Here is a 72,089-nt window from a genome sequence, read left to right as displayed (position 1 = left end):
TGGTACATACCCTCAGCCCCGAGGGTGAACTACTCGCTCCTCGTCATGGAGAACGCCGGGATGACGAAGGTGGCCACCGTTGAGGGTTCCTCCCCTCCGGCAGGGTGCCGGAACAGGGTCCCGATTGGTTTTTGGTGGCTATAGAGGCTTGCGGCGGCGGAACTCCCGATCTCTCTGCTCCCCGATGGTTTTAGGGTATATGGAGATATATAGGCGAAAGAAGTCGGTAAGGGGGTGGGCGCGCCCCCCCCCCGCCTCGTGCTCTCCTCTTTGATCTCCTGATGTGCACTCCAAGTCTCCTGTATTGCTTTCTTTTCAAAAATAACTTTTCCGAAGGTTTCATTCCGTTTGGACTCCGTTTGATATTCCTTTTCCGCGAAACACTGAAACAAGGAAAAAATAGAAACTGGCACTGGGCTATGGGTCAATAGGTTAGTCCCAAAAGTAATATAAAAGTGCATAGTAAAGCCCATTAAACATCCAACATGGATAATATAATAGCATGAATACTTCATAAATTATGGATGCGTTGGAGACGTATCAGCATCCCCAAGCTTAATTCCTGCTCGTCCTCGAGTAAGTAAATGATAAAAGAAAGAATTTATAAAGTGTGAATGCTAGCAGGTGCATAAGTTCGATCAATGATAATTTCAATCACCTTTTCTAGCATCATTATATATCATAACAGTAGCTCATCTCATAAAACTTTTCATGATCAAGTAACAAACTATTCACATGTTAAAGTATAGATCATAAACTTTCTTGAAAACTAACAAACAGTTCTCAGTCATCAAATAATTGCAATTCATCTTATTTTCAGGAAGAGTCTATGTCAGATCTTTGATTTAGCAAACTCCACATACTTAACTATCATATAGTCTTCCATGATTGCTACCACTCAAAGCATATTTTTAGAACAAATAGCATCGATCGAACACAGAGAAAGATAGGGGCCTAATGTTTCGCCTCCCAACTCATTTATGATATAGATAATTGTCAACAATAATAATTCATGATCAAATATATTTGAATGGCCATATATGCTCAGATCTTTCCATCACATGATGCTTGCCAACTAAAGAATAGGTTGGAATGAGAAGGAATACTACTGACTCTTGCATAAAAGTAAAAGATAGGCCCTTCGCAGAGGGAAGCAGGGATTTGCAGAGGTGCCAGAGCTCGAAGCAAAAACAAAGATGAAAATAATTTTGAGGAGTATGCTTTCATTGTCAACATAACGACCAAGAGTTCCCAATATCTTCCATACTAGATACATCATAGGCGGTTCCCACGCAGAAAGGTAAAGATTTTACTCCCCCTCCACCAACGATCACACTCCACGGCTTGTCCGAAACAACGGGTGCCGTCCAACTTGCAACAATCCTGGGGGAGTTTTGTTTAAATTGTTTACGAATTTGTTTTTGACCTTTTGATCATAGGACTGGGCATCCAAGTTACCAGCCATTTTCTCGTGACTGATGAGCAGAGTCCACTCATCGTGAGACTAACCCACCTAGCATGGAAGATACTGCTAGCCCCTAGTCACTACATGAGCGATTCGGGCATACAAAACAGATTATTATTTGAAGGTTTAGAGTTTGGCACATGCAAATTTACTTGGAACGGCAGGTAAATACCGCGTATAGGTAGATGTGGTGGACATTCATGGAAGAAACTTGGTTCAAGGAGTTTGGATGCACAAGCAGTATTCCCGATTATACATTTATTTTGGCTAGCAAAGGATTCTAAATAGCAAGCACCACATGTTAGAGGATCCATAACAATATAACTTCTATACAAATATACCCAAACATAACTCAGTATGTTGTCTTCCTTGTCCAACTTCAACTAAATTTGCTCAGGTTTGAAAATAATTAATGGGGCTCACAATCATAGAAGATGTCCAAGATAGTATATTTATATGTGAAATCTCTCTTCCTTCAATATTCTTTCATGAATTGTGCAAGTGACCAATACAATGTTTGCTAACCTTCAATAAATTTACCACCTCTACTTCTTATATGTAAGGGCATTACTCCCCATGGAAAAAGCATATGAAACATATATAATTTCAGATTTATGACATTCAAATCATTCAACCATTTACTCATAGGATATAAGTGAAGCACACGAGTAAATGACAAACTACTCCAAAAAGATATAAGTGAAGATCGATGGGTAGTTGAATAATTATTTAGCTATGTGAAGACTCTCCCATTTAATAATTTAAGATCTTGGTATTTTATTCATACAACAAGCAAAGCTAAAGAAAATAAAATGAAGCTCCAAGCAAAACACATATCATTTGGTGAATAAAAATATAGCTCCAAGTAAAGTTACCGATGGATGAGGACGAAAGAGGGGATGCCATCCTGGGCATCCCCAAGCTTAGGCTCTTGGTTGTCCTTGAATATTACCTTGGGGTGCCTTGGGCATCCCCAAGCTTAGGCTCTTGCCACTCCTTATTCCATAGTCCATCGAATCTTTATCCAAAACTGGAAAACTTCACAACACAAAACATAACAGAAAATCTCGTGAGCTCCGTTAGCGAAAGAAAGCAAAATACCACTTCGTACCGTAATGAACTCATTTTTATTTATATTGGTGTTAACCATACTGTATTCCAACTTCTCTATGGTTTATAAACTATTTTACTAGCCATAGAGTCATCAAAATAAGCAAACAACACACGAAAAACAGAATCTGTCAAAAACAGAACAGTCTGAAGTAATCTGTACCTAACGCAAACCTCTGGAACTCCAAAAATTCTAAAATAAATTGGTGGACCTGAGTAATTTGTCTAGTAATCATCTGCAAAAATAATCAACTAAATATCACTCTCCAGTAAAAAGTTTTAGCTAATCTCGTGAGCGCTAAATTTTCTGTTTTTTACAGCATGATCATAAAGACTTCACGCAAGTCTTCCCAAAGGTTCTACTTGGCACAAACACTAATTAAAACACAAAACCACATCTAAACAGAAGCTAGATGGATTATTTATTCCTAAACAGAACCAAAAATCAATAAACTAAAAGAAAATTGGGTTACCTCCCAACAAGCGCTATCGTTTAACGCCCCTAGCTAGGCATGATGATTTCAATGATGCTCACATAAAAGATAAGAATTGAAACATAAAGAGAGCATCATGAAGAATATGACTAGCACATTTAAGTCTAACCCACTTCCTATGCATAGGGATTTTGTGAGCAAACAACCTATGGGAACAAGAATCAACTTGCAAAGGAAGGTAAAACAAGCATAACTTCAAAACTTTAAGCACATAGAGAGGAAACTTCATATTATTGCAATTCCTACAAGTATATATTCATCCCTCATAATAATTTTCAGTAGCATCATGAATGAATTCAACAATATAACCAGCACCTAAAGCATTCTTTTCCTGATCTACAAGCATAGAAAATTTACTACTCTCCACACAAGCAAAATTCTTCTCATTCGGAATAGTGGGAGTATCATGAGAGACTTGAATACTATAAATTGTTTCCACATTAAACGAGTAATGTTCAGAAAAAGGGTAATCGTAATCATGACAAGTTTTATAAATATAATCATCACTACTTTTTATAGCATAAGTTTCATCACAATAATCATCATAAGTAGCAACTTTGTTCTCATCATAATCAATTGAAACCTCTTCCGAAATAGTGGATACATCACTAAATAAAGTCATGACCTCTCCAAATCCACTTTCATAAATATTATAAGATTCAACATCCTCCAAAATAGTGGGATCATTACTTCCTAAAGTTGACCCTCTTCCAAACCCACTTTCATCAGTATAATCATCATAAGTAGGAGGCATGCTATCATCATTATAAATTTGCATATCGAAACTTGAGAGGCTAAAAATATCATCATTATTAAACATAGCATCCCCAAGCTTGGGACAAACATTAATTGCAGCAAATATATTCTCACAAACATCATCTTCTTCAAACATAGAATCCCCAAGCTTGGGCCTTTTCATATCATAAGCATAATCACTCTCATCATTAATAGTATGGATAGCACCAATAGTATAGCAATTGTCATATTCCAAGCAGGTGCCAAAAAGATTTTCAAGATCATAAGAAGTATCATTATCTTCCCAATCATAATCATCACATCAAGCAATAGGCATAACTAGATCATCATCAAGTGCATCATCTTCCACAATTATTTTTTGATTCATTTTCATGAGGCACAACAATAATAGGAGCAACATTATTTGGGAGGGATACCTTTTTACCTTTGCTTCTCCATTTTTTCTTTTTCTTCTTCACATCATGTGTGGGTTTATCCCTCTTTTTTGAGCTCCTTATTGATGAGATTGGTTGAATAGAAAGCTCCTCCTCGTTACCTGATTCATCACAACAAATAATAGGAGGATATTGGGAAGTCTCTTCCCTTTCATTAGTGTTCTCTTCATCTTCTGTTTGCTTTCTTTTCTTTATGTAATTGGCAATATAAGGATTTTCAATGAAATTCACTGCACAATACATATAAATTTCCTCTAGATCAAAATGAAGGACTCTATCAAGGGCAAATTCTGGAATGACCTTAGTTATACGTTTCATTTCTTCATAACCCAAGAGCAAACTAAGTTCATTATGATGTGCAAGGGAAATCAAGTCATCACAATTTTTGGACACGATATGATCATGAAACAATTTGCATTGGGTACTGAAATGATCATGTTCATTGCAAAGTTCACAAGTACGGCTAAGAAAAAATCAATTTTCAGCGCAAACATCTAGCCTTTCTTGCAACAATTTAGTTTCTAAATGCTTATGCCTCTTGCAATATCTATCTTCCCTATTTGGTGTGTACTTGCAAACCAAATGCACCCCACAAAAATTGACATGTTTATAGGAGACATTTTCATCATGACTAGTGCAATCATCATTAGTACTATGGATATTCAAGGAGTTCATACTAACAACATTGCAATCATGCTCATCATTCAAAGATTTAGTGCCAAACATTCTAATGCATTCTTCCTCTAACATTTTGGCACAATTTTCCTTTCCATCATACTCACGAAATATATTAAAAATATGAAGCGTATGAGGCAAACTCAATTCCATTTTTTTGTAATTTTCTTTTATAAACTAAACTAGTGATAAAACAAGAAACAAAAAGATCCGATTGCAAGATCTAAAGATATACCTTCAATCCCTCACCTCCCCGGCAACGGCGCCAGAAACTGCTTAGTTGACGGGGTGTGAGTGCCGCTTACCTAGACTCCCCGACAACGGCGCCAGAAAAGAGCTTGATGTCTACTACACAACCTTCTTCTTGTAGACGTTGTTGGGCCTCCAAGTGCAGAGGTTTGTAGGACAGTTGCAAATTTCCCTCAAGTGGATGACCTAAGGTTTATCAATCCGTGGGAGGCATAGGATGAAGATGGTCTCTCTCAAGTAACCCTGCAACCAAATAACAAAGAGTCTCTTGTGTCCCCAACACACCCAATACAATGGTAAATTGTATAGGTGCACTAGTTCGGTGAAGAGATGTTGATACAAGTGCAATATGGATGGTAGATATAGGTTTTTGTAATCTGAAAATATAAAAACAGCAAGGTAACTAATGATAAAAGTGAGCATAAACGGTATTGCAATGCTAGGAAACAAGGCCTAGGGTTCATACTTTCACTAGTGCAAGTTCTCTCAACAATAATAACATAATTGGATCATATAACTATCCCTCAACATACAACAAAGAGTCACTCCAAAGTCACTAATAGCGGATAACAAACGAAGAGATTATGGTAGGGTACGAAACCACCTCAAAGTTATTCTTTCCGATCATTCCATTGGGCTATTCCTATAAGTGTCACAAACAGCCCTAGAGTTCGTAGTATAATAACACCTTAAGACACACATCAACCAAAACCCTAATGTCACCTAGATACTCCAATGTCACCTCAAGTATCCGTGGGTATGATTATACGATATGCATCACACAATCTCATATTCATCTATTCAACCAACACATAGAACCTCAAAGAGTGCCCCAAAGTTTCTACCGGAGAGTCAAGACGAAAACGTGTGCCAACCCCTATGCATAGGTTCATGGGCGGAACCCGCAAGTTGATCACCAAAACATACATCAAGTGAATCAATAGAATAACCCATTGTCACCACGGTTATCCCACGCAAGACATACATCAAGTGGTCTTAAATCATTAAAGACTCAATCCGATAAGATAACTTCAAAGGGAAAACTCAATCCATTACAAGAGAGTAGAGGGGGAGAAACATCATAAGATCCAACTACAATAGCAAAGCTCGCGATACATCAAGAACGTATCACCTCAAGAACATGAGAGAGAGAGAGAGATCAAACATATAGCTACTGGTACATACCCTCAGCCCCGAGGGTGAACTACTCCCTCCTCGTCATGGAGAACGCTGGGATGATGAAGATGGCCACTGGTGAGGGTTCCCCCCCCCCTCCGGCAGGGTGCCAGAACAGGGTCTCGATTGGTCTTTGGTGGCTACAGAGGCTTGCGAACCATGCCTCATGGGTAAGATGACTAAAACTCTGTTCTCCGGAACAATGGAGCATGCAACAGATATATGTGGTCCAATGAATGTTGAGGATCGCGGCGGGTATCGTTATTTTCTCACCTTCACAGATGATTTGAGCAGATATGGGTATATCTACTTGATGAAACATAAGTCTGAAACATTTAAAAAGTTCAGAGAATTTCATAGTGAAGTGGAAAATCATCGTAACAAGAAAATAAAGTTTCTACGATCTGATCGTGGAGGAGAATATTTGAGTTACGAGTTTGGTCTTCATTTGAAACAATGTGGAATAGTTTCGCAACTCACGCCACCCGGAACACCACAGCGTAATGGTGTGTCCGAACGTCGTAATCGTACTTTACTGGATATGGTGCGATCTATGATGTCTCTTACTGATTTACCGCTATCGTTTTGGGGTTATGCTTTATAGACGGTTGCATTCACGTTAAATAGGGCACCATCTAAATCCATTGAGACGACGCCTTATTAACTATGGTTTGGCAAGAAACCAAAGTTGTCGTTCGTTAAAGTTTGGGGCTGCGATGCTTATGTGAAAATGCTTCAACCTGATAAGCTCGAACCAAATCGGAGAAATGTGTCTTCATAGGATACCCAAAGGAGACTGTTGGGTACACCTTCTATCACAGATCCGAAGGCAAGACATTCGTTGCTAAGAATGGATCCTTTCTAGAGAAGGAGTTTCTCTCAAAAGAAGTGAGTGGGAGGAAAGTAGAACTTGATGAGGTAACTGTACCCGCTCCCTTATTGGAAAGTAGTTCACCACAGAAATCTGTTCCTGTGACTCCTACACCAATTAGTGAGGAAGCTAATGATGATGGTCATGTAACTTCAGATCAAGTTACTACTGAACCTCGTAGGTCAACTAGAGTAAGATCCGCACCAGAGTGGTACGGTAATCCTGTTCTGGAGGTCATGTTACTTGACCATGACGAACCTACGAAATATGAGGAAGCGATGATGAGCCCAGATTCCGCAAAATGGCTTGAGACCATGAAATCTGAGATGGGATCCATGTATGAGAACAAAGTGTGGACTTTGGTTGACTTGCCCGATGATCGGCAAACCATCGAGAATAAATGGATCTTCAAGAAGAAGACAGACGCTGACGGTAATGTTCCTGTCTACAAAGCTCGACTTGTTGCGAAAGGTTTTCGACAAGTTCAAGGAGTTGACTACGATGAGACCTTCTCACCCTTAGCGATGCTTAAGTCCGTCCGAATCATGTTAGCAATTGCCGCATTTTATGATTATGAAATCTGGCAAATGGATGTAAAGACTGCATTCCTGAATGGATTTCTGGAAGAAGAGTTGTATATGATGCAACCTGAAGGTTTATCGATCCAAAGGATGCTAACGAAGTGTGCAAGCTCCAGCTATCCATTTTTGGACTGGTGCAAGCATCTCCGAGTTGGAATAAACATTTTGATAGTGTGATCAAAGCATATGGTTTCATACAGACTTTTGGAGAAGCCTGTATTTACAAGAAAGTGAGTGGGAGCTCTGTAGCATTTCTAATATTATATGTAGATGACATATTGTTGATTGGAAATGATATATAATTTCTGGATAGCATAAAAGGATACTTGAATAAGAGTTTTTCAATGAAAGACCTCGGTGAAGCTGCTTATATATTGGGCATTAAGATCTATAGAGATAGATCGAGACGCTTAATTGGACTTTCACAAAGCACATACCTTGATAAAGTTTTGAAAAAGTTTAAAATGGATCAAGCAAAGAAAGGGTTCTTGCCTGTATTACAAGGTGTGAAGTTGAGTCAGACTCAATGCCCGACCACTGCAAAAGATAGAGAGAAAATGAAAGGTGTTCCCTATGCTTCAGCCATAGGCTCTATCATGTATTCAATGCAGTGTACCAGACCTGATGTGTGCCTTGCTATTAGTTTAGCAGGGAGGTACCAAAGTAATCCAGGAGTGGATCACTGGACAGCAGTCAAGAACATCCTGAAATACCTGAAAAAGACTAAGGATATGTTTCTCGTTTATGGAGGTGCCAAAGAGCTCGTCGTAAATGGTTACGTCGATGCAAGCTTTAACACTGATCTGGATGATTCTAAGTCACAAACCGGATACGTGTTTATATTGAACGGTGGGCTGTCAGTTGGTGCAGTTCTAAGCAAAGCATCGTGGTGGGTGAGGGAGTCCTGGATTAGGGGGTCCTCGGACAGCCGGACTATATACTTTGGCCGGACTGTTGGACTATGAAGATACAAGATTGAAGACTTCGTCTCGTGTCCGGGTGGGACTCTCCTTTGCGTGGAAGGCAAGCTTGGCGATTCGGATATGTAGATCTCCTCCCTTGTAACCGACTCTGTGTAACCCTAGCACCCTCCGGTGTCTATATAAACCGGAGGGTTTAGTCCGTAGGACAAGAACAATCATAATCATAGGCTAGCTTCTAGGGTTTAGCCTCTACGATCTCGTGGTAGATCAACTCTTGTAATACTCATATCATCAAGATCAATCAAGCAGGAAGTAGGGTATTACCTCCATCGAGAGGGCCCGAACCTGGGTAAACATTCTGTCCCCCGCCTCCTGTTACCATCCGCCTTAGACGCACAGTTCGGGACCCCCTACCCGAGATCCACTGGTTTTGACACCGACATTGGTGCTTTCATTGAGAGTTCCACTGTGCCATCATGTAAAGGCTTGATGGCTCCTTTGATCATCGGCAACGATGTGATCCAGGGTGAGGTTTTTCTCCCCGGACAGATTTTCGTATTCGGCGGCTTCGTACTGCGGGCCAACTCGCTTGGCCATCTGGAGCATATCGCGAGCTACGCCCCTGGCCATCAGGTCAGGTTGGGAAGCTTAAACTATACTGCCGACATCTGCGGAGACTTGATCTTCGACGGATTCGAGCCCATGTCAGGTGTGCCGCACAGCCATGACGAGCATGACTTAGCTCTGCCGTCGGACGGTGTTCGGGAGATCACACCTGTGGCTACTCCGGCCCTCAGTCCGGAGCAGATCATGCCGTCCGAGGACGGGTGGATGGACCCCGCCACGGAGGCCGCACACTCAGCGGCGATAGAGCCGAATACTGACTTCACCTCCTATGAGACCTGTGTTGCCGGACCCTTGGATTCGTCCCCGGCCACAGGCTCCGAACCGCCTGCGTCCGTGCCTATCGAGTCTGATTGGGCACCGGTCATGGAGTTTACCTCCGCGGATATCTTTCAGCACTTGCCACTGGGCGACGTGATAGATTCATTGAGGTCACTCTCCTTGTCAGGAGACCCTCGGCCGAACTATGTCCGGCTCGAGTGGGAAGTGGACGACGAAGAAATTCATTCCCCGCCCACCACCCATTTAATAGCCACTGTCGACGACTTAACCGACATGCTTGATTTCGACTCCGAAGACATCGACGGTATGGACGACGATGCAGGAGGGGAACTGGAACCAGCGCCCACAGGGCGCTGGACAGCCACTTCATCATACGATATATACATGGTGGATACACCCAAAGAAAACAACGACGAGGAATGGAAGGATGTAGCGAAGGATAATCCCCTCAAGAAGCAACCAAAGCGATGACATAGGCGCCGCTCTAAATCCCGCCTCAGCAAAAACAGTGATAACAGCGCAAGAAAGAATAATGCCCCGGTCGACTCCAAAGGAAACGACGACCACATGGACCCAGCGATGCAGCGGGATGAGCCAGCGGACGGCGAACATAGTACAGAACCGTTGTCCGATCGCGGCGACGACGAGGGTAAAGCTCATCAACCTGTCTTCGGAGAGGAGAACAGTCCGGACGACGATGCACACATCATCCCGGAAAGGCACTTGGAACAAGAGAACCTCCATAGAAGGCCTATTGCCACCGCGAGGAGCCTGAAAAAGCAGAAGCAAAGGCTTAAGGCCGCGCAGAATATGCTCAATAGCAGATGGAACAAAGTGCTTGACACTGAGGAAAAGTACGGTGGCAGTCGCCACACCAAGAGCTTTCCAAAGCGCAAGCTGCTGCCTGAATTCGACGACGAGGCTTTAGAGCCCATTCAGCCGAAAAATAAACGGCCGATCAGCCGGATCGACCACCCCGTGGCCGTGACAGGGCGGCTAACGATGTCGCACACGATTTACGTGAAGACCTGCACAAAAAAGCTGGTTTGGCCAGGTCCATCTACGGATCTAGGAAGCGCGCTCCCGCACAGAACCATGGCCGCCCAAACGACTATACTGACCGAATAACAGCTCGGAATCAAAACCGACCACTACAACCGTCAGAATGCCATGACACATCAAAATACAGGGGTGCCGCGCACCCCATATGCTTCACCGATGAGGTGCTGGATCATGAATTTCCAGAGGGATTCAAACCCGTGAACATAGAGGCATACGACGGAACAACAGACCCTGGGGTCTGGATTGAGGACTTTATCCTTCACATCCACATAGCTCGCAGAGATGATCTCCACGCCATCAAATACTTGCCCCTCAAGGTGAAAGGACCAGCTCGGCACTGGTTAAAAAGCCTCCCCGAAAACTCAATTGGAAGTTGGGAAGAGCTTGAGGACGCTTTTAGGGCTAATTTTCAAGGGACCTATGTCCGACCTCCGGATGCAGACGATTTAAGTCATATAATTCAACAGCCCGGAGAGTCAGCCCGAAAGCTTTGGAACAGATTTCTCACTAAGAAGAATCAAATCGTCGACTGCCCGGATGCCGAAGCCTTAGCGGCTTTCAAACATAGTGTCCGGGACAAATGGCTCGCCAGACACCTCGGCCAGGAAAAACCGAGGACAATGGCAGCCCTAACAAGCCTTATGACCCGCTTTTGCGCGGCCGAAGACAGGCAGCTGGCCTGTAGCGGCACCAGCAACCCAGGCACATCCGAAGTCAGGGATGGCAATGGGAAACCGCGACGCAATAAAAGCAAGCGTCGAAACAATGAGGATAGCCCAGACAACACGGCTGTAAACGCCGGATTCAGGGGCTCTCGACCCGGTCAACGGAAAAAGCCATTTAAAGGCAGCAGAGATGGAGCGTCCAGCCTAAACAAGATTCTAGACAGATTATGTCAGATTCATGGCACCTCCGACAAACCCGCAAATCACACCAATAGAGAATGTTGGGTCTTCAAGCAGGCCGACAAGCTAAATGTCGAACACAAGGGGAGGGAGACACCAAGTGAAGACGAGGATGAGCCTCGCCAGCCGAACACTGGGGGACAAAAAAATTCCCACCAGAGGTCAAAAAAGTGAACATGATTTACGCAACTCACATACCAAAAAGGAGGCGCGAACGCGCACTCCGAGACGTATACGCCGTGGAGCCCGCCACCCCCAAGTTCAACCCTTGGTCAGCCTGCCCGATCACTTTTGATCACAGGGATCACCCGACTAGTATCCGGCACGGAGGATCGGCTGCCTTGGTGCTAGACCCAATAATTGACGGATACCATCTCACCCGAGTCCTTATGGACGGCGTCAGTAGTCTTAATCTGATATATCAGGACACCATCCGCAAAATGGGGATAGACCCGACAAGAATCCTGTTGGGGATCGTAGCAGAATTTTAAAATTTCCTACGCATCACCAAGATCCATCTATGGAGTATACTAGCAACGAGGGGAAAGGAGTGCATCTACATACCCTTGTAGATCGCGAGCGGAAGCGTTCAAGTGAACGGGGTTGATGGAGTCGTATTCGCCGTGATCCAAATCACCGATGACCGAGTGCCGAACGGACGGCACCTCCGCGTTCAACACACGTACGGAGCAGCTACGTCTCCTCCTTCTTGATCTAGCAAGGGGGAAGGAGAGGTTGATGGAGATCCAGCAGCACGACGGCGTGGTGGTGGAAGTAGCGGGGATCTCGGCAGGGCTTCGCCAAGCTTCTGCGAGAGGGAGAGGTGTTGCAGGGGAGAGGGAGGCGCCAGGGGCTGTGGTGCTGCTGCCCTCCCTCCCCCCCCCACTATATATAGGCCCCCTGGGGGGGCGCCGGCCCTGGATCCCATCTACAAGGGGGGGGGCGGCGGCCAGGGGGGAAACTTGCCCCCCAAGTCAGGTGGGGCGCCCCCCACCCCCAGGGTTTCCAACCCTAGGCGCAGGGGGAGGCCCATGGGGGGCGCCCCAGCCCACTAGGGGCTGGTTCCCTTCCCACTTCAGCCCATGGGGCCCTCCGGGATAGGTGGCCCCACCCGGTGGACCCCCGGGACCCTTCCGGTGGTCCCGGTACAATACCGGTGACCCCCGAAACTTTCCCGGTGGCCGAAACTTGACTTCCTATATATAATTCTTCACCTCCGGACCATTCCGGAACTCCTTGTGACGTCCGGGATCTCATCCGGGACTCCGAACAAATTTCGGGTTTCCGCATACTAATATCTCTACAACCCTAGCGTCACCGAACCTTAAGTGTGTAGACCCTACGGGTTCGGGAGACATGCAGACATGACCGAGACGCCTCTCCGGTCAATAACCAACAGTGGGATCTGGATACCCATGTTGGCTCCCACATGTTCCACGATCCTCTCATCGGATGAACCACGATGTCGAGGATTCAATCAATCCCGTATACAATTCCCTTTGTCAATCGGTATGTTACTTGCCCGAGATTCGATCGTCGGTATCCCAATACCTTGCTCAATCTCGTTACCGGCAAGTCACTTTACTCGTACCGTAATGCATGATCCTGTGGCTAACTCCTTAGTCACCTTGAGCTCATTATGATGATGCATTACCAAGTGGGCCCAGAGATACCTCTCCGTCATACGGAGTGATAAATCCCAGTCTCGATCCGTGCCAACTCAACAGACACTTTCGGAGATACCCGTAGTGTACCTTTATAGTCACCCAGTTACGGTGTGACGTTTGGCACACCCAAAGCACTCCTATGGTATCCGGGAGTTGCACGATCTCATGGTCTAAGGAAATGATACTTGACATTGGAAAAGCTCTAGCAAACGAACTACACGATCTTTTGTGCTATGCTTAGGATTGGGTCTTGTCCATCACATCATTCTCCTAATGATGTGATCCCGTTATCAACGACATCCAATGTCCATGGTCAGGAAACCGTAACCATCTATTGTCAACGAGCTAGTCAACTAGAGGCTTACTAGGGACATGGTGTTGTCTATGTATCCACACATGTATCTGAGTTTCCTATCAATACAATTCTAGCATGGATGATAAACGATTATCATGAACAAGGAAATATAATAATAACCAATTTATTATTGCCTCTAGGGCATATTTCCAACAAATCTGCCAAAGCAATACTACCTTTAAAGGAGTAATAGCAGGCCCAGAGGCCTGCTGCACGGGCTCTCTAGTATTATAGGTTGTATTCGGTTCTCCCGACAACTTCCGAAGCGAAGAATTAACCTTCGACATCGCTCCATTCCGAAGCGGCTATCACGCACTACTCGGAAGAACGGCCTTCGCTCGTTTTAATGCAGTACCGCATTATGCTTATCTTAAGCTTAAGATGCCCGGTCCACGTGGCATCATCATAGTTAACGGAAACACAGAGCGCTCCTTACGTACGGAGGAATGTGTGGCGGCTCTAGCAGTCGAACACTGAACGGCCTCTCCAACCAGAATAAATGATCGGTCGTCAAGACCGCGGACACGGTTAGACGAGTCCGGTGCACCACTAGCTGTAACAGCTCAGATAAACCTGAGATTGGGTCGACGGATATACCCCCATAGGTGGTGCTAGGGGCTTCCCGCATGTAAAAAGGGCTACCGTTCGGCTTGACCCTATTTAGATTGCATTTTAATGGTTCATTAAGAATAACCAATTTTTCGCACGAAGAATTTCACCTGGGTTTTTCTCTTTTACAGATGATCATCGTGCTACACCCTTCCAGGATACGGCACAACGGAGACACAGGCGCAGACGTGCAGCAGGGCCCCGATCAAAGGTTTCTTTTTAGATTAAGACCCTGTGTAAACGTTTTTTACTGTCTCTTGTTGCTTCACACCCTCCGAATACTCAACACAACCGAGAGGGATGCTGGCGTTATTGGCATTTCGTCACATCAGACTAATGCACGTACCTGGAAATTCAGGGCTCATTATCGGGGGCATTACTCAGCCCAGTATATGTTGTAAAGTCCGAATACCTTAGGGAGTGTTCGGCGTCGCGAGTTTGGCCTTATATGCATCAGCTCTGAATCATGTCTTTGGTCAATACTTGGGTTTGCCCGGCTCCCGTGTTTTGCTACCTTACGTTCCGCTCTATCGGCTACGGTGGCACCGGGAGAACTACTGCGGTTGTGCCCTGGTTCATCTGGATGAGCACCTCAGTAGAGAAAGCCGAAAACTGACTATCATGATAAAGCGCGAGAGTGGTCAACCACTCGATGACTCAGCGGAATCTTTGTGATTCCTCCGCATTAACGAAGGGCCGGTTTCCCGGTCATGTATGTACGCGCACCGTATTCGGATGAGCGCGGAAGTACCAGGGGCTATATAGTAGCCCCGCTGTCAAACTCCTATGGCTAAGTGAAAGTGTTAAAGCTATATAGTCTGATTGCCTTGTTCGCCGCGCTATCACCTCCTTAATGGACCAAGACGTTGGATCAAGTGTGAATACGCGCTTTTCCGAACACCCCCGCATCATGTGCGTGGTGGCTGAAGCCGACGACTGCAAACTTTCAGGTTATCTACATACATAAACGGCCGCACAGGAGGCATCATAATACTTTCAGGCAAAAGTATAAACACAGCCTTTATAATCCAAATAGCATTGTTTTTACAATTGGGACACATATCACTCGAACATGATACTCTTCGAGCACTGAGCCTCTATTAAACTAGAGCCTTCTAGGACTTCTTCAAAATACTGCTCAGCAGGAACCTGGCCTACGGCCGGACCTCGGGTTGCAATAGCGGTGGCCTCCATCTCTGCCCAGTATGTCTTAACACGGGCAAGAGCCATCCGCGCACCCTCTATGCACGCCGACCTCTTTACAACGTCGATATGCGGCACAACACCAAGGAATCATTGCACTAAACCAAAATAACTATTCGGCCTTGGTCCCTTCGGTCAAAGATGATCCACGACAGACCTCATGGCAAGTCCGGACAACCTATGGAGCTTGGCCCACTCGGCCATTTGTTCATTTAACAGCAGCGGACGCGTTGGAGCACTGAACTGCGACCAGAACAACCTTTCCACTTCATGATCTTTCTGATCTTTGAAAAACTCAGTCGCATCAGTAGCACTCATTGCCAAGTCCAAGTACGCGTCTGCAGCACTCCATAATTGATCCAGAGGGGCATACTTCGGATCTCCGAACTTCGTCCGCAACAAAAAGGGCTTCCCAGCCGCGATATCTCCGGCTTGACGGAGCTCCTCCTTCGCCGCTCTGATTTTAGAGCGGGTTTCCTTGGCTGCTTCCATGGCTTTCTTCAGGTCAGCCGCTTTCGCTTGGCTTTCCTTTTCAAGAAGCTCATATCGGCTGGCGGCATCTTTCAGCTCAAGAGCCATCTTGGCTATTTTATCTTCGCTCTAGCGATGAGCAGCCTGTTCGGCTCTTAACTCTTCGACCGCCTTTAGGGCGGCCGCATCACTTCTCCTGGCTTGTTCCTTGGCTCGGGCAAGTTCTGCCCGAAGGGTCTCCACGGCGGCAGCTCCATCTGCATGTTGGAAATATGCCCTAGAGGCAATAATAAATGGTTATTATTATATTTCTTTGTTCATGGTAATTGTCTATTATTCATGCTATAATTGTGTTATCCGGAAATCGTAATACATGTGTGAATACATAGACCACAACGTGTCCCTAGTAAGCCTCTAGTTGACTAGCTCGTTGATCAACAGATAGTCATGGTTTCCTGACTATGGACATTGGATGTCATTGATAACGGGATCACATCATTAGGAGAATGATGTGATGGACAAGACCCAATCCTAAAGCATAGCATAAAAGATCGTGTAGTTTCGTTTGCTAGAGCTTTTCCAATGTCAAGTATCTTTTCCTTAGACCATGAGATCGTGCAACTCCCGGATACCGTAGGAGTGCTTTGGGTGTGCCAAACGTCACAACGTAACTGGGTGACTATAAAGGTGCACTACGGGTATCTCCGAAAGTGTCTGTTGGGTTGGCACGGATCGAGACTGGGATTTGTCACTCCGTGTGTCGGAGAGGTATCTCTGGGCCCACTCGGTAATGCATCATCATAATGAGCTCTATGTGACTAAGGCGTTAGTCACGGGATCATGCATTGCGGTACGAGTAAAGAGACTTGCCGGTAACGAGATTGAACAAGGTATTGGGATACCGATGATCGAATCTCGGGCAAGTAACATACCGATTGACAAAGGGAATTGTATACGGGATTGATTGAATCCTCGACATCGTGGTTCATCCGATGAGATCATCGAGGAGCATGTGGGAGCCAACATGGGTATCCAGATCCCGCTGTTGGTTATTGACCGGAGAGGCGTCTCGGTCATGTCTGCATGTCTCCCGAACCCGTAGGGTCTACACACTTAAGGTTCGGTGACGCTAGGGTTGTAGAGATATATGTATGCGGAAACCCGAAAGTTGTTCGGAGTCCCGGATGAGATCCCGGACGTCACGAGGAGTTCTGGAACGGTCCGGAGGTGAAGAATTATATATAGGAAGTCAAGTTTCGGCCACCGGGAAAGTTTCGGGGGTTACCGGTATTGTACCGGGACCACCGGAAGGGTCCCGGGGGTCCACCGGGTGGGGCCACCTATCCCGGAGGGCCCCGTGGGCTGAAGTGGGAAGGGAACCAGCCCATAGTGGGCTGGGGCGCCCCCCATGGGCCTCCCCCCATGCGCCTAGGGTTGGGAACCCTAGGGTGGGGGGCTTCCCACTTTCCTTGGGGGGCAAGGCACCCCCTTGCCCGCCGCCCCCCCACCCTAGATGGGTTTGGCCGGCGCCCCCCCCCCCTCCCAAGGGGGCCTATATAAAGGGGGAGGGAGGGCAGCAACATCACAGCCTTGGGCGCCTCCCTCCTCCCCTGCAACACCCCTCTCTCTCGTAGAAGCTCGGCGAAGCCCTGCCGGCATCCTGCTACATCCACCACCACGCCGTCGTGCTGCTGGATCTCCATCAACCTCTCCTTCCCCCTTGCTGGATCAAGAAGCAGGAGACGTTGCTGCACCGTACGTGTGTTGAACGCGGAGGTGCCGTCCGTTCGGCACTCGGTCATCGGTGATTTGGATCACGGCGAGTACGACTCCGTCATCCACGTTCATTGGAATGCTTCCGCTCACGATCTACAAGGGTATGTAGATGCACTCCTTTCCCCTCGTTGCTAGTATACTCCATAGATGCATCTTGGTGAGCGTAAGAAAATTTTAAAATTATGCTACGATTCCCAACAGTGGCATCATGAGCCAGGCCTACGTGAGACAGGTTCCACCGACTGACATGCACTAGTTGCATAAGGTGGCTAGCGGGTGTCTGTCTCTCCTACTTTAGTCGGAACGGATTCGATGAAAAGGGTCCTTATGAAGGGTAAATAGAAATTGGCAAATCACGTTGTGGTCATACGTAGGTAAGAAACGTTCTTGATAGAAACCTACAAACCACGTAAAAACTTGCAACAACAATTAGAGGACGTCTAACTTGTTTTTGCAGCAAGTGCTATGTGATGTGATATGGCCAGAAGATGTGATGAATGATATATGTGATGTATGAGATTGATCATATTCTTGTAATAGGAATCACGACTTGCATGTCGATGAGTATGACAACCGGCAGGAGCCATAGGAGTTGTCTTTATTATTTTGTATCACCTGCGTGTCATTGAATAACGCCATGTAAATTACTTTACTTTGTTGCTAAACGCGTTAGCCATAGAAGTAGAAGTAATCGTTGGCGTGACGACTTCATGAAGACACAATGATGGAGATCATGATGATGGAGATCATGGTGTCATGCCGGTGACGAAGATGATCATGGTGCCCCGAAGATGGAGATCAAAGGAGCATAATGATATTGGCCATATCATGTCACTATTTGATTGCATGTGATGTTTATCATGTTTTGCATCTTATTTGCTTAGAACGACGTTAGTAAGTAAGATGATCCCTTATAATAATTTCAAGAAAGTGTTCACCCTAACTGTGCACCGTTGCGAAGGATCGTTGTTTCGAAGCACCACGTGATGATCGGGTGTGATAGATTCTAACGTTCGCATACAACGGGTGTTGACGAGCCTAGCATGTACAGACATGGCCTCGGAACACACGCAATACACTTAGGTTGACTTGACGAGCCTAGCATGTACAGACATGGCCTCGGAACACGGAGGACCGAAAGGTCGAGCATGAGTCGTATAGAAGATACGATCAACATGGAGATGTTCACCGATCTTGACTAGTCCGTCTCACGTGATGATCGGACACGGCCTAGTTAAACTCGGATCATGTTTTCACTTAGATGACTAGAGGGATGTCTATCTGAGTGGGAGTTCATTAAATAATTTGATTAGATGAACTTAATTATAATGAACTTAGTCTAAAATCTTTACACTATGTCTTGTAGATCAAATGGCCAACGTTGTCCTCAATTTCAACGCGTTCCTAGAGAAAACCAAGCTGAAAGATGATGGCAGCAACTATACGGACTGGGTCCGGAACCTGAGGATCATCCTCATAGTAGCCAAGAAAGATTATGTCTTACAAGCACCGCTAGGTGAAGCACCAATCCCTGAGAACCAAGACGTTATGAACGCTTGGCAGCAGCGTGCTGATGATTACTCCCTCGTTCAGTGCGGCATGCTTTACAGCTTAGAACCGGGTCTCCAAAAGCGTTTTGAGAAACATGGAGCATATGAGATGTTCGAGGAGCTGAAATTGGTTTTCCAAGCTCATGCCCGGGTCGAGAGATATGAGGTCTCCGACAAGTTATTCAGCTGTAAAATGGAGGAAAATAGTTCTGTAAGTGAGCACATACTCAGAATGTCTGGGTTGCACAACCGCTTGACTCAGCTGGGAGTTAATCTCCCGGATGACGCGGTCATTGACAGAATCCTCCAGTCGCTTCCACCAAGCTTCAAGAGCTTTGTGATGAACTACAATATGCAGGGGATGGAAAAGACCATTCCTGAGGTATATTCGATGCTGAAATCAGCGGAGGTAGAAATCAGAAAAGAACATCAAGTGTTGATGGTGAATAAAACCACTAAGTTCAAGAAGGGCAAGGGTAAGAAGAACTTCAAGAAGGACGGCAAGGGAGTTGCCGCGCCCGGTAAACCAGTTACTGGGAAGAAGTCAAAGAATGGACCCAAGCCAGAAACTGAGTGCTTTTATTGCAAGGGAAGTGGTCACTGGAAGCGGAACTGCCCCAAATACTTAGCGGACAAGAAGGCCGGCAACACCAAAGGTATATGTGATATACATGTAATTGATGTGTACCTTACCAGTACTCGTAGTAGCTCCTGGGTATTTGATACCGGTGCGGTTGCTCATATTTGTAACTCAAAACAGGAACTACGGGATAAACGGAGACTGGCGAAGGACGAGGTGACGATGCGCGTCGGGAATGGTTCCAAGGTCGATGTGATCGCCGTTGGCACGCTACCTCTGCATCTACCTACGGGATTAGTTTTAAACCTCAATAATTGTTATTTAGTACCAGCTTTGAGCATGAACATTGTATCTGGATCTCGTTTAATTCGAGATGGCTACTCATTTAAATCCGAGAATAATGGTTGTTCTATTTATATGAGAGATATGTTTTATGGTCATGCCCCGCTGGTTAATGGTTTATTCTTGATGAATCTCGAACGTGATGTTACACATATTCATAGTGTGAATACCAAAAGATGTAAAGTTGATAACGATAGTCCCACATACTTGTGGCACTGCCGCCTTGGTCACATTGGTGTCAAGCGTATGAAGAAGCTCCATGCAGATGGACTTTTGGAGTCTCTTGATTACGAATCATTTGACACGTGCGAACCATGCCTCATGGGTAAGATGACCAAGACTCCGTTCTCCGGAACAATGGAGCGAGCAACCAACTTATTGGAAATCATACATACCGATGTGTGCGGTCCAATGAGTGTTGAGGCTCGCGGAGGATATCGTTATGTTCTCACTCTCACTGATGACTTAAGTAGATATGGGTATGTCTACCTAATGAAACACAAGTCTGAAACCTTTGAAAAGTTCAAGGAATTTTAGAGTGAAGTTGAGAATCAACGTGACAGGAAAATAAAATTCTTACGATCAGATCGTGGTGGAGAATATTTAAGTCACGAATTTGGTACACACTTAAGGAAATGTGGAATAGTTTCACAACTCACGCCGCCTGGAACACCTCAGAGAAATGGTGTATCCGAACGTCGTAATCGCACTCTATTGGATATGGTGCGATCTATGATGTCTCTTACCGATTTACCGCTCTCATTTTGGGGCTATGCTTTAGAGACTGCCGCATTCACTTTAAATAGGGCTCCGTCGAAATCCGTTGAGACGACACCGTATGAATTATGGTTTGGGAAGAAACCTAAGCTGTCGTTTCTAAAAGTTTGGGGATGCGATGCTTATGTCAAGAAACTTCAACCTGAAAAGCTCGAACCCAAGTCGGAGAAATGCGTCTTCATAGGATACCCTAAGGAAACCATTGGGTATACCTTCTACCTCAGATCCGAAGGCAAGATCTTCGTTGCCAAGAACGGGTCCTTTCTGGAGAAGGAGTTTCTCTCGAAAGAATTGAGTGGGAGGAAAGTGGAACTTGATGAGGTGACAGTCACCCCTTCCGTACCGGAAAGTAGCGCAGCGCGGGAAAATGTTCCTGAGGTACCTACAACTACTGGGGAGGAAGTTAATGATGATGATCATGAAGCTTCAGATCAAGTTACTACTGAACCTCGTAGGTCCACAAGGACACGTTCCACACCAGAGTGGTACGGCAACCCTGTCCTGGAAATCATGTTGTTAGACAACGGTGAACCTTCGAACTATGAAGAAGCGATGGCGGGCCCAGATTCCGACAAATGGCTAGAAGCCATGAAATCTGAGATAGGATCCATGTATGAAAACGAAGTATGGACTTTGACTGACTTGCCCGATGATCGGCGAGCCATAGAAAACAAATGGATCTTTAAGAAGAAGACGGACGCGGATGGTAATGTGACCATCTACAAAGCTCGACGTGTCGCTAAAGGTTATCGACAAGTTCAAGGGGTTGACTACGATGAGACTTTCTCACCCGTAGCGAAGCTGAAGTCCGTCCGAATCATGTTAGCAATTGCCGCATACTATGATTATGAGATATGGCAGATGGACGTCAAAACGGCATTCCTTAACGGCTTCCTTAAGGAAGAGTTGTATATGATGCAGCCGGAAGGTTTTGTCGATCCTAAGAATGCTAACAAAGTATGCAAGCTCCAGCGCTCAATCTATGGGCTGGTGCAAGCATCTCGGAGTTGGAACATTCGCTTTGATGAGATGATCAAAGCGTTTGGGTTTACACAGACTTATGGAGAAGCCTGTGTTTACAAGAAAGTGAGTGGGAGCTCTGTAGCATTTCTCATATTATATGTGGATGACATACTATTGATGGGAAATGATATAGAATTCTTGGAAAGTATAAAGGCCTATTTGAATAAGTGTTTTTCAATGAAGGACCTTGGAGAAGCTGCTTATATATTAGGCATCAAGATCTATAGAGATAGATCAAGACGCCTCATTGGTCTTTCACAGAATACATACCTTGACAAGATATTGAAGAAGTTCAATATGGATCAGTCCAAGAAGGGGTTCTTGCCTGTATTGCAAGGTGTGCAATTGAGCACGGCTCAATGCCCGACCATGGCAGAAGATATAGAAAAGATGAGTGTCATCCCCTATGCCTCGGCCATAGGGTCTATTATGTATGCCATGCTGTGTACCAGACCTGATGTAAACCTTGCCGTAAGTTTGGTAGGAAGGTACCAAAGTAATCCCGGCATGGAACACTGGACAGCGGTCAAGAATATCCTGAAGTACCTGAAAAGGACTAAGGATATGTTTCTCGTTTATGGAGGTGACGAAGAGCTCGTCGTAAAGGGTTACGTCGACGCTAGCTTCGACACAGATCTGGATGACTCGAAGTCACAAACCGGATACGTGTATAATTTGAATGGAGGAGCAGTAAGCTGGTGCAGTTGCAAGCAAAGCGTCGTGGCGGGATCTACATGTGAAGCGGAGTACATGGCAGCCTCGGAGGCAGCACAGGAACCAGTGTGGATGAAGGAGTTCATTACCGACCTAGGGGTGATTCCCAATGCGTCGGGCCCGATGACTCTCTTCTGTGACAACACTGGAGCTATTGCCCTTGCGAAGGAGCCCAGGTTTCACAGGAAGACCAGGCAAATCAAGCGTCGCTTCAACTCCATTCGTGAAAGTGTTCAAAATGGAGACATAGATATTCTTAAAGTACATACGGACCTGAATGTAGCAGATCCGTTGACTAAACCTCTCCCTAGAGCAAAACATGATCAACACCAGGACGCAATGGGTGTTCGATTCATCACAATGTAACTAGATTATTGACTCTAGTACAAGTGGGAGACTGTTGGAAATATGCCCTAGAGGCAATAATAAATGGTTATTATTATATTTCTTTGTTCATGGTAATTGTCTATTATTCATGCTATAATTGTGTTATCCGGAAATCGTAATACATGTGTGAATACATAGACCACAACGTGTCCCTAGTAAGCCTCTAGTTGACTAGCTCGTTGATCAACAGATAGTCATGGTTTCCTGACTATGGACATTGGATGTCATTGATAACGGGATCACATCATTAGGAGAATGATGTGATGGACAAGACCCAATCCTAAAGCATAGCATAAAAGATCATGTAGTTTCGTTTGCTAGAGCTTTTCCAATGTCAAGTATCTTTTCCTTAGACCATGAGATCGTGCAACTCCCGGATACCGTAGGAGTGCTTTGGGTGTGCCAAACGTCACAACGTAACTGGGTGACTATAAAGGTGCACTACGGGTATCTCCGAAAGTGTCTGTTGGGTTGGCACGGATCGAGACTGGGATTTGTCACTCCGTGTGTCGGAGAGGTATCTCTGGGCCCACTCGGTAATGCATCATCATAATGAGCTCTATGTGACTAAGGCGTTAGTCACGGGATCATGCATTGCGGTACGAGTAAAGAGACTTGCCGGTAACGAGATTGAACAAGGTATTGGGATACCGATGATCGAATCTCGGGCAAGTAACATACCGATTGACAAAGGGAATTGTATACGGGATTGATTGAATCCTCGACATCGTGGTTCATCCGATGAGATCATCGTGGAACATGTGGGAGCCAACATGGGTATCCAGATCCCGCTGTTGGTTATTGACCGGAGAGGCGTCTCGGTCATGTCTGCATGTCTCCCGAACCCGTAGGGTCTACACACTTAAGGTTCGGTGACGCTAGGGTTGTAGAGATATATGTATGCGGAAACCCGATAGTTGTTCGGAGTCCCGGATGAGATCCCGGACGTCACGAGGAGTTCCGGAACGGTCCGTAGGTGAAGAATTATATATAGGAAGTCAAGTTTCGGCCACCGGGAAAGTTTCGGGGGTTACCGGTATTGTACCGGGACCACCGGAAGGGTCCCGGGGGTCCACCGGGTGGGGCCACCTATCCCGGAGGGCCCCGTGGGCTGAAGTGGGAATGGAACCAGCCCATAGTGGGCTGGGGCGCCCCCCATGGGCCTCCCCCCATGCGCCTAGGGTTGGGAACCCTAGGGTGGGGGGGCTTCCCACTTGCCTTGGGGGGAAAGGCACCCCCTTGGCCGCCGCCCCCCACCCTAGATGGGTTTGGCCGGCGCCCCCCCCCCCCTCCCAAGGGGGCCTATATAAAGGGGGGAGGGAGGGCAGCAACATCACAGCCTTGGGCGCCTCCCTCCTCCCCTGCAACACCCCTCTCTCTCGTAGAAGCTCGGCGAAGCCCTGCCGGCATCCTGCTACATCCACCACCACGCCATCGTGCTGCTGGATCTCCATCAAACTCTCCTTTCCCCTTGCTGGATCAAGAAGGAGGAGACGTTGCTGCACCGTACGTGTGTTGAACGCGGAGGTGCCGTCCGTTCGGCACTCGGTCATCGGTGATTTGGATCACGGCGAGTACGACTCCGTCATCCACGTTCATTGGAACGCTTCCGCTCGCGATCTACAAGGGTATGTAGATGCACTCATTTCCCCTCGTTGCTAGTATACTCCATAGATGCATCTTGGTGAGCGTAAGAAAATTTTAAAATTATGCTACGATTCCCAACACTGCAGTCACAATATATTATAGATACTAGCATCATGCTCCTCTTAATATTTGTTGACCACCCGAAAATACATACCATGTGCCTCATCAAGCCGCTTGTTCACAAGCGAGATTTCGGCATCTGCCGCGTCAAGCTGCCGCTTCAGTTCGGCAAAATCAGCAGTCCGGCCAGCCACCAGACCCTCAGCCGCCTGCACATGTAAGCAGCGCGATCATTCCTGGGACTATGATCCTCTGTTTGCCGCCTTTGGACAGCAACCAGAGTCTCAGGGGCTACTATCTGTATAGAGCACACCTAGCGTGTGCGGTACCGTCAAAAAATATATATGTTACTTTGCGTACCTCAGAGCCTCTTAGCAGGCTCGTAAAAGCTTCATGCAACCCACTTTTGGCGGATGAAATCCTCTCAACCACCGTACCCATTAAAGTACGATGCGCCTCTGAGATAGCCGCTTGCTCCAGAAGACCCATCAGTGCGTCCGATTATGCACCGGACAGTCCCGGACTCTTTCTGTTGCTCTCCTTAGGAGACGAATACTCCGGACTTCGGGTGGCCGAAGGGTTATCTTTTGGCCTTGGCGGATCAGGAGAAATCCTCCGTGACGACACCTCAGGGTCGTCCGCCCCATGAGGCGGGGAGAGGAGACAGGGGGGCGTTTCGCTCTCCATCATCTCCGGAAGAAGATCCCCTGAAGACGAACTCTGTCGAGAAGGGCTACGATCCGGACTGCAAGACATACGACTCGGTTATTTCCTCGGAGATGAAGCAGGATATACTTACCAAAAGTACTCTTGTTCACTTACAGCTCGATGCAGGGCTCATCCCCTTGCGGGCACTGTGCGGTAAGTAGGGGTGGGAAAAAAACCGAGGACCGAACACCGGAGCCGAAATAACCTGGACCGAAGCCGAAAAACCCGGGGACCGAACCAGGGATTGTTTGTTCGGTTGGCAAAATTCAAAATCCGAAATTACTTCGGTGCATTCTGTCATGGGACCAGGTTGACCGAATTCCTGAACTGACCGAAATATTGTATGAAGCCCATCATAACAAAGCCCAATAGCCCAATCCATATGCAGCTTTTCTAGCCTTTTTCTCAACCCAAGCAATGCAACGCCACACGCCCACACCTTATCCCCAAACGAGCTTTAATCTTCACGCAGCACCGCCGCATCCATTTGCTTGCTCTACCCATGGCTCCCACTCGATGGCGGCGGCTGGCGGCAGCGGCCAAGTTCCCACACAGCGGCAGCCGAAGATGCACATGCCTCCCACTCGGCGCGGGGCGGCCGTGGGCCGTGGCTCCCATGAGACGGCGGCGCGGCGCCCCTGGCTCCCACGAGACGGCGGCGGCCGTGCGCATGGCTCCCATACGACGGCGGCGTGGCGCCCCTGGATCCCAAGCGATGGCGACCAACGACGTCATGGCTTCAACCATCACAGCCATCGGTTATACCTGAGGATTCCAACCACAATGTCCGGTTGTTGCTCGCTCTTTTTCTGACTCCCGATTTATTTTTCTTTTCTGGTGGATTGAATCCCGATTTGTGCTTCGTAACCAATGCTTATCCTGATTCAGTGCTCTTCGGTTATAACCGAATACTGAAACGAATTGTCGGTGCACCGTGGTCTCGGTTACTGATTTTTTTAAGGACCGAACATTTAGTAAATCTAGGAAACCGAATTTAAGGACAAACCGAAGCATCGAACCATTCGGTTCGGTCTAACCGAATGCCCAGTCCTAGCGGTAAGGATGCCCTCTGGGGCAGGGCCCCCTGGCGAAGGTTTCTTCCCTCGTTGAGAAACCCTCGTTTCCAAGTCTTTAGAGGCGGTCCTTTTCCTTCCTTGGGGAGAGGGGATTCTAGATTCTTCTCCCCGATTATCCTCCTTCGTGGAGACACTAATTCCCCCGGTTTGGATGAGTAATGCGTGAGGCCCGCTTTCGGCTTCTTTATTCCTCCCTTTATCTTCCCCTGAGGGCACTTGATAAGGTGCGTGCTCAAGCATCCTGGCTAGTACAGGATCCGGTGAGCCTTCGGGAAGGGGGGCCGAACACCTGATCATCTTCGCCTTTTTTATCTAGTCCTGGCCAAGAGCGATTTTTTCAGAATGATGTTGTGACAAATAAAAAGACAGCATGTTCGGCCGCAGGATTACTTACGTGGGCATCTGGACGATTGAAGTTGAGACCCGCATCCTCGGTGGTGTCCGGACACTCTATTCGTGATCCGAAGAACAATCCATACATCTCTTCGAGCGTCATGCCGAAGAATTGCTGAATAGTTCACGGTCCTTCCGGGTTGAACTCCCACATACGGAGAGATCGACGTTGGCATGGCAGGACCAGACGAACTAGCATAACTTGCATTACCTTGACAAGACTAACATCTCTCTTCAGGAGATCTCGGATGCGACTTTGCAATGTCAGCACGTCATTAACTGGCCCCCAGTCCAGCCCCTTATTGACCCATGACGCCAGTTGTGGCAGGGGGCCCGAACAGAAGGCGGAGGCGCTACCCACTTAGTACTTCGGGGAGCTGTGATGTAAAACCACTCCCGCTGCCATAAGTTGGACATCTCCGGGTAGGAACCCTTTGGCCATGGAGCATCGGCGCCTTTGCTTATTATGGCACCTCCGCATTCTGCGTGTCGCCCACCGATCATCTTCGGCTTCACGTTGAAGGTCTTGAGCCATAAGCCGAAGTTTGGGGTGATGCGGAGGAAGGCCTCACACACGACGATAAACGACGAGATGTGAAGGATGGAATCCGGAGCTACATCGTGGAAATCGAGCCCGTAATAGAACATAAGCCCCCTAACAAAGGGATCAAGACTAAAGCCTAGCCCTCGGAGGAAGTGGGAAACAAATACGACACTCTCATTGGGTTCGGGAGTGGGGATGACCTGCCCTTGAGCAGGCAGCCTATGCGAGATTTCGGCGGTCAGATACCTGGCTTCTCTTAGCTTCTTGATGTCCTCCTCTGTGACAGAGGAGGCCATCCACCGGCCTTGAAGGTTGGATCCAGACATGATTGAAGGTCCGAAGCACTTAGCCTGAGCCTTGGGTGTTGGAACTCGAGGTGGGGGGAAGGGAAGGATCGAGTGCGAGAAGAAAAGGGCAGGCCTTGGCCCCTTTATAAAAGGGGCGAATATCAAGCGCCCCCGCGTGGCCGTTTGGAACTTGCCTAAAATCGAGGAGTCATACTAGCAAGCACGATTGGCTTACCCTCACCCGTATTGATGAGAATCCCGTGATAAGGGGAACACGATCTCTGCTTCGACAAGACGTGCCAATAAAACCACCTCGCAACACGTGCAGTGGCAGGCAGGGAAAAACGGTTCATAATGACAGGGCCACGTCAGGATATCACGCTATGAAATTTGTCAGCAGATTAGATTTGTGGGATATTGTACTCTCTACGGTGGTATGTGGAATTTATTTTGCTGAGCCGGACACGATCCTCATGTTCAAAATCTCCTATGGGGTATTCGGAGGAGGAACCCGCCTTGCAATGTCGAAGACAATCTGCGCGCTGGACTTATCGTCATTGAAGCCTGGTTCAGGGGCTACTGAGGGAGTCCTGGATTAGGAGGTCCTCGAACAGCCGGACTATATACTTTGGCCGGACTGTTGGACTATGAAGATACAAGATTGAAGACTTCATCCCGTGTCCGGGTGGGACTCTCCTTTGTGTGGAAGGCAAGCTTGGCGATTCGGATATGTAGATCTCCTCCCTTGTAACTGACTCTGTGTAACCCTAGCCCCCTCCGGTGTCTATATAAACCAAAGGGTTTAGTCCGTAGGACAAGAACAATCATAATCATAGGCTAGCTTCTAGGGTTTAGAATCTATGATCTCGTGGTAGATCAACTCTTGTAATACTCATATCATCAAGATCAATCAAGCAGGAAGTAGGGTATTACCTCCATCGAGAGGGCCCGAACCTGGGTAAACATTGTGTCCCCCGCCTCCTGTTACCATCCGCCTTAGACGCACAGTTTGGGACCCCCTACCCGAGATCCGCCGGTTTTGACACCGACAGCGGGATCTACGTGTGAAGTGGAGTACATAGCTGCTTCGGAAGCAGCAAATGAAGGAGTCTGGATGAAGGAGTTCATATCCGATCTAGGTGTCATACCTAGTGCATCGGGTCCAATGAAAATATTTTGTGACAATACTGGTGCAATTGCCTTGGCAAAGGAATCCAGATTTCACAAGAGAACCAAGCACATCAAGAGACGCTTCAATTCCATCCGCGATCAAGTCAAGGAGGAAGACATAGAGATTTGCAAGATAAATACGGATCTGAATGTTGCAGAACCGTTGACTAAGCCTCTCTCATGAGCAAAACATGATCAGCACCAAGACTCCATGGGTGTTAGAATCATTACTGTGTAATCTAGATTATTGACTCTAGTGCAAGTGGGAGACTGAAGGAAATATGCCCTAGAGGCAATAATAAAGTTGTTATTTATATTTCCTTATATCATGATAAATGTTTATTATTCATGCTAGAATTGTATTAACCGGAAACTTAGTAGATGTGTGAATACATAGACAAACAGAGTGTCACTAGTATGCCTCTACTTGACTAGCTCGTTAAAACAAAGATGGTTAAGTTTCCTAGCCATAGACATGAATTGTCATTTGATTTATGGGATCACATCATTAGAGAATGATGTGATTGACTTGACCTATTCTGTTAGCTTAGCACTTGATCGTTTAGTATGTTGCTATTGCTTTCTTCATGACTTATACATGTTCCTATGACTATGAGATTATGCAACTCCCGAATACCAGAGAAACACTTTGTGTGCTTCCAAACGTCACAACATAATTGGGTGATTATAAAGGTGCTCTACAGGTGTCTCCTATGGTACTTGTTGAGTTGGCATAGATCGAGATTAGGATTTGTCACTCCGATTGTCGGAGAGGTATCTCTGGGCCCTCTCTGTAATGCACATCACTATAAGCCTTGCAAGCAATATGACTAATGAGTTAGTTACAGGATGATGCATTACAGAACGAGTAAAGAGACTTGCCGGTAACGAGATTGAATTAGGTATTGAGATAGCGACGATCGAATCTCGGGCAAGTAACATACCGATGACAAAGGGAACAACGTATGTTGTTATGCGGTTTGACCGATAAAGATCTTCGTAGAATATGTAGGAGCCAATATGAGCATCCAGGTTCCGCTATTGGTTATTGACCGGAGATGAGTCTCGGTCATGTCTACATAGTTCTCGAACCCGTAGGGTCAGCACGCTTAACGTTCGGTGACGATCGGTATTATGAGTTTATGTGTTTTGATGTACCGAAGGTAGTTCGGAGTCCCGGATATGATCAAGGACATGACGAGGAGTCTCGAAATAGTTGAGACATAAAGATCGATATATTGGACGGCTATATTCGGACACCGGAAGTGTTTCGGGTGATTTCAGATAAAACCGGAGTGCCGGAGGGGTTACCGGAACCCCCCGGGGAAGTATTGGGCCTTAGTGGGCCATAGGGGAGAGAGAGGGCAGCAGCCCAGGAGGTGGCGCACCCTCCCCCCCCCCCCAAGGGGAGTCCGAATAGGACTAGGGGAAGGGGGCGCGGCCCCTCTTTCCCTCTCCTTCCTTCCCCCTTGCTACTAGGACTAGGAAAGGATGAATCCTACTCCTACTAGGAGGAGGATTCCTCCTCTCCTTGGGCGCACCAAGGGCCGGCCGGCCTCCCCCCTTGCTCCTTTATATACGGGGGCAGGGGGCACCCTAGGACACACAAGTTGATTGTTCCAAGCCGTGTGTAGTGCCCCCCTCCTCCATAATCCACCTCGGTCATATCGTCGTAGTGTTTAGGCGAAGCCCTGCGCCGGTAGCTTCATCATCACCGTCATCACGCCGTCGTGCTGACGAAGCTCTCCCTCGAAGTTCTACTGGATCGTGAGTTCGTGGGACGTCACCTAACTGAACGTGTGCAGATCGCGGAGGTGTCGTACGTTCGGTACTAGGATCGGTCGATCGTGAAGACGTACGACTACATCAACCGCGTTGTCATAACGCTTCCGCTTACGGTCTACGAGGGTATGTGGACAACACTCTCCCTCTCGTTGCTATGCATCACCATGATCTTGCTTGTGCGTAGATTTTTTTTGAAATTGCTACGTTCCCCAACACCGGGCACCCGCATGTCCTGCGGGACCGGGTACTCGGCCTCATAGAGAAGCCGGGCTTCGTCCTTGTGAAGGTGGCGGCGGCCGAAGCCGTTCGCCGCCGCGCCATCGCCTGGGTAGCGCTCCGCCATTGGGTGAACTGGAAACAGCGAGAAGAGAGGGAGGAACGGGGGCGTTGGCGGTGAGAGCGAGGTCTGTGCGTGGCTCACCAGTGCGGGAGGGGCCGGCTTATATAGGCGGCGCTCGCGTGGCCGCCGTGTGTACGCGTGGCGGGTCAGGGATGCGCGTCGCCCCGTCTTCACTGCGCCACCCGTGAGGCATCAATGGAGGAGGCTGACCGACGCGAGGAAGGTAATCAAAAAAGAGAGAAGACGAGCGCAGCAGCGCGCGGCAGCTTTGGCATTGTTTCCCTCGCGGGAACCGAGGCGATGAGGACGACGGAGCGACGAGAAGAGCCGAGTTGCTGCCAAGGAGGGCCCGCCTATTTTCGCGCCAAAAACGATTTGGCCGGCTCCCCCCAAACGCCCCCCCAGCGCACCGGGTTAGGCCTGGGTCCGCCGGCGCCAATTTCGGTCCGAGCCGGCGAAAAAAAGGCTTTTGGGGGCGCGGCTGGAGATGCTCTAACATGCTAGTGCCTAGTAGCATGGTCCTTTTTTCTTAATCATATACGATGGCACATAGTATTTCTAGTCTCTACCATTTTGTGTTATCACTGAGAAAGTTCGAGTGGGAAAAGATAATACTAGTGCTACGGGTTGACAACAGTTGAGCACTCCAACAGTCTAGTGCAATCACTTGATTCTCACTCTCTCTTCAAATTATAGTCCTAGTACTAATCACTTGCTTTGTCTCTCTCTCTCCTCCATGTGCCAGGTCAGTAGGTGGGCTCCACGACGACAGCCAAATCTCGCTCACCTCCTCACTCTCTCACCTCCACGCGCGCCGTACGAAAGGGACTACGGAACAGGCCGGACGGGCCGGGTCCCGGCGCGAGCCCGAATCAATCCGATCGGTCGGAGCAAAACCGGGTGCGGGTTAAGGCGCTGCCGAGCCCACCCCACCGGCTTCTTGCCGCTTGTACCTGTCGCGTACTCCAACTGTACCCGCACTTGTACCTCGCCAGCCCATTCAATTCTCTCTGCTTGCCTTAAAAGAAAAAAGAAATCCCAGCCAGGCCACGCGCACACGCATAGGTGCACACTCCATGCCCCCAGCTCTCACATGGTCACTGGACAAAGAAGAAGAAAATCCCTGCCGGGCTATGCACACATGTATAGGTACACACTCCATCCCAGCTCTCACATGGTAACTGAATGAACACGTGCTTCCTCCGTTCGCTTTTATTAGGCCCCCTCACATTTAAAACTGAAGTTTAGACATACATTTCGATCCGCATACGGTAATATGTTTTTTGTGGCATGTCACTAATATTTTACAAAATTAAATATGCGGTCAGGGCCAGATACGAGGGTGCTTGATAAACCCGGACGGAGGAAGTGCATTTTGAGGCACATATTTTTTTTAATGTGTATACTCTAGTTCTAAAAAAATAACAGCCTAGTTTATTTAGTAGCACCATTTTGTTGTTACTAAATTGCAAGCTTAGTTGTGGGGTGCCAAGTATTCTCCAAAAATATGAAAATATACCACTCCCTCTCATCTGATCCATATTACTTGACGACGGTTTAGTACAACTTTCGTACAAAAGTTGTACTAAAGCTGCGACAGTAATATGGATAAAGTTATACTAGAACTGCGGCAAGTAAAATGGATCAAAGGGAGTGCACCTGTTTGAAAAATGAAGTATCCCCAACTATTTGTCATAATTTTAAGTTGGAACAAGACGTTATTCATAAGCAATTATAGTTTCGCTGTTGCGAAGTTGTCTAGATTTTGTATGAAATGGGTCCAAATTTTGAAATGAGGAAAGCAACGTCCTGTAGCTGAAGAAGGCTGGCTAAATAAATTCTACTCCCTTGGTTTCGAACTAGTATAAGATATTCTAAAAGAATTCTGAATCAGATGTATATAGAGGCGTTTTATTGTCTTTAATCTCTAATCTTACCTCGTATGTAGTTTATGTATTAAAATATATAAAATGTCTTGTAATCGGTTGTCTTGTAATCGGAACAGAGGTGATACATTCCATTCCAAGCAAAGGATTTGTAAATGCCAACCGAGAAAAATAATGACAAGAGGGCCTGTGTAACGCACAACTTGCAGCTCTGCCGTTATATAAGAAGGAGCCACCATGGCCGCCTCAGTACAAACGCCTTGTGTCCTCTCACCTCTAGTGTCCTCCCTCGCCAAGAACCCGCCGCCGCCGTCGCCTCCCGGCCTCCGCTTCTAAGCCTCGAGGTCTCCGGCGTCAACCGAAGCAGCAGCGACATGAAGCGCCTGCTCAGACGGCTCTCCCGCGTGGCCGCGGCCGACGCCTGCGCATCCGCCGCGTACCAGCCGCTTCGGCCCGACGCTGCGGCGAAGGGCTCCTCCGCAGTCTCCTCTCCCTCGTCCTCATTCTTCGGCGCGCGGAGGCTCGGCAGGGGCGCGCGGGTGCCGGAGGGGCACGTGCCGGTGTGCGTCGGAGAGGAGGGCGGCCCCGTGGAGCGCTTCGCCGTGCGGGCCGAGCTGCTGGGCCAGCCGGCGTTCAAGGCCCTGCTCCGGCGCGCCGCGCAGGAGTACGGCTACGGCCACCCAGGCGCGCTCCGCATCCCCTGCGCCGTCGCCGACTTCCGCCGCCTCCTCCTCGGCCTCTCCGACCCCAGCTCCCAGGCCACCGACGACGACGACTCCGCGCTCTACTACTAGAGGCCTTCCAGCCCTTCTCCCCCGTCTCACCGTCCTCGTTCGGCTACCATGGAGGGCGTGATGGAAAATTTGCCCCCTGGCAAAGGCAAATCGGTGAACCAGCAGAGCAAAATGCCAGCTGCTGCGCTCTGACCGATCTGCCCCTGCGTGGATGCTGTACATAGGGAGGTCACATGGGGTTGGCGGAGGGCAGGACGGGATTCCGCCGCATTTTCTACTGCAGCTCAGCAATTTTAGGACCTGCTGTCTTGTGGGAATTAGGGCTGTAATTTCTTCTTTTCTCTTCTTTTTCTGAGTGTTCTTCTAGCTAGCTCTAGATCTAGCTCTGGTAGTGCAATGGAGCTTCTTCTTCCTCTTCATTGGCTAGGGATTTTGAGACCTTGATAACACATCATGTAAGCCGCAAGGTTCGCCTCGTATGAGTGAAATGGATGATTTTGCTACTGCAAAAGTTTGGTCCAGGATCTGGTGCTGTGTAGAACGCAATGCACTTCCATGGATCTCCAGCCAGCTCTAACAGTTCAGGCAGCCTGTCATGGCGCACAATGATGCACTACTATGCATGATTGACCATTTGGTAGTACCGCTACTAAACTAGTTGGGCTTGTGATGCATTCCCTTCAGAATTGCTGCCTGAAAATCTTATAGTCAGTTCAGCAGATAGCTGACTGCATATACAGCCATACAGTGTGACTTTCCATGGATTTTCCAATACCTTGAAGAAAGTGGCCTGAAGTGATCACTGCTTGAGTCTTCGATGTGTATGTCCCGGCCAAATGCAGTGAAAGGGATGATGAGACGACAATGTAGTTCAGGAATTGGCGAAATCGGACAGAACAGTGCTGTTTCTTTTGGTTACTGTTACTGCAGTTCTCCTTGCATCACACATACAGTATGACTTATGAGAACCGGTCATCACATTCTTCGAGAAAAATGGCATCACGAGAAAAGTTTGATAACATTCCAGAGAGTCAATCAAGCTTTCGTTATGTGCACGCCAGACTTTGCTAAAATCAAGCTACTTTCTGGTTGATGGCGACATGACAAACTTGTGGCCTTGAATAAATCCAGCAAGATATATAAACAGAAACAAAAAATCATTCTGTTCCTCCCAATCAACGGAGAGATTTACGGGCGCATTCCCTCTCAGGTTTTCTTCTTTCTTCGACCACTGTCCACGCATTTCCGTTTGATATTGGCATATTGCCACCAAGAAAAGAGAAAAAGGCCTTTTCTCTGGAATGAGCTGATACTGGCACTGGCACTGGCACTGTCCCGTCCCATGTGCAGCGAGGAGAAACCTTGGCCAAGAACGCCGGCGCGGCTGACAGCTGCGCCCACTGTTACTGTGGCTGAGCTCACAGCGAACATGATACTCCTACCTTGGAAGATTTAGGACACCATCTTCACTACTGTACATTACTGTGCTATAGTACTACTTTCCGTGCACTTAGAAGCAACTAATTCTGGAATTAGTACCCCGGAATCATTGTGTCAGAAACCACTAACCAGAAATGACCAAAACACGAGCCATCGTACTACATCAGAAAAGGTGACAGGTACTCGTTAATTAGCTAGGCTCTCTCCCTCCATTATTCATTCGCATGTGCCTGTCATTCTTGTGCCTTTGGGAATTTCCTTCATTTATATGTACTTCCGCGAGGTGACTTCTTGGTTGGATCCCCTTTATTTATATATAATTCCAGGTTTGAACAGATGTGAAAGGCACCTGGAAATGAATGGCATTGGAGCTGGAGAATTTTCTTTTCAGCCGATTTTATATGCAGCTCATAAGTTCTAGTATATGCGTAGCGCATGGCGTGTCAACACGACCACAGCTCAGATCTCCCATTTTAATTTCTGCAGGATGTACGTAGTACTTGTTAGCGAGTCAACCACACTAGGGTACCAATGGGCGAGGCGGCATTCACTCTCCAAGCTCCTCCGGTCCAAGTCCAAGGAGAGAGGACGCCGCCTAGCTGGGAGCTACTCTATGACGAGCTGTGAGGCGACCGGAGTTGATGAGGACCCCCTGCGTCGCGCTGCATGCATGCATCCATGCATGGAGCTTGAGTGGCTCACAGGAGGAGCAGACATAGCACGCCATGTGCACGCAGAGGAGGGAGGCAGGGTGTGAAGGCCACGGACGTTGCCTGCCCCGACCGGCGAGCGACGACCGAGAAAGGCAGAGGAGACGACCGCGACGCCCGCTCTCGACCGGACCCGGACAACCGTTGCCATCAACCGCGCGCCAGACGTTGCATGAGATGCGCCGGCGCGTGGCGTCGCCTCTGCACACGTAGTCGCGTAGTTCGATCGGCCGTGCGCTCCGGCTGGCGCCTGCCGCCGGCTGGCCCGGCATGAATTCCTCGTCGCCTCATCTTGTTTGCGTGAACAGTGAACCAGCAGGCAGCAACGAAGAGATTTTTTTTTGCAGGTGGGTGCGATGAGGGAGCAGAAGGGCAGCCACGAGTGGGGGATGGATTCTGCTGCTGCGATCGGTCGAGAAACAGATAGTGGTGGTATGTACACAGCACGGGCAGGCGACTGAGGCTCGACGGTTCGCGAGCTATCCTTGGTGGCCCCGGAAAAGGCATTTTTCAGATTTTCCTACCAGGTTCCGGGTAGCATTTTATTTCTTCCCTTGGAAAACTTTGTTTTTACATTTTAAAAATTATGGGAAAATATGTGCATATACATATATATTTATATAGACTAGGAAAATTGCCCGTGCGTTGCAACGGGAGAAAAAACCACATGCCTATGACCCATGCCACGCTATTGATTAAACAACAACTGTGATAAATCAAGCGCGGACGTTGATGTAGGGCGACGTGAATCCTAGCCAAGTAATCATACACATATTAATTATTTCGAGCTATCGACGTCGCGCAATTAGAGGGCACCATCGAAATTAAATCTTTACTTAGTCTGTTGTGTCTCAATTCACACCAGAAAAGTGGTTGCCAAGTTCCCGGACAATAGGTTCATTGAGATCAATTAAAGACTCTATTACCATGACGTAGACCATAGTCTGTTCCTCGGTGTCAATTTCTATCGTGCTATTCTCATCACCTCCTTCCCTTGGGGTACCCTTTGTCTGCTTGTTGATTTATGAGGCCACTTGTTGATCACGAAGCTTCCGTAGGTATATTAACTGGTAGTATTACATCTAAACAAGCGAGGTGGATAGAAAGGAACGGGAGGATGTGAATTCGATCCAAGCAACCTCGCGTACACCTGATTCGGACGAGCCAAGTCACCTAGCAACCCATATAAGAAATCTTCCAATAAAAAAGCCCACTTGCCTATCTCGTTAGACTAAGCCCAACCGAGCGTTGCACGGGTGAAACGTTTTATAGGGACGGCGAATGAAACGGTTTTAGTACCATCTCACGTATATGTTTTAAATTTAAACTGAAAGTGTAGAATCACGAGAAGAAGCGTATTGTGACGGTGAACCCAGGGAGTCAATCCGTGCTTTATTATTAGGGAAAGATATGCATGATTTTTTGGTCAAAAACGATAATTTCATATGAGTGCACACAAAGAGACAAACACACTTATCAGGAGGAGCTTATATTTTGTTCGAAGAAAAACATGGGGCTTATATATTCTACTGTATTTGGACCAGTATTTGACTTTATGTGTAGCCTACAAATGATTATATTACAACATGGAACATGACAGGTATGTGAAAAATATATGTTTGTATTTAACCAGTTTTTTAACTTTAAAATAGTTTTTCCAAGTTGCACAGCTGCCAAACTTCTTACTGCCGGAATCCCTTGAAGCGTCAGATCGGTTCTCCGTTCCAAAAACAAAGGGTTAGATCGGCGGGCGCACTCCCTCTTTTAATTTTTTTCGAGCAATGCTATTCTTATGTACGGATTCTAAATAAAAAAATTACATACTGCTAGTTCATTTCATGGCAGTTTCCTAAAATCGTGGAAGCGGCTATAGATGGGAACACACTAGTACATAGAGATTTTGTACAAACTTTACGTAAGAATAGCATTTTCAATTTTTAATCTAAAAAATAATAGTACATTAAAAATATAAATGATATATCAAATAAATAGATAATTAAATATAATTGAACATGTTTGTCTTTTATATTCAAATTATTTATCTTGTATTTATAATGGTCGTTCTGTATTGTCTATTTGAAAAATAATTCTAATTAATCAAAACGGTATATCACCTATTTTAAAAATGTATGTACATTTTAAAAAGTTCATATATATAAAAGTTGTGTCCTTAAATTAAAGGGAAAAGGAGGGAAAGAAAATGTCCAAAAATAATACAAAATAGGCTACAACTCGAACATGCCATTTCACTGGGTTGACATGGGAATCTTTGTCTCCCTTAGAAAATAGACTTAAATAAGAGACATTTCAAAAATAAAAAAGAGGATAAGGTGTTAGAGCTGGTCGTGTTCTGCCACTTCTAGTTCCGCAAGATCAATGAGGGTTATGAGCAATACAACTACTCTTTTTCCTCATCTCGAGAGGCAATTTTTCTTTCTTGAATGTGTTTGTGCTTCACTTTTTTTGTGATGCGATGAGGCAGTGGTTCAATGTGTCATCAAACATTGCTTTGTCACATTTCAGTAACAGCTTCGACATCCTGTGGCTTGATAGGTGAGCGCCTACCTTGTTTTTCAACTCGATTTGTGTCGGGGGCATTGTTTATTAGATATTCTTGACGTTGGGAAAAAACGAAGCCGTTTAGACCCTTTAAATATGAGGTTATCACCTTATTGGGTGGACTTTTAACTCTTACGCTGACATGAATGGTGCTTATAAGTCAATGACCACTTTTTCCATCGCTACATTTTTCTTGTGCGATTTCTTGGTTATGAGCCAACTCGCTCATTGGCAGGCATGTACATTCCGTTGTAAACTTCTTTTCTGACATCTGTCGTTCTGTTGTCGTGTTTAATAAGCCTTATCATGTCTGTTTTAAGATGACTCTTCTCTTATTGCTTATAATATTGTGTCAAAGCCACTTTGGGGGTTTGTAAGATGAACATTGTTCATTTGTTGATTAGCCTTTTTTGTTTTGGATGTCAGGTTTTCTCTTTTATTTGTTTCATGCGAGATTATTGGGTGCGTCTTAATTGTATCTATTCCTGGCATTGTGCTGCCGATGGCCGCGGCGTCAATCGCAGAGGATAACCGATTTCTAATGACTCACATCTGACATGAATGTGGGAGCCCCCGTCATCGTACGTGCTTATCTGTCTTTCTAATAAACTTGGTACCTTGGGACACCCGTTGGCGGTTTCAATGTCGGTGGTGAATTCCACCATATTTATATTAAACTCTTTTGCTTCATGTGAGCTTTTATTTTAGGTAAATGTAGTATTTTTTTTATTAATACATCTTTTGATATAGTTCTGAGTCAAAACTAGTCGAATTTACATCATTATCACATCGCTTTATAGTTGGATCCATATTTAGATACATTTATAATATTTAGTTTTTAAATATGTTTCCTACGCTAAACACGATTTTATATTGTCATGATAATTTTTAAAAATTTGTTTTCGAGTTATCAAACAATATAGTTTATTAAAATGGATATCACATAACTCCGCAAATTACTTTAGACATTTGTCAATGCATTACATTTTGTTTTTAAATATCTTTGCACACAATATCTTTGATATATCTAGGGAAGTTACTAGAGGGTTGCGTCTATCAGTTTAGCCAATAAATATTAGAGAAAATAACATGAAAATTGTTCTTGAGATCATGTTTGGACATGTGAGGAGCATGTGGCAAAAGAGGAATTTTGACCTCTCAAAGAAACAAATTTGAAAAAAATGACCATATTGCTAGCATGTTAGTTTTAGTGCTCACTGGACTGGGCTGTAGCATATTCATGCGAGCGCCACTACCTGTAGCGGACGCTAGCTATAGCATCGTGCCGGCGAGTGGCGGAGCACGCAGATACGCGTCCCGGCCGTCAAGCGGCAAACATACACATGAACAATCAATGGTGAGAGGAAGGTACATTGGATCTCGTGGGACAAGATGTGTATGTCGAAGAAGGAAGGTGGCCTGGGGTTTAGGGACCCGGAGGCTTTTAACCAAGCCATGTTGGCCAAGCAAGCGTGGCGCCTGCATCAATACACATCCTCCTTGTGTGCTCGTGTCTTGAAGGTCAGGTACTACCCGCATTGTTCTGTTCTGAATGCCACTTGCCCAGCAGCAGGCTCTTTCACTTTCAGAAGCATCTTGCATGGGCGTGATCTTTTGCGGGAGGGATCTATTTGGCGGATTGGGGATGGGTCCTCTATCAATATTCATCATAGTAACTGGATACTGAGGGCTGGACACATGCGGCCACTGGGCCAGCGGTATGTTTAGGGAGTCACCAAGGTTGCAGACTTATTGACTACAGATGGATCTTCATGGGATGATGCAAAGGTGACTGATATGTTTTCTGCAGATGATGCTCACGACATTAGGCAGATTGCCGTTGGGGGCCCGGGGACTGAGGATTACTTGGCTTGGAACTTCACTCGCAATGGTATCTTCACTGTCCGCTCGGCGTATCACCTGTGTATGGAAAGGAAGAAACGTCGGTTAGGTCAGCCGGAAGGATCTAGTTCAGTCGCGAAGCATAAAGGCTTTATGGCCTTGTGGGATACCTCTGCTCCTGGCAAAGCAAAGATACATGTCTGGCGCTTGATTCGGAATGGCTTGGCTGTGGGCGTTGAGCTTCACCGTCGCAGGATCAAGGCTGGAGTTTTCTGCCCGGTGTGTGGCCGGGAGGAGTCTTTGGTTCACCGGTTCTGGGGCTGCTACCATTCCATCCAGTTCTGGAAGCTGCTGTGGTCTGCTATGGGTGTTGAGACGGCCTCCCCGCCCGGTCATGTGAACTCCCAGCGAGCGTTGGCTGACTGGCTGATTTCATGATTTGCCTCGGCGAGTGAAGAGGAGAGGGAGGTTTTGATTCATGCCACCTACGGCTTGTGGTTGGCTCGGAACGAAGCGCGTGATGGCAAGAAGATTGTGCCCCCCCCCCCCAGGATGTGCTGGAAAGGGTCTCTTCGGCCATGGCGTCGTGGAGAGAAGCTCATGCTGCCCCTGCTAGGTGGACGACGGCAAGGTCGGTGCAGCGGTGGGAAGCTCCAGAAGATGGATGGATCAAGGCTAATGTTGATGGTGCTCTCGAGAAACAACAGAACAAGGGCGGTGGTGGGACTATCCTACGTGACCACAATGGCGGCTATGTGGCTTCGGCCTGCTTCTTCTTCCCACAATGTGCTGATCCCGAACGTGCTGAGCTCATGGCGTGCCTGAAGGCGATCAAGATGGCGAGGGAGTTGAATGTTGACAGGATTCATGTGGAGCTGGACTGCCAGGCTCTGGCGAAGATGATCATGAGCCCTGAAAAGAACTTCTCTTTGGTCGGGCCGTGGGTTGAAGAGGTAAAGAAGTCGCTGGGGGAGTTCATGGACTTCAAGGTGGGCTGGGTTCGGCGCTCGGCAAATTCTATTGCCCATAAGCTCACTAGGGTTGGTGTTGGAGAGGAGAGATGTCAGGTGTGGACTGGTGTGCCGCCTGGTTTTATCCTAGATGTTGTATCGGATGACATTCTGGTTTAATATATGATTGTGTTTCCCCTAAAAAAAAATTTAGTGTTCCCTGCATTGTGCGGGGTCTTTTCTTCTGGAAGCGGCGCGGCATGGCGTTAGGGTGCCGCGTGATTCGACAGATCGTTGCCCCGTCCCCGTGTCGTTTCTTGAATGTACTTATGTACATGTCATGGTTTGGTGGAGGAATTGATCGGCCGGAGATCGGAGGTTTGTCATCGATCATGTGATCGATGTCGAGCGTCTGCTGCTACTGTCTGGACGTGTACTCTAAAGAAATGGCGCCAAGCATCGAATTCAGCATGCGGGACATTCCAGTTCATTGGTGAACGTTGGCGCGCAGCACGCAAGGCCAACAGCACGATTTCAGAAAGGAGAGGAAAACTAAATATGAGATGACAATGATGATCTCAGGGCATGCATAGTGATCACCGTTAGTTTCTGAAGGGGCCTAATTGAGAGAGGGGCGTTTTGGAGGCCGAGCTCCATGGAGGCCTTTATTCTTGAAAAATTCAAATTCAAAATTTTATGGTTCAAAAAATTCTGAAAAAAAATATGCGTGTATATAAGGATGTTATCACATGTGTGTAAAATTTCATAATGAAATACCTTGAGTTGCGACCTATACAAAAAAGACAAATTCATGGCCTGAAAGATGAATAGTATCATGTGTTAAATAGCCTCAGATTTGTCTTTTTTGCACAACCCTCATTTCAATGTATTTTGAACTGAAAATTTACACACATGTATGTTATACCTTCATGTATATCTATATTTTTCTTTAGAATTTTTTGAAATGTAAAAATATGAATTTCGATAAAATTTCAATTTTGAATTTGGAGGCCAAGCTCCAAAAGGGATTTCCGCCTAATTGACGACTACGTAGTAGTAGCTCATTTGTACCTTTCATTCTATGTCGATCTCTTGCTCTCATATTAAGTTAACTAGTGTCGAACGTCACATGTAGTGCCATTCATGTGAGCACTGATGACTGTACGACCCAATCGATTGCTCAGTCAATGCCAGTAGGAAAAACGGAACGAGGGGAGACATTCATTTGGCAGCACGTACGGCTCAGTTTTATTGGCACGTTTCTTCTTTCCGTGCTGGTCATAGGCTCATAGCTAATCGGACGGTGCATGTTAGGTTCGGCCGGAGCCTGTGGAGGAGCTAGCTCTGATCGCTAGCTTGCAGGACATGAGGCCTTCTTTTCCATGCAGCCGCACATGGCATGCCTCGGATCAAAATCACGTAGTTCGTACGTGGAGGAGACAGACCAGTCGAGCGAGCGAAGACAAATTAAACGTCCGATTTTCACAACAGTGCAATGCAGTGTCTGTGTTGGGTCGCTTCACGGGAATTTACACAACTCAGCACATGCATGCATGGTGAGCAAGAGCAACGCTGGAACTACACTTTGAGTGAGAAGAAATGAGAAGGATTTGCCAGCTTGTATTGCATTTTCGTCAATTGCTCTTAATCAACTCAATGGCTTCGATCGATCCTATATGTCCATATATTGCATAGTAACTCATGGCACTGTAGACTACTCGTCCTCGAGTAGTTGAGATGAATAACCACCGGTCCACGGCAATGGGCAGCGTGGTAATTTGACGGCAGTGGTAAGAACGTGCAACTCCTCCTCCACGTAAACCGTACTCATGAGTCGTGACTGTACAGATAAAAAGGCACGCACGACGGATCCACCCAGCTGCCTGAACTGCACACACGCGCGCTCCAACCCGCCACTTTTGTCACAACTGGTAAGGCCAACTCCGCCCCCGTTCGTTTGGGGTAAAAGGGACAAACGAGGCGGCCCAGCGCGCGTGCGTAAACGGACTTTTGTCCGCTTTGTGTCCGCTTTCGACTCATCCCCGGCCCAAGTTTGCGCCGGTTTTGGGGTGAAACGGACAGCGCGCGGACGGGCAGGACGCGCGCGCTTGTCCTCCCCTGACCCGCCTGTCGGTGGGAGAAACCAAAACCCCCCACGCCCATTTGGCGCCATTTCCCCCAAACCCTCCCACGTCCCTCCCGCCGCCCCCTCTCTCCCCCGTCCATGGCCGACGCCCCGCGGACTTCTGGCGGCCTGGCTGTCGACCCGCCCGCAAAGGTGAAGAAGAAGGCGCCAAGGAAGCCGCGGTCGGAGTGCACGCCGGAGGAGATCGCCAAGTTGGACGCGGAATCGGCGAAGAGGAGGGAACGGAGAGCGGTCGTCAAGGTCAATGCCGCCGCGGCCAAGTTCGCCGCCCAGTGCGAGGAGCTGGAGGCCGCGGCGCAAGGCTGCTGCCGATGAGAAGGAGGACCTCGTCAACAAAGCGCACGCCATCCTCATGCTTGGCATGGCCTGTCCGGCCGGGTTCCCTGCAGCGGCCGTCGGCCCGGCGAGCACAGGCTCGTCGGTCGCCCGGCCTACGCACTGCCAGTCGCCGACGTCGCGCACCGCGCCCATGTCGCCCGGCTTTCCTCCGCCAAGGCACGATGGCCAGACCCGTTTCTCGGCGTCGCCGGACGTGGGCTTGTTCTCGCCGTCCACACCGCGCCCCGCGGCCGTCATCGACCTCAACGTCACGCCTGGGTCCAGCAGCGGCAGGCGGCCGTCCGTCGAGATGCAAAGAAAGCAGGCACGGGCACCGTTCACGGGCACCATGCCGGCCCCCCGCGTCTTGTTTGACGGAATGCCAACCCCAACGCCAACGGTCGACGACCCCTTCTACAACCAGTACATGGAGGACGTGATCTTCGAGGGTGGGCATGGCCGTGCCTACGACCCCGAGGAGACCCAAAGTCAGGATGGCCGCGCCCAGTACGTCCCCAATGAAGAGGCCGACAACCGTGCTGACTACGACCATGGTGACTCGTGGCGTGAAGACGATGACATCTATGTCGAAGGTGATGGTGATGAAGAAGAAGAAGAAGAAGAAGAAGAAGAAGAAGAAGAAGAAGGCAATGACGTTGATACTAGTGGGGCGCCATTGTTCATCGACGAGCTCACCCAAAGAGCGGAAGCACAAAAGAAGAGGAAGAGCATTCGCACGGGTTCATATACACAAGATGAGGACAAGTTGATTTGCCAAGCTTGAATGGAGATTAGCCAAGATCCGAGGACCGGCGCGCAACAAAATGGCATTGTTTTTTAGACGAGAGTCCACAAAACATTCCATGAAAGGAAGATGTTTGAGCCCTACCAAATTACAAGCAACCGTGGCATCGGCTCGATTCAAAAGAGATGGTTGTTCATCCAACAAGAGTGCAACAAGTATTGCGCCGCATTTGAGAGCGTTGAAGCACGGCCCGTGAGTGGTCTCGACGTTGGGGACATGGTATGCTCTCCTCTTTCTAGCCCTTTCCTTGCTACGGCCATGAGACTTCGGCCGTGTATATGTTTGCATGTTCACTTGTTGTTGATCATGTGGTGTAGGCATTTCAATCTTTGGAGGCATTCAAGGCCTGGCACAATGACAAGCCATTCACTCTTACGCATTGTTGGACGATCATCAACAATTGCCCTAAGTTCATGGACCAATACCGTGAACTACAAAGGAAGAGAGGCAAGAAGACCGCCAAGTTCGCCGGAGGTGGAGATGGCGAGGCGTTGAAGAGGCCGAGGGGCAAGACCAACTCTAAGGTTGACGACATACGTGATGCCTCATCCATGGCCTTGCATGAGACTTTGCATGGCATGATGTTCCAAAAGGATGTGAGGTACGAGAAGAAGCGGCAAAGTAAGGACGAGCAAATGAAGCAATACCTAGACCTTCAAAGACAGAAGCTTGAGATGAAGGAGGCGGCCAAGCGGAGGAAGATCGACATGGAGGAGACGGCCCAGCAAAGGCAGCTCGACATGGAGGAGGCGGCCCGGCAAAGGCAGCTCGACATCGAGGCCGACAACGTCAAGGCCAGGCAGAGGTAGCTCGACATCGAGGCCACCAATGCCGCCACCAAAGCGAAGGAGGTGGCCCTTGCGATCATGAGCGTGGACTTGTCGAAGATGAGCAAGAAGACGAGGGCCTGGTTCGAGGCCAGGCAGAAGGAGATGCTCGATGCCGAAGGCCTGAACTAGGTCGTCCGATCGGCGTCGGCCGTTCTTTTTTGGAGGCTGGCATGGGTGCCGCCCGCCCGCTGGGCCGCTGGCAATGTGCCGGTGAGAAAACATTCATTCTGGAGGCCGGCTGTGTTGCCGGCCGCTGGCTGTGTTGCCGGCGAGGACAACTATTCATTTTGGAGGCTGGCTGTGTTGCCGGCCGCTGGCTGATGCCGGCGATGGACGTGTAGGCCGCTGGCTCTGTTGCCGGCGTGATGAACCGGGCTGCTGGCCTCAACTAGGGCTTGGCATTTGAAACGTTGCTTTTGGTTTTTTAAATAGACGCGGACAGGATGGGGCAAATGGATGCGGCCGCGCGCTGGGCGCTCGGCCACCGCATCCCAGAACACGTCCGGACACGACCCCAAATTCCTACCCAAACGGACAGAATTCGGACAAAACGGACGTCCGTTTGGGGTGGCGCGGAGGAGTTGGCCTAAAGATGGTACCGGCTGCCCCGTCGGTATGCGAACACGGCCGCATACTGCACCGCTCTAACGCGGGACCACACGTCAGTGAAAGTAGAAAGTAAAACAAGGCAGAGATATAGAGGGAGGCACCAGTGAGACTGCGACACAGTTACCGACCTACAGCAGCCTACTCCTAGGTAGGTACTACTGTACATAGGTTGCATTTGTTTGTGCCTGGGCGTCAGTCATGGGCGCACCGAAAGCGCAAAGGTTACGGCGAGTTGGATCGATGGCCGATGGTGCTACTGCTGCGTCCATGATGCCGTCCATGTAGTGTGCTCTTCTGGACATGGCGACGGCATGCAGGCATAGTCTCCCACTCCATGTGATGTGACCGAGGTCTCAGAAAGGTTTTGCGGCTTCCGAGGTGATCGTGCCCAAGATCTCGTGGATGTGGATTCGGATACGGTGATCGAGTGGATCCAAGTGGTACAGCTGGGCTCGATCCCTGTCATGGTTTTCGGACTCCTTTTGGTACCGTATCAGGTACGTGTACGGCGTACTGGTATGGTCTCTACGTGGTGCACCGATCGTTTTTGACCCATGCATGTGCATGCATGCAGGAAGCGCATAGTACAGTACTATGCTTAACAGCGTCGGTCAGAAAGGGATTAGAGCAAGCAAGCCTGAGCAGAGATGACGAGAAAGGTGGCATGGCAACCCGACAGGAGTGAACGGGGTGCGTGTTCTCCACCTGTTGAGCCATGCATGCACGTCCATGTGGGACGAGCCCCACGATGGCCCGGCCGGCCGGAGCCCCCTCGGCCCTTCCAATGCATTGCTTCGTGTGCGGCACGTACGTGTTGGCCCTTCTAATCGGAGCGCGTACGGCGGCCTCCACTTACCGTGCAAGTTACACTATTCTAGCGCATGCTTTGTTGGGACGAACAGGGAGGGTATGGGGTCATACAGCTTTTACAGTCGGTGTCAAGTAGGAGCGCTGCTGCGTGTGTATGCTGATACAGGAACGTGATCATAAAAATAAGCCAGTACCGTCAACTACACGTCGATCGACCTTTGCGCTCCCTGGCTAGCTAGGCCGGCAGCGTCGCGTGGATGTATTTGCATGGGTCGCGGAAGGTACAGACAGTATCGACCGACCCAGCCCCGCCCCCGACACATTTACGGGTACATGTATCGCCGCGTACAGCTCGATCAAACGCACGTACCATTGTGTTGAACATATTTGTGCATGTATCTGTTAGGATATTCTTCTACCGGCCCTGACTCTAGTTTCCTTGTATAGATGAGGCTGAGGGCTGCCCTTGTACCCATATATATGTGCACCGTGCACCCGATCAATACGTTGAGAGTTGCATTGCCTCCAATATGGTATCAGTTTTCCTTCCGATCCAACCATAGCTTCCGCTCCTAGCCGCAGCCGCCGCCGCCGCCATCTCTTGCGCCGCCGCCGCCGCCATCTCTTGCGCCGCCGCCGCACCCTCACCCCGCCGCCGCGCACGCATCACCCCTCCCCATCCCTCTCTCCTCCCGAGCCGCCACCCGCTCCCACCCGATTGCATCTCCCCGCCAGTCGTGCCGCACCTCCTCCCCTCGGTCGCCGCTGCACCCATGGCGTCTCCCCACTCCGCCGCCTCCCTCCCCTCCAATCCCTTCGACGGTCCGGCCCCTCCCCCGGTGGAGGTCATCCGCGATCTCGATATCTTCGCCCGCGTGCCCGTCATTCTTGACTACGCCTCCTCCACCTACTATGCCTGGAAAACCTACTTCTCCCTCGTCTTCCGCGAGTACCACCTCATCGATCACGTCGATGGCTCCGTCGACTCCGTCCTCATGTACGCGGACGACGACTGGCTGACCATCGACGCCACCATCACTCGCTGGCTGTACGAAACCATCTCCAAGGACATCTTCCACACCATCGTTTGCGACGCCGATGACGCGCAGATAGTGTGGGCAAAGCTGAACGGGCTCTTCCTCGACAACGCCCTCCAACGCCGCGTGTTTCTTCAGCAGGAATTTTTTGGCTGCCATCAGCTTGACTCGTCCATCGACGATTATTGCATGCGCCTTAAGAAACTTGCTGACGAACTTCGCGACCTCGGCCGGGAGCGGTTATCCGTCGACCTCCTCCTCAGCACGCTCACCGCCGGTCTGAACGAGGAGTTCGGCAACGCGGCCTCCAACCTCACGTTCCTCCCAGACCCAACCTTTCCTCGGGTCGTGGCCTACCTTCGGTTGGAGGAGAGGAGGATGAAGATGGTGAAGTCCTGGGCAACGCACACGGCTCTCGCGGCGGGCACCTCCCGTGCCGCCCCTCCCACGGCGCCGCAGCCGCCGCGGCCGCCACCGCCGCCGGCGTCGTACTTTCAGGCGCCACCGGCGCCCGTCTACCAGCCGCCGCCCCCTGCCCCTGACCGCCGCCGCGGGGGGCGCCACGGCAAGAAGCAACAGCAGCCGAACGACGCGGGGGGGGGGGGGGGGGGCGCCCCGTCAGCTGCCGCAGCAGCAGCTGCCCCCGCCCCCCTGGGCCGCCGCGACCAACCCTTGGACGGGGGTGGTCCATGCGTACACGATGCCCGTGCCGCGGGCCCCCGCCCCGGCGTGCATCAGGCGTTTTTCGCCGCCCCGGGTGGCTACCCCGTCGCGGCCCCTCCGTACACCGCCCCGGGTGGCTACCCCGTCGCGGCCCCTCCGTACACCGCCCCGGGTGGCTACGCCGCGGCCATGCCTAGCTACGCCACTCCTGGTGGCTACCCCGCCGCCCCTCCGGCCGCGACCGTCGCACTCCCGCCGGCCCCTTGGGATCCGGCTCTCCTTGCGGCGCTTCACTCCGCCCCTACACCCAACACGTACACCGGAGGCAGCGACTGGTATATGGATTCCGGGGCTACCACCCACATGACTTCCAACCCTGGTAACCTCAACTCCGTATTTCCAGTATGTACCGCATGTCGTATCACTGTTGGGGACGGGTCTTCCCTTCCCATTACTCATGTCGGTCATGGTTCCTTTCCATCTAACTCTACGCCTATTCACATGTCTAATGTCTTAGTTTCACCTGAGTTAGTCACTAATCTTGTTTCGGTTCGTTCTCTTACACGTGAAAATCCTATAACTGTTGAATTTGACGAAGTGGGTTTTTCTGTCAAGGACGCTCGTACCCGGATGGTGCTCCACCGATGTGACAGCCCGGACGGCCTCTACCCAGTGAACTCCACCGCCACTTCCACATCCGCACCGGTTGCTCTCTCCGCCACGGTGGACCTTTGGCATGCTCGGCTTGGACATCCAAACCTGGCCACCCTTCGTCATATTCTTAGGACTTTTTCATTCACGTGTAATAAAACCGATGATCATACTTGTCATGCTTGTCATCTCGGCAAGCATGTCCGTCTTCCGTTTAGTGCGTCCTCATCGGTGGCGTCGTATCCATTTGAGTTGATCCATAGTGATTTGTGGACATCTCCTGTTGCCAGTGATACGGGTTTTTTATACTATCTTGGCATACTTGATGATTTTTCGCACTATGTGTGGACCTTCCCGTTGCGGAGAAAATCCGATGCACTCTCCGTTCTTACTACCTTTTACTCCTATGTCGCTACGTAGTTTGGGCGTCCCATTCATGCCTTGCAGACAGACAATGGGAAGGAGTTCGACAACGTCGGAGTTCGCACCCTCCTTGCCACACACGGCACGATAATTTGTCTCACCTGCCCGTATACCTCGCAACAAAATGGTCGTGCCGAACGGATCCTTCGCATCCTCAATGATTGTGTGTGCACTCTTCTTTTCCACGCCAATGTCCCACCCCGGTTTTGGCCGAACGCTCTCTCCACCGCCTCTCTCCTCATCAACATTCGTCCGACTCGTGCTCGTGGGAACTTTGCCCCACATCATCTCCTCTTCGGTAGCCCACCCTCATATGATGATCTTCGTTTTTTTGGTTGTCTCTGTTATCCTAGCATCGCCTCCACTACTCCTCATAAACTCGCACCTTGCTCCGTGGCATGCATCTTTCTCGGATACCCACCAAACACCAAAGGCTATCGTTGTTATGATCCGGTTTCCCACCGAGTTTTCACTTCTCGGCACGTTTACTTTGACGAGAGGCCTTTTCCTTTTCACCAGGTACCGCCGCCGGTCGACTCGCCATCGTCATCCGCGCCTCCCGGTGCCCCTAGGGGAGGATGCTCCCTTGCGCTCGGGCCCCCTCCTGGCTTCAGGCCCCCTGCCGCGCGTGGGCCTTGTTGGAAATATGCCCTAGAGGCAATAATAAATAGGTTATTATTATATTTCCTTGTTCATGATAATTGTTTATTATCCATGCTAGAATTGTATTGATAGGAAACTCACATACATGTGTGGATACATAGACAACACCATGTCCCTAGTAAGCCTCTAGTTGACTAGCTCGTTGATCAATAGATGGTTACGGTTTCCTGACCATGGACATTGGATGTCGTTGATAACGGGATCACATCATCAGGAGAATGATGTGATGGACGAGACCCAATCCTAATCCTAGCACAAGATCGTGTAGTTCGTTTGCTCAGAGCTTTTCTAATGTCAAGTATCATTTCCTTAGACCATGAGATTGTGCAACTCCCGGATACCGTAGGAATGCTTTGGGTGTACCAAACGTCACAACGTAACTGGGTGGCTATAAAGGTGCACTACAGGTATCTCCGAAAGTGTCTGTTGGGTTGGCACGAATCGAGACTGGGATTTGTCACTCCGTGTAAATGGAGAGGTATCTCTGGGCCCACTCGGTAGGACATCATCATAATGTGCACAATGTGACCAAGGAGTTGATCACGGGATGATGTGAGTTACGGAACGAGTAAAGAGACTTGCCGGTAACGAGATTGAACAAGGTATCGGGATACCGACGATCGAATCTCGGGCAAGTAGCATACTGATAGACAAAGGGAATTGAATACGGGATTGATTGAATCTCCGACATCGTGGTTCATCCGATGAGATCATCATGGAACATGTGGGAGCCAACATGGGTATCCAGATCCCGCTGTTGGTTATTGACCGCAGAACGTCTCGGTCATGTCTGCATGGTTCCCGAACCCGTAGGGTCTGCACACTTAAGGTTCGATGACGCTAGGGTTATAGGGAAAGTATGTACGTGGTTACAGAATGTTGTTCGGAGTCCCGGATGAGATCCCGGACGTCACGAGGAGTTCCGGAATGGTCCGGAGGTAAAGATTTATATATGGGAAGTCCTGTTTTGGTCACCGGAAAAGTTTCGGGTGATATCGGTAATGTACCGGGACAACCGGGAGGGTCCCGGGGGTCCACCCAGTGGGGCCACCAGCCCCAGAAGGCTGCGTGGGCCAAGTGTGGGAGGGGACCAGCCCTAGGTGGGCTGGTGCGCCCCCCCACCAAGGCCCAAGGCGCATGGGAGAGTGGGAGGGGGCAAACCCTAGGTCCAGATGGGCCTTAGGGCCCATCTAGTGGGGCGCCCCCCCTCTCCTCCCCTTGGCCGCCCCCCTTGATGGGATCTTGGGCTGGCCGCCTCCTCTTGGGGTGGGAACCCTAGAGGTGGCGCAGCCCCCTCCCCCCCTATATATAGTTGAGGTTTGGGCTGCCCAAGACACATGAGAACGTCTCTCTTTCGGCGCAGCCCTACCCCTCTCCCTCCTCCTCCTCTCCCGCGGTGCTTGGCGAAGCCCTGCGGGATTGCCACGCTCCTCCATCACCACCACGCCGTCGTGCTGCTGCTGGATGGAGTCTTCCCCAACCTCTCCCTCTCTCCTTGCTGGATCAAGGCGTGGGAGACGTCACCGGGCTGCACGTGTGTTGAACGCGGAGGCACCGTTCTTCGGTGCTTAGATCGGAATCAACCGCGATCTGAATCGCTACGAGTACGACTCCTTCATCCGCGTTCTTGCAACGCTTCCGCATCGCGATCTACAAGGGTATGTAGATGCACTCTCCTCCCCCTCGTTGCTAGATTACTCCATAGATTGATCTTGGTGATGCGTAGAAAATTTTGAATTTCTGCTACGTTCCCCTACAGTGGCATCATGAGCTAGGTCTATGCGTAGTTTCTATGCACGAGTAGAACACAAAGTAGTTGTGGGCGTCGATGTTGTCAATTCTTCTTGCCGCTACTAGTCTTATCTTGTTTCGGCGGCATTGTGGGATGAAGCGGCCCGGACCGACCTTACACGTACGCTTACGTGAGACAGGTTCCACCGACTGACATGCACTGGTTGCATAAGGTGGCTAGCGGGTGTCTGTCTCTCCCACTTTAGTCGGAACGGATTCGATGAAAAGGGTCCTTATGAAGGGTAAATAGAAATTGGCATATCACGTTGTGGTTTTACGTAGGTAAGAAACGTTCTTGCTAGAAACCTATACAAACCACGTAAAAACTTGCAACAACAATTAGAGGACGTCTAACTTGTTTTTGCAGCATGTGCTATGTGATGTGATATGGCCAGAAGATGTGATGAATGATATATGTGATGTATGAGATTGATCATATTCTTGTAATAGGAATCACGACTTGCATGTCGATGAGTATGACAACCGGCAGGAGCCATAGGAGTTGTCTTTATTTTTTGTATGACCTGCGTGTCATTGAATAACGCCATGTAAATTACTTTACTTTATTGCTAAGCGCGTTAGCCATAGAAGTAGAAGTAATCGTTGGCGTGACAACTTCATGAAGACACAATGATGGAGATCATGGTGTCATGCCGGTGACAAAGATGATCATGGTGCCCCGAAGATGGAGATCAAAGGAGCAAAATGATATTGGCCATATCATGTCACTATTTGATTGCATGTGATGTTTATCACGTTTACATATTATTTGCTTAGAACGACGGTAGCATAAATAAGATGATCCCTCACTAAAAATTTCAAGAGACGTGTTCCCCCTAACTGTGCACCGTTGCGAAGGTTCGTTGTTTCGAAGCACCACGTGATGATCGGGTGTGATAGATTCTAACGTTCGAATACAACGGGTGTTGACGAGCCTAGCATGTACAGACATGGCCTCGGAACACATGCAAAACACTTAGGTTGACTTGACGAGCCTAGCATGTACAGACATGGCCTCAGAACACAAGAGCCCGAAAGGTCGAACATGAGTCGTATAGTAGATACGATCAACATGGAGATGTTCACCGATGATGACTAGTCCGTCTCACGTGATGATCGGACACGGCCTAGTTTGACTCGGATCATGTATCACTTAGATGACTAGAGGGATGTCTATCTGAGTGGGAGTTCATTAATCAGATGAACTTAATTATCATGAACATAGTCAGAAGGTCTTTGCAAATTATGTCATAGCTTGCGCTTTAGTTCTACTGGTTAAGATATGTTCCTAGAGAAAAATTTAGTTGAAAGTTGGTAGTAGCAATTATGCGGACTGGGTCCGTAAACTGAGGATTGTCCTCATTGCTGCACAGAAGGCTTATGTCCTTAATGCACCGCTCGGTGTGCTGAACCTCAGCGTCGTCTGTAGATGTTGCGGAACATCTGACATACACGTTTTGATAACTACGTGATAGTTCAGTGCGTAATGCTAAAGGTTTAGAATTGTGGCACCAAAGACGGTTTTGAAACGTCGCAGAACATATGAGATGTTCCGAAGACTGAAATTGGGATTTCAGACTAGTGCCCACGTCAAGAGGTATGAGACCTCTGACAAGTTTCTTAAGCCTGCAAACTAAGGGAGAAAAGCTCAATCGTTGAGCATGTGCTCAGATTGTCTGAGTACCACAATCGCTTGAATCGAGTGGGAGTTAATCTCCCAGATGAGATAGTGATGGTTCTCCATAGTCACTGCCACCAAGCTAGTAGAGCTTCGTGATGAACTATAACATATCAGGGATAGTTATGATGATCCTTGAGCTATTCGCGATGTTTGACACCGCGAAAGTAGAAATCAAGAAGGAGCATCAATTTTTGATGGTTAGTAAAACCACTAGTTTCTAGAAGGGCAAGGGCAAAAGGGATACTTCATGAAACAGCAAATCGTTTGCTGCTCTAGTGAAGAATCCCAAGGTTGAACCCAAACCCGAGACTAAGTGCTTCTGTAATGAGGGGAACGGTCACTGAAGCAGTACTACCCTAGATACTTGGTAGATGAGAAGGCGGGCAAGGTCGACAGAAGTATATTGGATATGCGTTATATGAATGTGTACTTTACTAGTACTCCTAGCAGCACTAGGGTATTAGATACCGGTTCGGTTGCTAAGTGTTAGTAACTCGAAATAAAAGCTCCGGAATAAACGGAGACTAGCTAAAGGTGAGATGACGATATGTGTTGGAAGTGTTTCCAAGGTTGATGTGATCAAGCATCGCATGCTCCCTCTACCATCGAGATTTGGTGTTTGCGTTGAGCATGATTAGATTATGTTTATCGCAATACGGTTATTCATTTAAGGAGAATAATGGTTGCTCTGTTTATTTGAATAATACCTTCAATGGTCTTGCACCTAAAATGAATCTCGATCGTAGTGATACACATGTTCGTACCAAAGGATATAAAATAGTAATGATAGTTCCACATACTTGTGGCACTGCCATTTGAGTCATATTGGTATAGAACGCATGAAGAAGCTCCATGTAGATGGATCTTTGGACTCAGCCATTTTTGAAAAGATTGAGACATGCGAACCATGTCTATTGGTATATATGAATGAAGAAACTCCATGTAGATGGATCGTTTGGACTCACCTGATTTTGAATCACCTGAGACATGCAAATCATACCACATGGGCAAGATGACTGAAAGGCCTCGTTTTCAGTAAGATGAAACAAGAGACCAACTTATTGGAAGTAATACATTTTGATGTATGCAGTCCAATGAGTGCTGAGGCATGCAGTGGATATCGTTATGTTCTTACTTCACAGATGGTTTGAGTAGATGCTGAGTGTATTTGCTTGATAAAACACAAGTCTGAATTATTGAAAGGTTCAAGTAATTTCAGAGTGAAGTTGAAGATCGTAGTGACAAGAGGATAAAATGTCTGTGATATGATCATAGAGATGAGTATCTGAGTTACGAGTTTGGCACACAATTAAGACATTGCGGAAAGTGTTTCACAATTAATACCACCTGGAACACCATAGTGTGATGGTGTGTCCGAACATCATAACTACACCCTATAGGATATGGTGCATACCATGATGTCTCTTATCGAATTACCACTATCGTTTATGGGTTAGGCATTAGAGACAACCGCATTCACTTTAAAAGGGGCACCACGCAATTCCGTTAAGATGACACCGTTTAGAGAAACCTAAGTTGTCGTTTCTTAAAAGTTTGGGGCTGCGATGCTTATGTGAAAAAGTTTCAGGCTGATAAGCTCGAACCCAAAGCGGATAAATGCGTCTTCATAGAATACCCAAAACACTTGGGTATGCCTCCTATTTCAGATCTGGAAGCAAAAAGTAATTGCTTCTAGAAACAGGTCCTTTCTCGAGGAAATGTTTCTCTCGAAAGAATTGAGTGGGAGGATGGTGGAGACTTGATGAGGTTATTGAACCATAACTTCAACTAGTGTGTAGCAGGGCACAGGAAGTTGTTCCTGTGGCACCTACACCAATTGAAGTGGAAGGTTATGATAGTGATCATGAAACTTCGGATCAAGTCACTACCAAACCTCGTAGGACGACGAGGATGCGTGCTACTTCAGAGTGGTACGTGATCCTGTCTGAGATATCATGTTGTTGGACAATACTGAACCTACGAGCTATGGAGAAGCGATGGTGGGCCCATATTCCGACAAATGGTTAGAAGCCATGAAATCCGAGATAAATGGATCTTTGAGAAGAAGACGGACGTGGACGGTAATGTTACCGTCTAGGAAGTTAGATGATTTGGAATGATGAGGGGTGATTAGTGATTAGAGGTTAAATTGAGCAGTGATGAGGGGTGGTGATTAGAGATTAGAGGTTAAAATAATTCAGAAATTTGAAAATAAAAAATTCAAAAAACCGGGACTAAAGGTGGAGCTCCAGGCTGCGGCCACGTGGACGGCCTTTAGTCCCGGTTCGTGTAAGAACCAGGACTAAAGGGGAGGCTTTGGTAACGACCCTGGAGGCTTTAGTAACGACCCTTTAGTACCAGTTCCAGAACCGGGACTAAAGGCTCCTCTCCATCTCTCACAGCGCATGCATGATCATCACGTATATACTATCACTGTACCGAAATACTTGTAGCTGGAGTAAGTATTTTGGTACAGAAGGAGTACTTCCCAGCTGTACTAGCAACTGTTGCTTTCATCGGTGGCAGTTCGCTTTTGCCGCCACTAAAAAAAAGGTTCGCTTTTGCCGCGGGGAAACGATCTGTTAATGTTAATGGGCCTTTTCTCTTCCAGGGCCATACAATGATACAAACTCCCCCAATGGCGCAGCTGTGTTCGCATTACCATGTTCTATAATCTATATCTATACATATCTATTTATATCTATACCTATTAATAAAAAAAATAGGTATTCTTAGTCCGTCATGCTATTTTGTAGAAAACCCCTTGATGTTTCTAACATTAAACCCGCAGTACATATCAAACGTTTTTTAAAATATTCATATCTTTTAAACCGTAACTCCAAATTTAACATATTATATATAAAATTTGATTAGAAAAATATGTAGAATATAAATATGATGTTATTTTACCTGTTAAATTTTAAAAAAATAATATCTAGGCACCAATGTTAATCAGCAGTGCATTATCTGTCTTTTTTTTCATACCGGTACTGATTCAGATTGGGGATGAACACCTCATCAAAATCAGGATTGGACATCAAATTGAAGATAAATTTGTTAGAGACACCAATAAATAAGGACATGCATGACAAGAAATAAAAGGACCAAATAAAGATGGGATGTCCGTTATAAAATAATAAAAGAGAAAATGCAGAGGAGATCCGATAAAGATGAGATGTTGTGCTATTCTCCTATATATATATAAGAAAAAAAAGAGGACTTGCATGAAAAAAGTAAAAAGAAGGCATGCATGACAAAAAATAAAATAAAAGACAAGTTTGATAAGAAATAAATAGTGATGAAATAGGGACCAATACCTACGACATGTATGACAAGAAATAGTGATGAAATAGGAGCGCAAGTACCTGCGTCAACATGAGGCCAGGAAAAATGTTCTTTTCCAGATAAAAAAAATCTCTTTTTTGATGATAAAAAAACCCTGTATCTTATTAACAACCTTTTTAACTCTTCATGTATTTAAGAAATAACTACAAATTCTCAGATTATAAAACTTTTTTGGTAAATTAAGAGTGTGTAGTATTTTTTCTTCCGTTGCAACGCACGGACCTTTTTGCTAATTTGTCTAAAAAAATAGCATTGTTCTATAATTATATGTGCTCGTCCAAGTTGTATCCTCTGCAAAGCACGTACGTACGTTGCCTTGGTGGCGACAATATACTAGTATAATCTAAGCTAGTTAAAATTTGGTAATGCAAAGTTCTGTGTTTGTACTACTCTACGCACCCATAAAAAAAGACGACGATAACTGTCACACATGTGGGTGTTAAGAGGTTTGCTCACACGTTTTGTGTGATGTCTAAGAGAACCAGCCTACACGCCTACGTGTGGGCAAAACAATTAACGCCCACACGTCTACTTTTTCCTTGCGGTCTCTCTCACACGCCTACGTATGGGCAAAATGCATAACGCCCACACGACCTCTCTCAGCCACCTATCTCACGGTCTCGCACGCCCCGCGTGACAGTCACCACGCGTCCCCACAGTTGCCATGGTCCGGACCCTCTTCATTGTCCGTTTAACTGCAGTTGTCATGTCGCTGAACTACAGTTGCCATGTCGAACAACTACAGTTGCCATGGTTGCTCAACTGCAGTTGTCATCTCAAGTCAAGTGCCAGATGCCATTTTGGACAACTGCAGCTGTTGCCATGTATGGTCTGGTTTACTATAGTTGCCATGATTTGAAAACTTTAGAGGTTGCCACCTACTAACACTAAGCAGTTGCCATGTATGATCTGGTTTACTACAGTTGTCATGATTTGAAAACCTTAGGAGTTGCCACCTACTAACACTAGGCAGTTGCCGTGTAGCGCTACAAAAAGACATGGCAAAACAACATGTTCGGATAAAAGAAAGAGTTGCCATCTGCTTACAAAGCACACTAGGGCAGTTGTCGTGTAACCTGCAAAACACATGGCAACTGACATGTTCGGGTAAAAAAATAGAGTTGTCATCTGCTTACAAGCACGCTAGGGCAGTTGCCATGTACACTGCAAAACGCATGAAAACTGGCAGCTTGGGTGTGGAAAGAGGAGACGGGCGTCTGGGCGAGATGGCAAATGCCCACACACCAGCCCTTGTGCGTGAGTGAAAACTAGCGTGTGGACGAACTGCTAAACGCCCACATACCGGCCCCTCCGTGTGGTGAAACGAACGTGTGGGCTACCGGGTGAATGCCCACACACCAGCCAAGTCGTACATGGCACCACAAACATGCCAAGATTCATGAACCCACAAACGTACGCGGATCCACGCGTGTGGGCGAGATGCAAACGCCCACACGTGTGGGCGTTAGTGTTCCCGTAAAAAAAAGGAGACAAACAACTAGCAAGGCGGTTTGATGCCGCGTTCGTCAGTTGGTTCCCGTTAGGGACACCCCAACTCGGCCCCGCGACGCCTACCCTAGGCGACACAGGCAGCAGCCGGCAACTGTGCCGCGGCCGGCCCACCCCTTCTCCGGCTACCCCCTGCCGACGTTAGAGGCCACTACCGGGCGAAACCCGCGTCGTAGCGGCGGCGGCGTGATTTCCCCCCTGTGGTGCGGCTCTCCTCATGCGAGGCCCCGCCGCTGGCGGCCCGCCACCTAGTGGCTCGTCGGCGCCCCTCCTGGCGGCCTGACGGCCGACGACGTTCGTCCTGGTGGTGGATCCGGTGGTGTCTCTCCCTCCCGCGCTTCCAGGTGGCCTTCCCGATGGTGCCCCTCTGGGGTCAAATCTGGCGTCGCCGCCGCAGTCCGTCCCCGCCGTCGTCACCGGCATTGCCCTGGCGCGACGCGTCCCCCACCTCCGCCCTCCCGTATGCTCCGCCTCGCTTGGCCACCCAACTCCCCTGGCTCTGGTTGTCCGGCGTCCTCCCGGCGACAGGACCTTGTCCCGGCCATGAATCCAATAAACAAGTTCTCAAAAAAATCCAATAAACAAAACGAGGTCGCGCAGGTGTAGTGATTTTTTTAACACAGTACAGACGCAAGCGCTCATATACACGCACATACACTCACCCCTATGAACGCACACACGCATACCCTACCCCTATGAGCACCTCATAAAGACTGAGCCGACATATCATCTTCAAATTTACGAAGTTACCGTAGACACCTCGTCGTCGAGATGCCAACTACTGGTAGTACGCCTAACCAGTTATACTACTCACGTACGTACTTCTACCAAAGGCTTTGCCCTGCCTAGTTTAAGCCAAAACTCTCACATCTCTCGTGGGGCCCATGCCGTACAGTCCGGAATCACGGGCAGCGCTCCAGCGGTGGGAGTCTGGCTTTAGTTTTCCGTTATAGTGGACTCCGTTCTGTACTCTAATAATGGCGTCTACCTCACCATATCTTAGGCCTGTTTTGTCATTGTTTGTGCTCTGCTTGGTTGTGCTCTGCTTGATGTCAGTCTCGATCCCCCACTTGCCTTTGGAGCTTGCGTGATCGTTCCTGTTAAACTAATAACTCCTGGGCAAACCCTAAGTAGATGATAAGTATTGCTATGCTATATACCATCGCTTAACAATGATGTTATTATGTTATTAACTTTTGTTGGCAGATGCATAGTGGTGTACGTACGTAGTATTCACGTAAAAGTGGATTTTTGTGGCCAGCCAGCAAACAGTTTAAGAATTCATCCTATCGGTCTTCACAATCACTCTCTCTAAATATAAATTCATGGCGATGACAACACTCGCGTCTTAACCCCGACTAGCTTTGTTCGAAGTTGAATTTGTCTCCGCGTCCACATCAAAGGACACGGACACTTTTAGACTTTGACGATAATCGCTCAGTTGTTTGCTTGGCTACTCGTCGGTGGCCACGCAAGCATGCATCGGTCGATCGAGATGGGCATGTTCTTATCAGGTTCTCGGATGTTCTGCTGAATATCCTGACCGAAATTCAAACCCGAGTCACCCCATGCTATTATGACGCAATTATCGGCCACGGCGATAAAATCAACGAGACAGTCTTCTTACTAAATGTAATACAATCCAGTCCGACCAATGACATAAGCAAATTAATCAAGTTGCAGTCAAGGCAAGAAACTGAAGTTCACGGGTTGGATTGGATGATTGTATCAGGGCTGTTTAAAAAATCCTAGATATTTTGACCCAAATTAGCTAATCCCGTGGAACTGATCAACGGTTTTGCCGTTGCTTTCTGTTAGACTCTGTATATACTGGGCCCCATTTTGTAATTGTGTTGTACATTATTATGTACCTCTCTATATAATGGAAAGGCCACCCCACGTTGGAGGTGTGCCAAACCCTAAAACCCTTGTCTATTATGGTATCCGACCTAACGATCTAATGTCTTCCGCTCGCCTCCGCCGCCAGCCGCCGCCGTCGCCTCATGCGCCGCCGGCACCGCGGTCTCCTTCCCCGCCCTTCTGCCGCCGGCCCCAGTCCACATGGACCACTTGTTCCTCCCGCCGCCCCTCGCGCGTCTCCTCAACGCCGGGACTGTGCCCTACACGGAGGATGGATCGCTCGGCCCCCTGCAGACCCAATCGGCGGGGTCTCTCTTCGCCGGCCCGGTGTCTTCGCTGTACGCCGGCGTGTCATCCTCATCGCCCGCTGCTTCGGCCCGGTCCCAGCAACCGCCGCCGCCTCCAGCTGCCATGCACTCCCTTGTGCCCGCGCCGCCGCCACCTACTGCGTCGCACCAGATGCGTGCGATCGCACCTTCTCCGGCTGCCTCCATCTACACCGCAGTCGGCCCTACTGTTGCCGACGTCGCCCATGTCAATCACGGCGGCCCTGGCGGCTACCCGCTGTATGTGGCCTCGTACGGCCCATCGCCACCTGCGCGTCCCTCCTATGGCGCGTACCCTGGCCAGGGCGCGTATCCGGCTCCGCCGCCCTATGGTGCGCCCTACCCATACGGCGCCTCACACATGTATGCACCGGCTGCGGCTCCGTCTGCACCGATGCCCTCTCCTACGCCATATGTGGATGCTGAAGCTGCTCTGGCCGCGATCTCCTCGCCGCCGTTTTTGTTCTCGCACCTCCTTCCGGTGAAGCTTAAACCGGACAATTATCTGTACTGGCGTGCTCAGGTGCTACCTCTCCTTCGCAACCATTATTTGGAGGGGTTCGTCAACGGTACCCTGCCGTGTCCACCGCCACATCATCCGATGTTCCGTGCGTGGATCGCTCAGGACCAGGCCATCCTCTCAGCCATCCAGTCTTGTCTGGGTGAGGGTGTGGCCGGGCTCGTCCTCTTTGATGCGTCCTCTCATGAGGTGTGGGACATCCTGGAGTCAAGTTTTTCGTCTCGGTCTACTGCTCAATCCATGGCCATCCGTGCCAAGCTTGGTGAAACTCGCAAGGACAATGGTACGGTGACCGCCTTCTACAACAAGATCAAGAAGTTGGCCGACACTCTTGCTTCCATTGGAGAGCCCCTTCATGACAGCGAGTTCACATCCTTCATCCTAGCCGGCCTCGACAGCGACTATGACTCGCTTGCCGAGGTGATTAATGAACGCAAGGAGCCTCTTCGTCCTCAGGAACTCTAAAGTCGTCTCCTGTCTACGGAGCAACGGCTCAATGCGCGCCGCCCCGACGTCTCCATTGACTCCTGCGTCAATGCCGTGTCCCGCGGCAAAGGCGGCGGCCGTGGCCCCTCTGCAGCTTCGTCCTCGGGAGGGGGGGGGGCAAGTCCGGTGGTGGTGCACCCTCGGCACAGCAGCAGCAGGCCCCGCGTCCTGGCGCCCCGGTAGTTGTCGTTGACGGCCGCGCCTGCGCCTGCTGTACCGCCTGTGGTTCCGCTCAGCCATGTCAGCTCTGTGGCCTACCTCGCCATGTCGCCTCCCGCTGTCATCGCCGGTTCAAGACGGACTTCCACAGCCTCGGCAATAATGGCAAGGGTAACGAACGTCAAGTTAACATGGCGCAACAGGGTCACACTCCTTCTTATCCTGTTGATCCTTCTTGGTACATGGATACTGGAGCAACAATACATGTCACGAACGAGCTGGGCAAGCTAACTGTTCAGCAGCCTTGCCGCGGGCATGACAAGGTTCACACAGCTAACGGGGCAGGTATGCACATTTTGCATGTTGGTCAGGCATCACTTCTCACAAACACCTCTAGGACATTGCATCTTAGAAATGTTCTTCGTGTTCCCACAGTTGCACGTAACTTACTCTCTGTTCCTAAACTTACACAGGATAATAATGTTTTCTGTGAGTTTCACCCGTTTCATCTCTTTGTTAAGGATCGTGCTACGAGGAACATACTTCTTAGAGGTCGCTACCGCCGTGGTTTATATGCTCTTGATGCCCCCACCGACGTTCCTGCTCCTGCTGCTGCGTTCCAAGTCTTCAGTGCCGTTTGTGTGTCTCCTTCACTATGGCACTCTCGCCTTGGTCACCCAGCATCACCCATTATTCGCCATGTCCTCCAGTGTCATGAGCTACCGTCCGAGTCTAGTAATAAAGATGCTGCCGTCTGTGATGCCTGTCAACAAGGCAAGAGTCATCAGTTACCTTTTTTTTTGTTTCTACACATATAGTCAAAACTCCTCTTGAGCTTGTGTTTTCAGATGTATGGGGTCCTGCCCAGCTGTCCGTTAGTGGGCACGAATATTATGTCAGATTCATTGATGCTTATAGTCGCTTTACCTGGATTTATCTTAATAAGCATAGGTCTGATGTGTTTAATGTGTTTTTACAATTTCAAGCACATGTTGAGCGACTCCTTAATCATAAAATCATTCATGTACAGTCAGACTGGGGGGTGAGTACCGCAATCTCAGTACTTTCTTTGAAAAACTTGGAATTGCTCATCGTTCTTGCCCACATACACATCAGCAGAATGGTTCAGCTGAACGTAAGCACTGTCATATTGTTGAAACTGGGTTAACCTTGCTTGCTCATGCATCTGCCCCGTTTCGTTTTTGGAGTGATGCTTTTACTACAGCCTGTTTTCTTATAAATAGGCTTCCTTCGCGGCTCCTTCATATGAAAACTCCACCTGAACTCTTGCTTGGTCAGACTCCTGATTACACGTTTCTTAAAGTGTTCGGTTGTGCGTGTTGGCCGCATCTCCGTTCGTATAATAATCGCAAGCTTGAGTTCCGTTCAAAGAAGTGTGTCTTTCTGGGGTACAGTTCCGTTTACAAAGGGTATAAGTGCCTTCATGTCCCGTCTAATCGTGTGTATATCTCCCCAGATGTCGTTTTCGATGAGCACGTTTTTCCCTTTGCTGTTCTTCCCCCACCTGACACAAGCTCCACACCGCCAGTGCACCCATCCACTATATTGCTTGATCAATTTGTAGATTCTGCACATTCGCCCTCTTTGTTGTCTAACCATGGTGCAGGTATTGGGAGATGTGCGCGGCTGGAGCTCCTGGACGAGGTTGACCCTCCGGCTCCCTCGTCCCCGACTGCTACGTCATCCTCGCCCGCTCACGTCGATCGGCTGGCTTCGTGCATGTCCCATGCAACGAGCCCGCCTGCGCCCGCGATCGCAGCTGCTGTGCCGCGCGTCAACACTCCGGCCCAGCGGGCCGTCTCGTCTGCACCGGCGTCCCCGACACCGACGCCAGGGCCATCCTCTGGACCGACGCCTGGGCCGTCACCTGCACCGACGCATGGGCCGTCCCCGCCTGGGAGCCCCCCCCCCCCCCCCCCGCCGTCCTCGTCGCCTGTTCGGCACTTGTCCCACTCGCCTGGATCGGCGTCGCCCTCCAGTGGGTTGGCGTCTCCTGCTGCGTCTTCCTCGTCACCGTCACCGACTGCATCGGCATCTGCCATGACGGATGCTGCCTCTCCTTCGTCATCCTCACCGTCGATTTCGTCACCTGCTCCGCCCCCTGTGTTGCGTCCTCATACACGCAACAAAAGTGGGGTGTTTCGTCCTAAGGAACGCACGGATGGCACGGTTTCCTGGCTTGCGACTTGCGTGGCGCAGGCCCAGTCCGACCCTACTGCTGAGCCTCGGCATTTTCAGGCTGCCCTGAGTATCCCTCACTGGCGTACTGCGATGGAACAAGAATACCACGCTCTTCTTAAGAATGAAACGTGATGACTGGTTCCTCCCAAGGCTGGTGTCAACATCATTGATTCGAAGTGGGTTTTCAAGGTAAAGAAACATGCTGATGGTTCTATCGAGAGATACAAGGCTCGACTGGTTGCTAAAGGATTCAAACAGCGCCATGGCCTTGATTATGAGGACACCTTCAGTCCAGTGGTCAAACCTACCACGATCCGGCTTCTGCTCTCACTGGCTATTACCCGTGGATGGTCTCTTCGTCAGCTTGATGTTCAGAATGCTTTCCTTCATGGTGTTCTTAAGGAGGAGGTTTACATGCGTCAGCCTCCCGGTTTCGTTGATCCAGCTCGTCCGCAGCATCTGTGTCGTCTTGTTAAGGCACTCTATGGCCTGAAGCAGGCTCCGCGTGCTTGGCATGCGCGTCTTGGCACCACCCTTCGGGCTCATGGATTTGTTCCCTCTCTGGCCGATACCTCGTTATTTCTTCTTCAGCGACCTACAGTTACTATGTACCTACTGGTCTATGTTGACGATATCATCCTGGTCAGCTCCTCGGACTATGCTGCGGATCGCTTGGTTTCTGCTTTGAGTGCTGATTTTGCGGTTAAGGATCTTGGGCAGCTTCACTATTTCCTTGGGCTCGAAGTTTTGTCCTCTGGTTCCGGCTTGACTCTCACTCAGCAGAAGTATTCTCTCGATATTCTTCGACGGTCTGGTATGCTCCAGTGCAAGACGGCTACTACACCTATGTCCTCCACTGACCGACTATCTGCTCTCGATGGTTCTCTCCTCTCTGCTGATGAGGCTACTGAGTATCGCAGTATTGTTGGCGGCTTGCAGTACTTGTCTATCACTCGTCCTGATATCTCCTATGCTGTCAACCGTGTCTGCCAGTTTCTTCATGCTCCTCGAGACTCTCACTGGACTGCGGTTAAGCGCATCTTGCGCTACATCCGGTTCACTTCTTCTTATGGCTTGCATCTGCAACCGGCCCCCTCTGAAGTTCTCTCTGCGTTCTCTGATGCAGACTGGACTGGGAGTCCGGATGACAGACGATCAATGGGGGGATATGCAGTGTTCCTTGGTTCGAACTTGATCGCCTGGAGTGCTCGTAAACAAGCAACGGTGTCCCGCAGTAGCACTGAAGCTGAGTACAAAGCAGTTGCAAATGCCACAGCAGAGCTTATTTGGATACAGTTTTTGCTCAGAGAGTTGAAGATCCCTCAGAAGCAGCCGCCGGTACTTTGGTGTGATAACATTGGTGCGACGTATTTGTCTTCAAATCCAGTCTTTCATGCTCGCACCAAACACATCGAAGTTGATTATCATTTTGTCAGGGAACGTGTTGCCCAGAAACTGCTTCTTATCAAGTTCATCTCCTCGAAAGATCAACTTGCTGGCATCTTCACGAAGCCACTGCCTCTTCCTCAGTTTGAAGGGTGTAGGCACAATCTCAACCTGGTAAATTCTTCTGAGCACGGTTAAGATTGAGGGAGGGTGTTAGACTCTGTATATACTGGGTCCCACTTTGTAATTGTGTTGTACATTATTATGTACCTCTCTATATAATGAAAAGGCCACCCCACGTTGGAGCTGTGCCACAAACCCTAAAACCCTTGTCTATTACTTTCCGGCGGTTTTGTACATGTACGTTACGGCGCGGGTAGTAGTCGAGCATTTCTTCCCGTTCACCTGCAGGCAACGACCGCAGAGAAAAAGAAGATGAGCGCGGCTCGGTCGGATGTCAGTGAATGCTTTGGACTGGCATGTGTCCGTATGGAGATCTGCCTAATTTTGATTAGCAGATAGCCCCTACGTCGCCCCATGTCGTTGCCTAGCTACTCACACGCAGAGGAGAGCTTGTCCTGAAGCCCAACCGAAAGCGAGTGAATCAAATCAAAGCAATTAAATTAAACTACTTCCTCCGTCTCATAATATAAGAACGTTTTTGACACTACTATTACTGTAGTACTCCCTCCGTCTAGGTGAATAATAAACTAACTACTAAGCCAAGCACGACTCGGCGGCTATGTACGTACATAGGTACATAGACTTGTGTTTTGCTGCGCTGCACATGGCCTCTTGTCTATCCGACCCCAAATGGCTGATCTTGACACGTACATCATTGGACGGACACTATGAATCTAATGGTTTTTGTTAGTGAATGTGACGACTAGTTCTGAAGCAATACAATTCTGAAAAACCCAATTTCATGCCCAAGCTCATTTGCACCCGGTCAGAAAACAAATAAAAAAATTCAAAAAAATTCAAACAAATTCATTGATAGACAATTGTATGCGTGAGGTTCGCTTCAAATTTCAACTTATTTGGACATCTGAGCAGCTCTCAGCAAAAGAAAAAACAAATCGGGTCAGAACAGTGTGTGAACAGTAAACTTTTTTACAGACCCTGAATTTGTCTTTTTTGCTAGGAGTAGCTTAGATGTCCAAATGAGTTGAAACTTGAAGCGCACCTCACGCACAAACTTATCTACCACACAAAAAAATTGGCATTTTTTGAAATTTTTTAGTATTTATTTTGATTTTTTTCGTCAGAGGGGGTGCAAATGAGCTCGGGAGCAGAAACGCCGCACTCTACAATTCTTCTTCTTCTTCTTCTTCTTCTTCTTCTTCTTTAACACAAGCAATACAATTTCTTCAAAGTTCTGGAATATTAGCAGCGAAGTCGCAGTCCCTTGCTCGAGGACAAATGATGACGATGACACCTGCTTGGAGAGAAAGGGATGACGATCCTGCCTATGTGCTATCTGGACGAGACTCTCTTCAGACTATGTGGCCTATCCTGTGCGTGTTGTTCTTATCCTTGAGGGCGTCATTCTTGGAGGTGTACATGAGCTCAAGGGACCAGTGGACGGCTTCTTTGGGGGCTGCTTCATCTTAGACATTAATGGTGGTGATCCTTGGCGGCGTGGCGCAGTGGGACTCGACGTCCGATGCGCAAAGATGGACTCACGCAGGAAGAGGACGTTACCTGGCGTCATGGTGGCGTCGACGGCAGAGAGGCCTGGTAAGGTCGACGCGTTTGTTTTCACTAGTTTTCACTCTGAAAATGGATTGGTGGAAGATGATGGCGATGACACATGAGAGTGCATCAGACCGGTTTGTACCCCAAACCTAATATGCGGCTTTGTTGGGGCCTCCGTCTTTAAATGTTAGGCTTTAATGTGATGTTTGTTTGGTATTAGGCTCAAACTATCGACACCCCTTCATCAAGTGGATAGGAGTAGCGAAAATTGTTGCTAAGATGGTGACTTCAGACTACATGATGTACTACTTTGTAAGGGAGTTTAAGAATAATTAATAAAATGGCTGCATGCATCGCTCAGATGCAGAGACCGGGGTAATCCTCCTTTTCTAAAAAATAAAATAAAAAATCATGTGTGCACTATTCAACTGACTGAGTTCTCACCTGTTTTTTTTTGTTAATTACATACATTTACGATTTTATTTTACTTAATGGATGAGGCACATTTTTTTGACTCCGTTTTGAAAAAAGTTCTGGAAAATCCTATACACACGCACTGTATGGCTCTATATGCACTCAGCTATATTGAACCTGCCCATTAAACCTAGATTTTCAGGTTAAAAAAAACATCCACATGCCCAAGTTGTTTAGCAGTACTATCAAATGGTCAATCATTGTTGTACACCATTGTGCTCCATGACAGGCTGCCAGAGCTGCTAGAGCTAGCTGGAGATCCATGGAGGTGCATTGTATTTTACACCATCAGATCCTGTATCAAACTTTTGCAGTGGCAAAATCATCCATTTCACTCACATGAGGCCAACCTTGCGGCTTACATGATGTGTTATCAAGACCTCAAAATCCCTAGCAAAAAAGAGTAAGAAGAGGCTTCATGCAGCTACGAGAGCTTGATCTAGAGCTAGCTACAAGAACACTCAGAAGAAGAAGAAGAATTCCCACAAGACAGCAGGTCCTAAAATTGTTGAGCCGCAGTAGAAAATGCGGCTGAATCCTCGTTCTACCCTCCACCATCCCCGTGTGACCTCGCTATGTACAACATCCACGCAGGGGCAAATCGGTCAGAACACATCAGCTGGCAATTGGCGCTCTGGTGGTTCACCGATTTGCCTTCGCTAGGGGGAAAATTTCCAATCACGCCCTCCACTCCATGGCAGCCGAACGGGCAAGAAGGCTAGTAGTAGAGCGCGGCGTCGTCACTGTCCGTGCCCTGGCAGCCGGGGTCGGAGAGGCCGAGGAGGAGGCGGCGGAAGTTTGCGACGGCGCAGGGGATGCGGAGCGCGCCCGGGTGGCCGTAGCCGTACTCCTGTGCGGCGCGCCGGAGCAGGGCCTTGAACGCCGGCTGGCCCAGGAGCTCTGCCCGCACGGCGAAGCGCTCCACGGGGCCGCCCTCCTCGCCCACGCACACCGGCACGTGCCCCTCCGGCACCCGCGCCCCGCGGCCGAGCCTCCGCGCGCCGAAGAACGACGAGGACGACGACGTAGCGGCCGTGGAGGAGGCCTTCGCGGCCGCGTCCGGCCGGAGCGGCTGGTACGCGGCGGCTGCGCAGGCGTCGGCCGCGGCCACGCGGGAGAGCCGTCTGAGCAGTCGCTTCATGTCGCTGCTGCTTCGGTTGACGCCGGAGACCTTGAGACCCGGAAGCGGAGGCCGGGAGGCGGCGGCGGTGGCTGGTTCTTGGCGAGGGACGACACTAGAGTTGAGAGGAAAGCACACAAGGCGTTTGTACTGAGGCGGCCATGGTGGCTCCTTATATAACGGAAGAGCTGCAAGTTGTGCGCTGCACTGCTCCTCTTGCCATTATTTCTCTTTGTTGGTAATTACAAATTCTTTGCTCGGAATGGACTGTATCATCCCTCTTCGGAATTATCAAACGTTTTGGATATTTTAATATGTATAATCCCTCTGTTTCTAAATATAAGTTCCTTTATGGATTTCAATAGAAACTACATACCGATTTATATTAGAATCTAAAAAAAGATTTATATTTAGGAATGGAGTGAGTGGTAACTATATACACTCTGAAATCAGTGAACAGAGACACCAAAATGTGTCTATAACTCTATATACATCTGATTTATGAAAAAAAAAAACAGAACTTATAATTCAGAACCGAGGGAGTAGCACTTATTTGGCCAGCCTGCTTCCGGAACATGACGTTGATTTGTTAATTTCAAATTTTGGACCCCGTTTCATACAAAATCTAGCCAACCTCGCGAAAACGAAACTGGAACTGGTTTCTTGTTCCCACTTAAAATCAAGACAAAAGGGTATGGTCATCTGCTCCTTCAATTTTCAAATATATGTATAGTATATTTTCAAAAAAATTGCAAATGCTTGCCGTCCCACTACTAAACATGCAATTTAGTAATGACAAAATTGTGCTAGAAAATAAAGTGAGCGGTTAATTTCGTTGAACAGGACTATACACATAAAAAAAAATATTAGCCTTACGTAGTTAAACTGTATTTCCTCCGTCCGGGTTTATTGTGCCCACTCGTATTTTGAGTGAAACTTCGATCCTATACCTAATTTTGCAAAATATTAGTGATATGCCACAAAATTAAATAATCGGATTCACATTAAAAAAAATCAATGGCACTATTTTTGCTACATAGAACTCATGTTTTATTACAGAAATGTATGTTTAAACATTAAGGCCTTCTTTGGTTTGTAGGAATTTTGTGGAAATCTCATCGGATATGATTTGTATAGGAAAAATTTCTTTAGAGCCCTTTGATTTGTAGGAATAGAATTCTATTTCTGTGGAGAAATTCTTCCTATCCTCCATATTTTATAGGAAAATAAACACTAGCCCAGACTCAATGAAAAAAAATCCTATGATATGAGCCATAGGGCATCTTCTTTCACAATCCTACTTATAGGATCTTAGATACATGTGATCTCATTTCCTATGACTTATTCATATGATTTTCCTACCCTATGAACAAAAGGAGGCCCGATTCAAAATATGAGGGGGCTTATAAAATCTAACGAAGGGAGCACGTTCATTCAGTGACCATGTCAGAACAGGGAGCATGGAGTGTGCACCTATATGTATGTGCATAGCCAGGCAGGGACTTCTTTTTTTCTTTTAAGGCGAGCGGAGAAAGAATTGAATGGGCTGGCGAGGTACGAGTGCGGGTACAGTTGGAGTACCCGGCGGGTACAAGGGGCAAGAAGCCGGTGGGGCGGGACCGATAGGATTGATTCGGGCTCGCGCCGGGACCGGCCCGTCCGGCCTGTTCCGTAGTCCCTTTCGTACGGTGCGCGTGGAGGCGAGAGAGTGAGGAGGTGAGCAAGATTTGGCTGTCATCGTGGAGCCCGCCTACTGACCTGGCACATGGAGGAGAGAGACAGTGAGACAAAGCAAGTGATTAGTACTAGGACTACAACTTGAAGAGAGAGATGTAGAGAAAGTGAGAATCAAGTGATTGCACTAGACTGTTGAAGTGCTCAACTGTTGCCAACCCGTAGCAGTAGTTTTATCTTTTCCCACCTGGATTTTTCTCAGTGATAACACAAAATGGCAGAGCTCTAGAAATGCGTACCATCCTAAATGATTGAAAAAAAGGACCATATTGCTACTAGCATGTTAGGTATGGTGTGTCACTAGACTAGGCTGTAGTGTAGCATATGCACGCGCGCACTATACCGGTACCGGACGCTATCAGCTAGCAAGCTACGCGAAACATTTTCACGTGGAGGCAGGGGCCGGCAAGCATGCATGCAGATATCCTCCAGCATGAGCATCGGTCGATCGAGAGGAGCACTGTGCGTGATGCCGGCGAGTGGCGGATACGCGTCCCGGCCGTGGAGCGGCAAACGCACACATCAACAGTGTCTCCCGCATTTTGGAGGTGTCTTTTCCGGAAGCGGCGCGGCATGGCGTTAGGCCGCCGCGAGATTCGACCGATCCTTGCCCCGTCTCCTCGTGTCGTTCTTTTGACGGTACATGTCACGGTCTGCTGGAGGAACTCATCGGCCGGGGATCGGAGATTTGTCGCGGTGCAGCGGCTACTGTCTAGACATACATATATCATATATGGCTGTGTGTTTACTAATGTACGAGTGTAGGAGACGAGTGGGGATGGGGTGGTCACACACACATGTCTCGCCAAGGTAGAAATGCAATATTATCTCATTCCCAAAGTTGGCGCAGCACACAAGGAAGGCATACAACTCTCACAAGGAAAAGAGAAACTTGAGATGAGGATGAGGTGACAAGGGTGCCCGTGGCCGATCAACGCTTAGGACATGCACATACTGATCATCTTTTATTTCAGAAGGCGCCATAGGAATCCACTGGTTACAAAGAGTCTAATTGACGACTTTTTAGTTCAATTGTACCTTTCATTGCCTGTTGATCTCTTGCTTTCATATATTAATATCAAGTCAACTAATGTGGAGCCTCACATCACATGCATGTGGGGCCATGCATGTGAGCACTGATGACTAAAGTACGTGCCATTCGATCCCTTCGTCAATGCAAGTCGGAGAAATGGAGCGAGGGGAGAAACTCAATTCGGCAGCAGGTACGACCGGTACGTACGGCCCACTTTATTGGCACGTTTCTTCTTGCCGTGCTACTTCATCGGTAATGGGACGGCGCATGTTACGTTCGGCCCGAGCCTGTGGCAGAGCTTTGCTACATGGCTGGTTTGCCGGACATGCCACGCATGCCGAGGCCTTCGTTTCCATGCAGGCGCACATGCCATGCCTCAGATCAAATCAAAATTCGACTAGTACGTGGAGGACTACGATCGACCCAGCGAGCAAAGACAAATTAAACGTCCGATTGACACAACAGTGCAATGCAGATTATGCAGTGCCTGTGTTCGGTTGCTGCATGCCAGTGTGCAGCGCGTGACGTGCTCAACTTAGAGCATTCCAATAAAAGATATAGATAAAAAATAACTACTTTTGCATTTTCAAGGCTCAAAAACAACTCTCCAAAAGACGA

General features: G+C 48.4%; 3 protein-coding genes across 3 annotated transcripts; 2 read left to right on the top strand and 1 right to left on the bottom strand.

The window, feature by feature from the left end:
- The first annotated feature begins 33,097 nt into the window (after positions 1-33,097).
- Positions 33,098-34,202, top strand: LOC109743714 (auxin-responsive protein SAUR72-like). The gene has a single exon (XM_020302797.2). It carries the CDS (start codon positions 33,113-33,115, stop codon positions 33,749-33,751), a length of 639 nt encoding a protein of 212 aa, XP_020158386.2. The 5' UTR covers positions 33,098-33,112; the 3' UTR covers positions 33,752-34,202.
- Positions 34,203-40,820: 6,618 nt separating this feature from the next.
- Positions 40,821-41,372, top strand: LOC141027441 (uncharacterized). The gene has a single exon (XM_073504472.1). It carries the CDS (start codon positions 40,821-40,823, stop codon positions 41,370-41,372), a length of 552 nt encoding a protein of 183 aa, XP_073360573.1.
- Positions 41,373-67,877: 26,505 nt separating this feature from the next.
- On the bottom strand, positions 67,878-69,187 carry LOC109743715 (auxin-responsive protein SAUR72-like). Its single transcript, XM_020302798.4, has one exon. It carries the CDS (start codon positions 68,723-68,725, stop codon positions 68,303-68,305), a length of 423 nt encoding a protein of 140 aa, XP_020158387.1. The 5' UTR covers positions 68,726-69,187; the 3' UTR covers positions 67,878-68,302.
- Between the last annotated feature and the right edge of the window lie 2,902 nt (positions 69,188-72,089).

Source organism: Aegilops tauschii, chromosome 7 (genome assembly GCF_002575655.3).
Source record: "Aegilops tauschii subsp. strangulata cultivar AL8/78 chromosome 7, Aet v6.0, whole genome shotgun sequence".
Taxonomy (NCBI): domain Eukaryota; kingdom Viridiplantae; phylum Streptophyta; class Magnoliopsida; order Poales; family Poaceae; genus Aegilops; species Aegilops tauschii.
This window is presented reverse-complemented; position numbering and strand designations above follow the sequence as displayed.

Coding starts and splice junctions, on each gene's coding strand:
- LOC109743714 (XM_020302797.2), top strand. CDS start 33,113: ATGCCAACCGAGAAAAATAATGACAAGAGGGCCTGTGTAACGCACAAC.
- LOC141027441 (XM_073504472.1), top strand. CDS start 40,821: ATGGCGTCGTGGAGAGAAGCTCATGCTGCCCCTGCTAGGTGGACGACG.
- LOC109743715 (XM_020302798.4), bottom strand. CDS start 68,725: ATGAAGCGACTGCTCAGACGGCTCTCCCGCGTGGCCGCGGCCGACGCC.